General features: G+C 41.8%; 2 protein-coding genes across 6 annotated transcripts; one reads left to right on the top strand and one right to left on the bottom strand.

Moving 5' to 3' along the window:
- The first annotated feature begins 17496 nt into the window (after positions 1-17496).
- M6PR (mannose-6-phosphate receptor, cation dependent) lies at positions 17497-27655 on the top strand. Of its 2 annotated transcripts, XM_049882396.1 has the most exons (8): positions 17497-17515; positions 17750-17907; positions 21925-22104; positions 22897-23063; positions 24170-24279; positions 24552-24682; positions 25228-25354; positions 26102-27655. In XM_049882396.1, the coding sequence occupies exons 3-8, from the start codon at positions 21926-21928 to the stop codon at positions 26222-26224; spliced, it is 837 nt and encodes a 278-aa protein (XP_049738353.1). In that variant the 5' UTR covers positions 17497-17515; positions 17750-17907; position 21925; the 3' UTR covers positions 26225-27655. The 2 variants fall into 2 exon arrangements, with proteins under 2 accessions (XP_049738353.1, XP_049738352.1); XM_049882395.1 differs by lacking the exon at positions 17497-17515 and having other exon boundaries at positions 17669-17907.
- A 34-nt stretch (positions 27656-27689) lies between these two features.
- Positions 27690-51235, bottom strand: PHC1 (polyhomeotic homolog 1). 4 transcript variants are annotated; one of them, XM_049882390.1, is made up of 15 exons: positions 50991-51235; positions 48013-48170; positions 46868-46978; positions 45995-46075; positions 45325-45474; positions 44579-44734; positions 35544-36039; positions 33837-34636; positions 33145-33292; positions 32692-32903; positions 32000-32114; positions 30997-31105; positions 30381-30531; positions 29683-29914; positions 27690-28730 (listed from the first exon to the last, which is right to left on the bottom strand). In XM_049882390.1, exons 2-15 carry the CDS (start codon positions 48124-48126, stop codon positions 28576-28578), a joined length of 3030 nt encoding a protein of 1009 aa, XP_049738347.1. In that variant the 5' UTR covers positions 48127-48170; positions 50991-51235; the 3' UTR covers positions 27690-28575. The 4 variants fall into 4 exon arrangements, with proteins under 4 accessions (XP_049738347.1, XP_049738349.1, XP_049738348.1 ...); XM_049882392.1 differs by having other exon boundaries at positions 44579-44710; XM_049882391.1 differs by lacking the exon at positions 50991-51235 and adding an exon at positions 50894-50976.
- Between the last annotated feature and the right edge of the window lie 20854 nt (positions 51236-72089).

Below are 72089 nucleotides of genomic sequence, written 5' to 3'. Positions count from 1 at the left end.
ATTTCTGGAGAGACAGCAGAGATTACTGCCATCATGTAGGACTTGAAGGATGCAAGATGGTGATTCCCTCCACATCCCCATTCGATTTGCCTATTTGGCCTGTCCAAAAAAGAGATGGATCTTGGAGAATGACAGCAGATTATCTAAACTTAACAAGGTGATGACTTCAGCTGCAGTTCCAGATGTGGTTTCATAGCTTGAGCAAATTAATACATCTCCTGGTATCTGGTATACAGCTATTGAGCTGGCCAATGTTTTTTTCTCAACTCCAGTTTCGAAGGAACACCAGAAGCAGTTTGCCTTCAGCTGGCAAGGCTAACAATACACCTTTACTGTCCTACCTCAAAGGTATAACAACTCTCCAGCCCTTTGTCATAATTTAGTCATCAGGGAATTTTTTCACCTTTCCCTTCCACAAGATGTCACACTGGTTCATTACATTGATGACATTACACTGATTGAACCTGGTAAGAAAGAAATGTCAATGACTCTGGGCTTATTGGTAACACATTTGCATGCTAGAGAATGGGAAATTAATCTGACAAAAACTTAGGCATCTTCTACCTCAGTGAAATTTTTAGGGGTCCAGAGATGTGGGGCATATTGAGATATTCTTTCTGAAGTGAAGGATAAGTTATTCCATCTGGCCCCTCTCATAACTAAAAAGGAGGCACAATACCTGGTGGGCCTCTTTGGATTTTGAAGGCAACATATCCCTCCTTTGAGTGGGCTACTCTGGCCTCTTTATCAAGTGACTCAAAAAGCAGCTAGTTTTGAGCGGAGGCCAGAACAAGAGAAGGCTCTGAAACAGGTTTAAGCTGCCATGCGAGGTGCTCTGTCTCTTGAGCCTTATGATCAGCTGATTGAATTGTGCTTGAAGAGGCAGATAGAGGTCCTGTTTGGAGTCTTTGACAGGCCCCTACTGGTGAATTGCAGCACAGACCCTTGGGATTTTGGAGCAAAGCCCTGCCACCCTCTACAGATAACTCCTTTTGAGAAACAGCTTTTGGCTTATTACTGGGCCTTTGTAGAGACTGCTCAACCATCAGACACCAAGTCACCATGTGGTCTGAGTTGCCCACTAAGAAGTAGGTCTTGTCTGACCCACAGAGCCATAAAGTTGGACGTGCACAGCAGCACTCCATCATTAAATGGAAGTGGTATATATGAGATCAGGCCCAAGCAGGACCTGAAGTCACACGTAAATTTCATGAAGAAGTGGCCCAAATGCCCATGGTGTCTACTCCCGTCACATTACGTGTCCTCTTCCAGTCTGCACCTATGGACTCATGGGGAGTTCATTACGATCAGTTGACTGAGGAAGAGAAAACTCATGCCTGGTTTACAGATGGTTCTGCGTGCTATGCAGGCAGCACTCTAAAAGTGGACAGTGGCAGCACTACAGCTCTTTTCTGAGACCTCCCTAAAAGACAGTGGTGAAGGAAACTCCTCCCAACGGGCAGAACTTCTAGCAGTGCACCTGGTTGTTCACTTTGCTTGGAAAAAGAAATGGTCAGATGTGCGATTGTAAACTGATTCATGGGCTGTGGCCAATGGTTTGGCTGGATGGTCAGGGACTTGGAAGGAACATGATTGGAAAATTGGAGACAAGGAGGTATGGGGAAGAGGTATATGGATAGACCTCTCTGAATGGGCCAAAGAAGTGACAATATTTGTGTCTCATGTGAATGCTCACCAAAGGATGACCTCGGCAGAGGAAGAATTTAACAATCAAATGGATAGGATGACGCATTCTGTGGAAACCAGTCATTCTCTTTCACTAGCCACTCTCATCATTGCCCAAGGTGATCAGCCGGCAACCTGGTGACAGGCTGATTACACTGGACTGCTTCTATCATGGACAGGGCAGCACTTTGTTCTTACTGGATGTGATCATTAAGGTTGTCAATTTGGTTGGGCCATGATTCTCAGTGGTTTGGCAGTTATGATGTAGTTTGAGAGTCATATGATGATGTGATCACTTCCATGACGAGATTTGATATGATGTGATCACCTCCATGATGCAATCTGCTCTGAGTAGCCAGTCAGTTGAAAGGTAGTTTCCTCAGGGGTGTGGCCTGCTTTGAATATAAGTGGGCTTTCTGGCAAGGCTCGGGGCTTTTGCTCACACTAAATCCTGCAGATGGCTCCTGTTTGTCTGAACTCTGGTTTTTGGGACTTAAGTTAGCAGCTTACCTACCATCTTGGCTGCCGATCTTGGGATTCGTTAGTGTCATGGATTGAATTATGTCCCCCAAAAGATGTGTGTATCAATTTGGCTGGGCCATGATTTCCAGTATTGTGTGGTTGTCATCCATTTTGTGATTGTAATTTTATGTTAAAGAGATTTAGGGTGGGATTGTAACACCACTCTTACCTAGGTCACATCCCTGATGTAATGTAAACGGAGTTTCCCTGGGGTGTGGCCTGCACCACCTTTTATCTCTCAAGAGATAAAAAGGAGAGGGAAGTGAGCAGAGGGAGGGACCTCATACCACCAAGAAAGCAGCACTGGGAGCAGAGTGTATCCTTTGGACTCAAGGTCCCTGTGCCTGAGAAACTCCTCCACCAGGGGAAGACTGATGACAAGGATCTTCCTCCAGAGCCAACAGAGAAAGAAAGCCTTCCCCTGGAGCCGACACCCTGAATTTGGACTTTTAGCCTACTTTACTGTGAAGAAATAAATTCCTCTTGTTAAAGCCATCCACTTGTGGTATTTCTGTTATAGCAGCACTAGATAACTAAGACAGTCAGTCTTTGCGGCCTGTGAGCCAGAGCCCTGCTGTCCAACTTGCTGATCTTGGGTTCGCCAGCCCCTGCAACTACATGAATCAGGAGAAGCCCCCAGCCTGACCCATGTTCCAGCTTCTACAATTGTGTGAGTCATATCCTTAATATAAATATCTATATAGATATATATAGATATTAATATGCTTTACTGGTTTAGCTTCTCTAGAGAGCCCAGCCTAGGACACTGGAATAGACATTTACTCTAGATACAAATTTGCCTTCCCTACATGCAATGCTTCCACCAAAACTACTATCCATGGACTTACAGAATACCTTATGCACCATCACGGTATTCCACCCAAAATCAGCTCCGATCAAGGAACTCACTTCACAGCAAATGAAGTTCGGCAATGGGCCCGTGCTCATGGAATTCATTGGTCTTACCATGTTCCCTATCATCCCAAAGCAGCTGGCTTGATAGAATGAAGAAAAAATGGCCTTCTAAAGACACAATTATGGTGCCAGCTAGGTGACAATACTTCGCAGTGTTGGGGCAATGTTCTCCAGGAGCCTGTATATGCTCTAAACCAGCATCCAATATATGGTCCTGTTTCTCCTATAGCCAGGATTCACATGTCCAGGAACCAAGGGATGGAAATAGAAGTGGCACCCCTCACTATTACCCCTAGTGACCCACTTGCAAAATTTTTGTTTCCTGTCCCTGCGACCCTATGCTTTGCACGTCTAGAGGTATTAATTCCAAAGGGAGGAATGCTCCCACCAGGAGACACAACACGGATTCCATTGAATAGGAAATTAAGAACGCCAACTAGCTGCTTCGGGCTCCTAATGCTTCTGGATCAACAGGCAAAGAAGGGAGTTACTGTACTGGCTGGTATGATTGATCCTAGTTACCCAGGGGAAATAGGATTGATATTACATAATGGAGGTAAAGAACAGTATGCCTGGAATACAGGAGATCACTTAGGACACCTCTTAGTACTACCATGCCCTGTGATTAAAGTCAAGGGAAAACTACTGCAACCCAATTCTGACATGACTTCTAACAGCCCAGACACATCATGAGTGAAGGTCTGAATCACTCCATCAGGCAAAGAACCACAACCAGCTGAGGTGATTGCCAAAGGCAAAGAGAATATGGAATGGGCGGTGGAAGAAGGTAGTTCTAAATACCAGCTACAACCATGTAACTAGCTACAGAAATTACTTTAATTGTTATGAGTATTTCTTCCTTGTACATGTGCATCAAATATTTTTGTTTTCTTCACTGGTAAAACATAAGATGTAAACAGGACTAGTGCTTTTTCAGTTGTACATGTGTTAGTTGTATCGCATTAGGTGGAGGTATGACTTTGTAATTGTCTTTATGTAGAGATTGTATATGGTATGAGGAGATGTGTACAGGTACCAGGTTGAAAGGGATGGACTGTGATGGTGAAGGTTGTGTGTCAATTTGGCTGGGCCATGCTTCTCTGTGGTTTGGCAGCTATGTAATGGTTTAATTTGGCAGTTATGTAATGATGTGGTTACCCTCCATTTTGTGATATAATGTAATCATCTCCATGATGTGATCTGATGTGCTCAGCCAGTCAGTTGTAAGGAGAGTTTCCTGTGGGGTGTGACCTGCATCCGATATATATAGATGTTCTGGCAAAGCTCACTGGCTTTTTCTCACTCTGGATCTTGCATCCGACTTGTCATCATCTGGCCTGCAGTTCTGGGGACTTCAGCCAGCCACCTGCTGTATTGACTGCTGATCTTGAGTTCATCAGCCCCTGCAGTTACATGAGTCAGGAGAAGCCTCTATCTTGATGCCTCACCCACAGACTTGGAACTTGCCAGCCTCTACAACCATGTGAATCATTTCCTTGAGATAAATCTCTCTCTCTCTGTATGTATATACATACATATACACACACACACACATACTTGCGTGTGCGCGTGTGTGTGTGCGCTTCACTGGTTTCGCTTCTCTAGAGAACCCAGCTTAAGACAATAATATAAGTGCAATTGAAGTGAGTAAATACAGGACTGGAATGATTAATTTTAGGTGTTGTCTTAGGCTGGGTTCTCTAGAGAAGCAAAGCCAGTAAAACATATAAATGTACACAGAGAGAGATTTATATCAAGGAAATGGTTCATGCAGTTGTAGATGCTGGAACATCCCAAGTCTGTGGGTAAGGATAGAGGCTCTTCTCCTGATTTATGTAGTTGCAGGGGCTGGCAAACCCAAGATTGGTAAGTTGAACAGCAGGGCTCTTGCTCACAGGCTGCAGAGATTGACAAATCCCAAGACTGGCAAAGAAGACAGCAGGTAAATTCAGCTAGCTAAAGTCTCAAGAATCAGAGGGCAGATGAACAGGAGCCAGCTACAGAATCCAAAGCAACCAAAAGCCCATGAGTCTTGCTAGAAAGTCCACTTATATATTCGATGCAGGACACACCCCAAAGGAAACTCCCTTTCAACTGATTGGCTGCTCACAGCAGATCCCATCATGGAAATGATTGCATCAGGTCAAATCTCATCATGGAAGTGATTGCATCATCATATGACTGCCGAACTACATCATAAATGCCAAACCACTGAGAATCACGGCCCAGCCAAGTTGACACACAGCCTTAAGGATCACAGGTGTCAACTTGGCTAATTTATGGTTGCCAGTTGTTTAGCCAAACACTAACCTAGTTGTTGTGTATAATGCAATCTAATGTAATGTAATCAAAATGAAAAGGGAGTTTCCCTAGGGTGTGTTCAGGCTCCAGAATATAAATAGATATTTTGGCAGAACTTTACTCTGTACTCTTCCCATTGCCCTGACCTAAGAAATTTGGGATGCAAGCCTACAGGAGTCTCCAGCCTCTAACCTTTCCTACAGATTTTGTACTTCCCTGCCCCTCACAATCTCATGAGCCAGTTCCTTGAAGCAAATCAATCAATATCTCTCTTGATAGACAGATAGGTAGATACTGCATTTTTATGCAAATAAAGCACACCTTCTGCAATTGTTTGCCCACTGCCCCCTCCTTCCCATGGTGTATTTTTATAAGCACCACTATGCCAATTTTTTTACATGTTGCTGTAAAAAAAAAAAAAAAAAAATTAGCATAGCTTGCTTCCAAAAATACCTTGGGGAATGAGGGCGTGGTTGGCAGACAAAAGTAGAAGGTGTGCCCTATTTGAGAAAATATACAGTAGACATAGATACACACACACACATATGTATGTGCATACACACAAGGAGCCCTGGTGGCACAATGGTTAAGTGCTCGGCTGCCAATCAAAATGTTAGTGGTTCAAACCCACCCTGTGGGTCCACTGGAGATCTGCTCCCATAAAGATTACAGCCTTGAAAGCCCTGTGAAGCAGTTCTACTCTGTCACATGGGGTCTCTATGAGTCATAATTGACTCAATTGCACCTGACGAAAACAATAACATACACACACACATATACACCACTGTTTCTGTTTCTCTAGACAAGGAGTAATATAATGAGAAGAAAAATAATTTGAAGACCAAATGGTCAAATATTTTCCAAATTTGGTGGGAAATTTACAGATACAAGAAAATAAATGAAGCCAAATCAGGATAAATATAAAGAAAATCACACCTAAGATCATCATAATAAGGTTGCTGAAAACCAAATATAAAGAGAAAATAGTGAAAGCAGCCAGAGATAAACAACACATTAATAAACACATTCATAAACAACACATTCACCACACACAAAAACAAATTTAAAATAGATTAAGGACCTAAATGTGCAAACTAAAACCATAAAATTCTTAGAAAAAAATTCAGGGACAACACTGACTAGCTTTTAACAGTGGTCTATCTAATATAACAACAAAAGCACAAACAGTAAAAGACATAATAAACAAATGGGGCCTCATAAAAATTTAAAACTTTTGTTCATCAAAAGACTTTACCAAGATGGAAGCAACCAAGGTGCCCATCAACAGATGAATGGATAAATAAATTATGGTATATTTACACAATGGAATGTTACGCATCGATAAAGAACAATGATGAAACCATGAATCACTTCAGAATATGGAGGAATCTTGGAGGCATTATGCTGAGGGAAATTAGTCAGTTGCAAAAGGACAAATACTGTGTAAGACCACTATTATAAGAGCTCGAGAAATAGTTTAAACACAGAAGAAAATATTCTTTGATGGTAACAAGATGGGTGGGGGAGAGAGGTTTTCGGTAATTAGATATCAGTTAAGAACAATTTTAGGTGAAGGGAAAGGCAACACACAATACAGGAGAGGTCAGTACTACTGGACTAAACCAGAAACAAAGAAGTTTCCCAAGTGATGCTTCAAAGGCCAGCATAGCAGGGGAGGGGGTTTGGGGCCCATGGTTTCAGGGGACATCTAAATCAATTGGCATAATAAAATCTATTAAGAAAACATTCTGCATTACACTTTGGAGAGTGGTGTCTGGGGTATTAAATGCTATCAAGCGGCCATCTAAGATGCATCAATTGGTCTCAAACCACCTGGAGCAAAGGAGAATGAAGAACATCAAAGACACAAGGTAATTATGAGCCCAAGAGACAGAAAGGGCCACATAAACCAGAGACTACATCATCCTGAGACCAGAAGAACTAGATGGTGCCTGGCTAAAACCGATGACTGCCCAGACAGGGAACACAATAGAGAACCCCTGAGGGAGCAGGAGAGCAGGGGGATGCAGACCCCAAATTCTCATAAAAAGACCAGACTTAATGGCCTGAGACTAGAACGACCCTGGTGGTCATGGTCCCCAGACCTTCTGTTAGCCCAAGACAGGAACCATTCCCAAAGCCAACTCTTCAGACAGGGATTGGACTGGACAATGGGATAGAAAATGATACTAGTGAAGAATGAGCTTCTTAGATCAAGTGGACACATGAGACTGTGTTGGTATCTCCTGTCTGGAGAGGAGATGAGAGGACAGAGGGAGTCAGAAGCTGACCAAATGGGACACGAAAAGAGAGAGTGGAGGGCAGGACTGTGCTATCTCATTAGGGGGAGAGCAATTAGGAGTATATAGCAAAGTGTATATAAATTTCTGTATGATAGACTGACTTGATTTGTAAACTTTCACTTAAAGCACAATAAAAATTAAAAAAAAAAAAGACTTTACCAAAAAAGTGACAAGACAAGCTACTAACTGGGAGAACATCTTCAGAAACCATATATGCAATAAGCATCTAAAAGCCAAAATACATTTTTAAAAAATTTTTGACAAATTAACAACAAAAAATAACCCAATCATAAAACAGGCAAAAGAATTGAGTAGATATTTCACCAAAGAGGACCTTCAAATGGCCACCAAGCACATAAAAAGATGTTCAACGTCGTTAGTCATCAGAGAGATGCAAATCAAAACCACATTGAGATACCATTTCACTCCCACTAGTGTGGCTAGGATTTAAGAAAACAGAAAATAACAAGTGTTGGCAAGGATGTGGGGAAATATGAACCCTTATCCATTGCTGGAGAGAATGCAAAATGATACAGCCATTGTGGAAAACAGTCTGGTGGTTCCTCAAAAAACTAAAAATATAGAACTACCATGTGACTCTGCAATTACATTCGTAGGTATATACCAAAAACTTGGAAGCGGAGACTTATACACCAGTGTTCATTGCAGCGTGATTCTCAATAACCAAAGGGTGGAAACAACCTAAATCCCCATCAACAGATGAATGGATAAAGAAAATGTGGTATGTACATACAATGGAATACTACTCAGCCAGTAGAAGAAACAAAGTCTTGACACATACTATAATATATATGGAACTTGAAAACATTATGCTGAGGGAAATAAGTCAATCACAAAAGGACAAATATTGCATGACCTTACTTATATAAAAAGACAAGAAAAAGGCAAATATATAGAGGCTGAAACTTATTAGTGGTTACCAGAGGCAGGAGGGACAGGAGAGGTTAATGCTGATGGAAAATCACATTGAACAAGGGTAGAGCTGCGCAGCAGATTATTGTAATCGCTGTAAGTGATAGACCTATAAAAAGTTGAATTGGCAAAGATGTGTGACAGATATATTTACAACAACATTTTTTTAAAAAAGAGTAGCTGCTGAGGCTGCTAACGTACAACCAAAAACCTCATGGGATTTGGTTCCTTGGTTTGGAGGTTTAGAGTCATGGTTTCATGGGACGTCCCAGTTAATTGGCCTAACAACATGTTTAGTACTTCTGTTCTACTTCCTAGTTCGTAGTGTAGTGCTTGGGGTCTTAAAAGCTTACAAGCAGCCACCCAAGGCACAGCAATTGGTCTCTATTCACCTGGAGCAACATAAGAAGGGGAGTCAGGAAGAGAAGGAGGATATGGAATGCATGGCTAATTGCCTCCATGAACAACTACCTCCTTTGCCATGAGACCAGAAGAACTGGAGGGTGCTCAGCTACCACTACTAAACATTTTGATCAAAGATTCTATAGAATAAGCCTGATCAAAAGAGGCAAAATGCAGAACAGAACTTCAGTTTGTCATGGAATCTAGACTGGATGAACCCCCGAACTTATTGCCCTGAGATAATTTTCAAAATTTGTACCAAAAATATCCCCTTAAGTCTTCTTAAAATCAAACAATAGTTTACCTTAAATAGTAAAAAAATGTCTGCCTTGAGCATTATCTCTTTTTAAGAACTATCTATATAGTTAGTTCCAGCAACTCAAGGAGTTGGACGGGAACCTCAGGGGCCAGTGAGTTTATGTTAATGGGGATGAACGACTCAGAAGGAGGGTAGGAATGGTTGCACAGCTCGAATAATGTAATCATGTCACTTACCTGCATGTAGAAATAGTTAAATTGTTGTATGTTTTGCTGTGTATAGTCTCAACAACAACCACAAAATTAATTTTTTTTTAAAGAGGGGAAAAAAACAACACATTAACTATGGCATGAATGAGAGCTTAATTCCCATCAGAAACCACAGAGTAGAAAAAACAATGAAATGCCTTCTTTAAAATGGTAAAAAGAAAAAGACTATAAACACGCAATACTATATCCAGCAAAAAGATTCATCAAAAATGAAAAGGTTTTTATATGTAGACATTTTCAGAGCAAAGAAAACTGAGAATTTGTCACGAGCAGACTAGCACTACAAGAAATACTAAAGGAAGTTCTTCATACTGAAAGGAAATAGCATAAAATGAAAAGTTAGCTCTGCAGGAAAGACTGAAGAGCAGTGGCTTCACTGGGGGATGTGAGGGGTGACTACCACACCCAGTGACACTGTCAGACGGGGAGACACCAAAATGACTGCCTTTAAATTTTTTTGCAGGGTTTCAGCAGAAATTTATTAATTTTTTAAAAAATATCCCTGTAGTTAGTTATAACAACAGAAACATTTTTCATAAGACCAGCTTACATTTATCACTATACTTACAAGGCTAAAACTCTGTGTTCATTTACTTTTTGAACCTTCTAATGCCCTCCAGTCAGAGCTGTCGTTATTACCCAATTACAATGATGCTTCAAATCATGTGATTTTGTGTCCACATGCTACAAGCATGCGCTGCTGTTTTCATTGCTGCTGGTATTTTTATAGTTGCTGGTTTTATCAAATTTTCTGGTGTTTTAGCTACAATATTGTGGTAATTAGTATTGTTAACCTATATCATTAACTTTTTTGAGAATGAAGTAGTAATTAAAGGAAAAGAAGGAATGATACAGAATTACGATTTACAGGAACATTAGTACAAAAAACATTACCAAGGATTCTGTATGGTCTGGTATAGGAGGAGGTCCATGGGGATGGGGAGGTGGCACCATGAGTTACCTCACTAGGTGACTCCAACCCTGGTGACACCACTATTGAAGAGCAACAGAAATGGTGTCTTAGTTATCTAGTTCTGCTGACAGAAATATCACAACAGGAGCCCCACACTCCAGAACTGAGCTGGTGAAGATCCGACTCCATAAAACCTGGGAGGCTGTGGCCCCACCTTTTGAGACCAGGAGACCATGACCCCAAGCTTTGAAACCGAGAAAGCACTGCTTCCCATGCTCCTTCCAACAGTTCTGCTGATCTCCAAGCTGTTCTAAGGATGGTCTTTTTCTTTCCTTGGAGGACAACAAATGTAGGTCCTTTTGGCCTGTTTCCTACCTGTAGAATTCCAAAAGGCAGTCAGTGTTCTTTCCTTTACTTCTCTTTATTCTCTTCAATCTAAGCTGATGGGTTTTTGCTGTGGTAGCTGGTTAGACTCATCACTCACTGGCTTAATCTCTTTAACAAAAGAGTGGGTAGCCAGATCCTTGGTGAAAATTCTAGGACATGTGTCCTTAGTTTGTACAACAGAATTTACCAAATCTTTAAGTTTTGTTTTCATTTTGCAGAGTTTGTTTTTAAGTTCATCTCCTTCCTCTCTCATTTTACTGTAAGTGGCCAGGAGAAATCACTCAGCCCCTTTAACATCTTACTTAGAAATCTGCTCAGCTAGATATCCAAGTTTATCACTTACAAGTTCTACTTTCCACCAAACATTTGAACATAATTCAGACAAGTTCTTTGCCACTGCATAAAAAGCATCACCCATCTTCCATTGTCCAGTCACATGTTCATCATTTTATTTTAAAGCCTCACCAGCAACAGATTTAACATCCACATTTCTAGCAACATTTTGTTGCTCACACCATATGTGTTCTTTAAGACAATAGAGACTTTCTCTATAGCTCTCCTCATTTCCTTCTGAGCCATCACCAGAATTGCCTTTGACGTCCATTAATTCTACCAACAACCCTTTCAAGGCAATCTAGGCTTTTACTATTAGGCACCTTAAAACTCTTCCAACCTCCACCCATTACCCAATTCCAAAACCATTTCCACATTGTAGGTGTTTTTTAGAGCAGCACCCCACTCCAGGTACCAAATTCTGCCTTAGTTATCTAGTGCTGCTATGACAGAAATACCACAAGTGGATCGCTTTAACAAACAGAAATTTATTTTCTCACAGATTAGGAAGCTAGAAGTCTAAATTCAGAGCACTGCTTGAGGGGAAGGCTTTCTTTCACTGTCTGCTGTGGAGGAACACACAGGAATTAAACTGACTACATCTGTGGAAAGGGACAATGGAAAAGCTCAATATCATCAGTCACAACAAGGCCAGGACCGACTGCGGAACAGACCATCAATTGCTCCCAAGCAAGTTCAAGTTGAAACTGAAGAAACTTAAAACAAAACAAGTCCAGGACTGGGCAGTGTTTTGTTCTGTGGTACACAGGGTTGCTGTAAGTTGGAACTGACTCAACAGAACCAACAACAACAACCCTCACAAGGGTGCCATGCACGTTATTTACATTATTAGCAACCTATCCAATCCCTTGGTGGGCCACAACCACCTCATTTGCATATTCCCACCCAGTCACTTGGTGGAAGTTACACAGACTATGCCTAGAGGGGCCATATAAACTAATTCACTGCACTGCGGGGCTATAATACAACTTTAGACACATTTCAAATATTTAAATTTTACAGATATATTCTACGACCATGGTGGAATCAATAACAAGAAAAACATCTAGAAAATTCCTATTTGGAAATTAAAGCACACACTTCCAAATAGCCTACGGATCAAAGAAGAAACAATAAAGGAAATCAGAAAATATTTTAAACTAAATGATTATGAAAATACAATATAAAAGTTTCTCAAACACAGCTAAAACATTGCTTACAGGAACTTTGTTGCTTCAAATGAATAAAATAGAAAAGCAGAAAGTTTTAAAATAAATAATGTTTCCAATATAAAACAGAAAAAGAGAAAATTAAAACTAAAGTGAGCAGAATTTTAAAAATTCGAAGTCAATATTTTTTAATCAAACAATAGAAAAATTATTGAATACATGAATAACAGCCCCAAGAAACTACCAGACAAATTTAAAAAGATCCCTGAGCAGATCAGAAATTGTGAACAGGTAGGATGTGATTGACAGTAACACTAGAGCAAAAACTGCAACACAAAATTCATAAAGAAAGCTGTTGAGAGGTTAAAAAAAAGCCTCCCCAACAAAGTCCCAGAGAAGATCCTTGCTCACAGTCAACAAAGAGAAAGCAGGAGCAAGTCTGGGACAATTATCAGAGCCATGAATTGAAGGAAGTACTCAGAATATCTAGATGTCAGCACTTCCTCTCTCCTACTTATACTGAAAAGGAGGCATCCTCAGGACAAAACTTTTAGAATTGCTTCTTAAATAAAGTGAACAATTTACCTTCAGTGAGGAGGAGGGTGTGGGCAGAGGTTGGGGGAGGGAAGTTATACACAGTTAATGATGAGGCTAGAGAAAAACAGAGTAGAAACTAAACAAGGACTGCTAATTTCAAATTTTACCCATGGAGGGAACCTTGAGGTCAGCTCTTTGCGGTCAGTGCTCTGATACTGAATACTCCCAGAACATGCACTGAAGTCTGAGAAGCAGAGGAGTGAATTGGATTACTTGCAACTAAAAGGAAAGAAGAGTCCACCCAAACCCCACACAAGGTAAGCTATTATCCAACCCACTCAGTTGCACCCCTAGTGCTTTCTCAATTTCCAACCCATACATTTCCCTCCCTTCTGCTCAGTGCTACTCCAGGCAATGACCAAAAGGCAAGATTTCTGAAATTAAAACTTTAATTCATTACATATATATTTACAATACCAGTGACTGAGTCAGCGACCCCAAGTGTTGCAGAGCAAAACTTCTTTCTGTAGGATTTTCAAGGCTGTGATCTTTCGGAAGCAGACCCCTGGGCCTTTCTTTTGAGGGACCGCTAAGAAGGTTTGAATAATCAACCTTTCAGTTAGTAGCCAAGTTCTTAACTGTTTGCACCACCGAGGGACTCCACATACAGGCATACATCAGAGATATTGCAGGTTTTGTTCCAGACCACCGCAATAAAGTGAATACCACAATATAGCGAGTCACAGGAATTTTTTGGTTTCTTGGTGCTTATAAAAGTTATGCTTACCCTATACTGTAGTCTATTAAGTGTGCAATAGCACTATGTCTGAAAAAAACAATGTAGATACCTTAATTAAAAATACTTTATTGCTAAAAAATGCTAACCATCATCTGAGTCTTCAGCAAGTCATAATTTTTTGCTGGTGGAGGGCCTTGTCTCAATGCTGATGGCTGCTGACTGATCAGGGTGGTGGTTGCTGAAGGCTGGGGTGGCTGTGGCAATTTCTTAAAATAAGACAATGAAGTTTGCCGCATCAATTGACTCTTCCTTTCACGAAAGATTTCTCTGTAGCATGCGATGCTGTTTGATAGAATTTTACCCACAGTAGAACTTCAAAATTGGAGTCAATCCTCTCAAACCCTGCCACTGCTTTATCAACTAAGTTTATGTAATATTCTCAATCCTTTGTTGTTATTTCAACAATGTTCACAGCATCATTACTAGTAGATTCCATCTCAAAAAACCACTTTCTTTGCTGATCTACAAGCAGCAACTCCTCATCTGTTAAAGTTTTATCATGAGATTGCCACAATTCAGTCACATCTTCAGGCTTCACTTCTAATTGTAGTTCTCTTGCTATTTCCACCACAGCTGCAGTTACTTCCACCACTTAAGTCAAAGTCATCCACGAGGGTTGGTACCAACTTCTTCTGACTCCTGTTAATATTGGTATTTCAACCTCCTCTCATGAATCACGAATGTTCTTAATGGCACCTAGAATGGTGAATCCTTTCCAAAAGGTTTCAATTTACTTTGCCCAGATCCATCAGAGGAATCACTATCTATGGCAGCTATACCAAAACCCCCAACCAAACCCAGTGCCGTTGAGTCAATTCCGACTCATAGCGACCTTATAGGACAGAGTAGAACTGCCCCATAGAGTTTCCAAGGAGCGCCTGGTGGATTTGAACTGCTAACCTCTTGGTTAGCAGCCGTAGCACTTAACCACTTTGCCACCAGGGTTTCCATATGGCAACTGAAGCCTTATGAAATGTATTTCTTAAGTAATAAGACTTGAAAGTTGAAATTACTCCTTGATACAAAGGCTGCAGAATGGATGTCGTGTTTGCAGGCATGAGAACATTAATTTCCTTATATATCTCCATCAGAGCTCTTAGATGATCAAATGTATTGTCAATGAGCAATATTTTGAAAGGAATCTTTTTTTCCAGTAAACTATGTTTAAACAGATATGCTGGCATCTGGGCTTTGTTGTTCCATTTATAGAGCACAGGTAGAGTTGATTTACTATAATTCTCAAGGGCCCTAGGATTTTTGAAATGTTAAATGAGCACTGGCTTCAATTTAAAGCAACCAGTTGCATTATCCCTAACAGAGTCAGCCTGTCCTTTGAAGTTTGAAGCCAGGCATTGACTTCTCTTCTCTAGCTATGAAAGTCCTGGATGGCACCTTCTTCCTATATAAGGCTGTTTTGTCTACACTGAAAACCTATGGTTTAGTGTAGCCAGCTTCATCAGTTATCTTAGCTAGATCTTCTACATCAGCACTTACTGCTTTGCCTTGCACTTTTATGTTATGGAGATGGCGTCTTTCTTTAAACCTCATGAACCAACCTCTGTCAGCTTCAAACTTTTCTTCTGCAGCTTCCTCACCTTACTCAACCTCATAAAATTGAAGAGTTAGGGCCTGGCTCTGGATTAGGCTTTGGTTTAAGGGAATGTTGTAGCTAGTTTGATATATCCAGACCACTAAGACTTTATATCAGCAATAAGGCTGTTTCATTTTCTTATCATTCATGTGCTCACTGGAGTAGCACTTTCAATTTCCTTCAAGAACTTGTCCTTTGCATTCACAACTTGGCTAACTGTTTGGCCCAAGAGATCTAGCTTTTGGCCTATCTTGGCTTTTGACATGCCTTCCACCCAAAAAACCAAACCCATTGCCATCAATTCCAGCTCATCACAATCCTATGGGACAGAGTAGAACTGCCCCATAGAGTTTCCAAGGACTGCCTGGTGGATTCGAACCTGCTGACCTTTTGGTTAGCAATCTTAGTACTTAACCACACTACCAGGGTTTTCCCCTTCCTCACTAAGCTTAATCATTTCTAGCTTTGATTTAAAGTGACAAACATGTGACTCTTCCTTTCAATGGAAAACTTAGAGGCCATTGTAGGGTCATTAATTGTCCTAATTTCAATACTGTCCTGTCCCAGGGAGTAGGAGGCCCGATGAGAGCGAGTGAGACGGGAAAGGAGCGGGTCAGTGGAGGAGTCAGGATACATACAACATTCATGATTTAAGTTTGCCATCTTGTGTGGGCACAGTTTTTGGCAACCCAAAACAATTACAACAGTAACATCAAAGATCACTGATCATAGATCACCACAGCAGATTCAACAATAATGAAAATTTTAGAAATATTGTGAAAATTACCAATATGTGACACAGAGACACAAAATGAACAGTGCTATTAGAAAAACAGTACCCATAGTCTTGCTTGACGCAGGGTTGTCACAATTCCTCAATTTGTAAAAAATGCAGTATCTGCAAAGTGCATTAAAGCAAAGCACAATAAAATGAGGTATGCCTATTTATATTTACCATAATTTAGGAAAACTTGAGTTCACCAACCAATGAACATCAATTCTAGAAGTTCACTGTAACAAAGACAGTTGTCTTTGTTCTCTCCTGTATTCCCAACACCTAGAAGAGTGCTTGGAACATAGCAGTTGCTCAGTAAATACTTGTTGAATGAATTGATAAAAGACAGACATCAGAAATAACCTAAATGTCCAACATTAGCGACTCTGGAGACAATATGCCTGAGTTTTGAATACTGGTTCCATAACTTAATAGCTGTGTGACCCAGAGCAAGTTACTTAACCTCTTTCTACTTTAGCTTCCTCACTTATAAAGTTGGTATAAGCTACTTCCTTAAAAAGCTGGTATGAAGATTAAGCGAATTAATGTTTGTTTAAAGCACTTAAAACACCACTGTTAGCTGTTATTATTACTGGTGATGACAAGAGCTGTTACTTTATAGCTCGGATGAGAAATGAATTATCAATTTAAATGCAGTCCCTATCCGCAAAAGAAACAACGCACACATAAAAGCCACGTACAAGTCAAAGCAGAATGAAATCAGGCTAACGCCAGGTACAAGCAACAAGCCGGCATTCCGAGGATGAAATATTGTGAAGAGAGTGAACCCAAGAGCAGTAGTATCTGAAGTAAGTTCTAAGAACCAAGAGGTGGGTACTAAGAAAGGCGTGAGGAAAACCGCAAAGGATCTTAGCAAAAGCACAAAGGCTGAAAAATTGTGTTGCTGAATTCCCAGGACGCCAAAAGTGCCCAACGTGATGGAGTAAACAGGCGATGCAGAAGAAACTTCTGACGAACGGAGGAGGTTGCAGATTGTTAATCAGGCAAAATGACACTAGAAGGGAGAGAAATGATAACGGTAACGACAGTAACAATACGCCCCAGGTTTCTACTAAACTGTAGAAAGGAAACAAACAACAAAGGTGTCGTTAAGACAGTCTGTACGACCACGACCCATCCGCTCCACGATCTCCTAAGAGACAAAACTCTGAGACAGCTGACTGCAGAACTGCGGCTCTTGAAAACGATATACAGGCAGCGGGAAGTACCGGAAGGAGGAGACCTGGCGTGAGAACAACCCACACCGGGGCCCCGGGGGGCGGACCGATTCCCATAACTTCCGCTTCCGCCGCCCGCCCTCTTCTGCCTGCTTCAACCGGCCCTAGAGCGGAACGTACCTAGCGCGTGACCCCACGTGGTGGGAGCGCCTGAACCGAGAAGCCCTGGGAGGGACCCCATTGGTAGGAAACGATTCGAAAAGGTGGAACTTAACTTGAAAAACTCGATAGTGATTGGAGTTGATGGGACAAGGGCGGAGTTAAACTCCCTTCGGTACTGCCCAATCAACGTTTAGTATTAGCATAGATACCGGGAAGGGGAAAGGGGTGAAATGGCTCTGTGGTCACATGCCGCGGGGTCTAGTGGGAGGAGCAGTTGCCCAGCGGCCGCTTGGAGTTTCCTGTTTCCGGTTCCAGGAGTGGGACACAGCGAGGCGCCTGGGGGAACGCTGGCCTCTGACACAAGTTCTGGGACCGGGGTCCGCGGCTGGCCCCTCGCTGGCCTCGTTTCCCAACCCCAGACAGGAATTCACCGGGACATTCTGAGCGGTGGCTACTCCCTTTGCCCGTGGCACGTGAGTATGAGGGGGCGTGGAGGAGTAGGAGGGTGACGGGGGAGCGCTCACACCTCGGCGTCTGTGACAGGCTCCGGGATCGGCAGTCTGCCTTGGCCATGGTTCTGATCCGGCTAAGAAGCCGTAGGGCAGTATGGAGGCGGAAACGTGAGGGCGGGGAGTCGGAGCCCCGAAGAGACCTCCAAGACCAAGGAGGGCATTTACATATATTCGGAAGTCAGGGAAAGGAAGGTCCCCAGTTATGTAGTGCGTGTGAGGTGTCACTGGATACTTTACGGGGAAGTTTCGCCGGCATCCTGGAAAGAGGTTAAAGTGGCATCGTTCTAAGTAGTTGGAAAGCCAGGAAGTAGAGGGAGATTTTTTAGAACCCCAGGAGGAGGTTTGAGGGGAATGCGTGTATGGTGTGGAGAAGAGCACTAATAGAGGGAGTGTCATGCGTTCCTCTTTCTGGGAAGGTTCTGTTCTTGGGATATAGAACTACTAGTCTGAGGCGCTTTGCCTCTGGAGCTCTTTCAGCATTGGGCCTTTTAGCTAGTTGGCCCTGCTCTCTCTTCTGAAATAAATAGGCTGCTGGAGGCAGGGGAAAGGAGTAAAAGGCAGCTACATCAGAAATGACCGAGCGAGAATAAGGATATGCCATTCAAAATGGAAAATGGCCATGGCTAATCTTGAGTGTTGGCAAAGCAAGTGGTACACATAGCTCAATTCCTAGAGTAATCATCAGCCATCCCAATAAAGGAGAATTTTTTGCATTATCAAATAGATCTGTGATTGTAGAAGAAGAAAATTGAAGATTTTTCAAGATCGTAAAATTCTACCTTTTGTTCCCAAAGCATCTAGACAAACTCTGTGCCTTGAGCATCTAATATAGCACATTTAAAAATGGAGTACTCAGCCTTTACATTGTTGCACCCCTATATTTGTTGTCAGAAGTTTTCCAGCAAATATCTTTATGCCATGAATACTCCAAGCTGCCCCACTTAATGCTTGTGTGGATTAGGGCAGGTCATAGCCTCTGTAAGCCTCAGTTTCCTCATCTGTAAAATGGGGGGAAAAATACCTTTCTGATTGTTTTGAGGATTAGCTAACATAATTTAGGTAAAGCGCTTAGAGCATATGCAACTGAATCAGAGTATTGTGTGTGTGAGTCTGTGTATATATTCATGCATGTATATATGTGTGTGTGTGTGTGCAGCCAAACCTTAAGCTGCAAAGAAAGAAAAATTAACTGCTTTGCCATTCACATCCTATCTTTTTGAACCAATAAGCAAATGAAAGATATTTCAGCTTAACTAATGCTGACTGCAGGGTATTTAACCCTTCATCACTTCCCAGTTCTGTGAGTTTCTTTGTTCTATTCTGGGGGGAAAAAATCATCGACTTAACAGATAAGGAACTAACATTGAGGCCAAAGAACACAGCCTTCTGCATGATCATCCTTCCAGAACACTGCTGGAGTAAAAAAAAAAAATCTTGAAAGGCAAGAATATTGAAATTTAAAATTAGATCCTGAGAGAATATAAGGAAATTGGCATTCCCCATATCTCCAAGCGGGGGAGGCTCCTCTTTCCTTTTAGTGAATCAGCTGGTCAAGTTATATGTTCAGCAGCAGGATACCTTAGGAAGGTGGGAGTTGGAAATGTGAGTTCTTTATTCTGACTCCTGGTCAACTGTGTGAGGAATCACTTCCCCTCTACCTCTTGTGTCAAAAAGAAAACATAACAACTGGACTAAACCAAAAACAAAGAAGTTTCCTGAATAAACTGGATGCTTTGAAGACCAGCATAGCAGGGGCAGGGGGTTGGGGACCATGGTTTCAGGGGACATCTGAGTCAGTTCGCATAATAAAATCGATTAAGAAAACATTCTGCATTCCACTTTGGAGAGTGGTGTCTGGGGTCTTAAATGCTAGCAAGCGGCCATCTAAGATGCATCATTTGGTCTCAACCCACCTGGAGCAAAGGAAAATGGAGTACACCAAAGACAAGGTAATTATGAGTCCAAGGGACAGAAAGGGCCACATAAACCAGAGACTACATCAGCCTGAGACCAGAAGAACTAGATGGTGCCTGGCTACAACAGATGACTACCCTGACAGGGAACAGAACAGAGAACCCCTGAGGGAGCAGGAGAGCAGTGGGATACAGATCTCAGATTCTTGTAAAAAGACCAGACTTAATGGTCTGACTGAGACTAGAAGGACCCCAGAGGTCTTGGTCCCCAGACCTTCTGTTAGCCCAAGACAGGAACCATTCCCAAAGCCAACTCTTCAGGGATTGGTCTGGACTATGGGATAGAAAATGATTCTGGAGAAGAGATGAGAGGGCAGAGGGGGTCAGAGGCTGGCCAAATAGATTCGAAAATAGTGGAGGGAAGGAGTGTGCTGTCTCATTACAGGGAGAGCAACTCGGAGTATATAGAAAAGTGTATATAAGTTTTTGTATGAGAGACTGACTTGGTTTGTAAACTTTCTCTTAAAGCAGTTTAAAGAAAAAAAAAAACATAGCTTTGGCTGCTTACTCTGATTCACAAGAAATTAGTCTGAAAGGGCAAATACATTCGTATATTTTTAAGCTTGTTGGTACTGATGAAGTTCTGCCTATTTCAGGTTTTATATTCAAAAACCACAGTTGTGTCAGTGGGAAAAGAGTTACAGGACTTTAAAGTATATTCAAACCAAAGTTCAGGTGTGGAGTCTGGAAACATTTATTATGAGTGAGAAATCTTTGGAAGAACTTTATCTTTGTGATCAGGAAGATTAATGATACTTTTAAGAAATTTTAGGTCCCTGGGTGGTGCAAGCAGCTTGCAATCAGCTACTAACCTAAAGATTGACAGGTTGAACCCACCCAGCAGTGCTGTGGAAGAAAGGCCTGGTGATCTACTTGTGTAGAGATTACAGCCAGGAAAATGGAGCAGTTCTACCCTGTAGCACATGGGGTTGCCATGAGTCGGAATTGGTTCAACCACACAGGTTTAGTTTTTTTTAACAGTGGCCTGAGGGATCACTAATGGATACCAGAGTGAAGTCTTGTGTGAGGGTAGATCAGTGTCTTGTGGGTATGAAGATGGACTAGAGAAAAGAAAATGAGTTTAAGAAATAGCTTTGTGTTTCCATTCCTAGAATAATAGAAACCAACAAGGGTATTAGATTTGCTGAATGGTAAGATGGCTTGGTGATTCCCAAGAGTTGTGAGCAATTTGGAGCATAGAAAGACAACTAAATGGATGGAAATCTAGGTGTGACTTACAGAGCCTAAGAAGGTGAGTTTTGGCAGACTTCCTCAAACCACTCATTCTGACCTAGTGAGTGGTGGTCTCTCCCTATCAGTCATATGGTGAAATAATTTTTAGAGAAGGTAAGACATTAAAGTAGATAAATGTCAAGTTGCAGGTACTGTGTTTATCTCTATTCAGCAGTCTTAGGATTTTTATACAAAGAGTCTTGGATGCTCCTGAATATCAGTGTACAAAGTTAGGAGCCAAAGTATTCAAGTTCTTTCTGTTTTACATCTTTCTTAATAACTTCCAACTTAAGCTTAAAAAAAAAAAAAAACCCAGTCGTAATCTGAGTATTTTCTTAGGAGCAGCCACTGGTTTGAGCTGTATCTATGAACTAGTATTAGATAAACTTTGAATAAGACCCAATATTTTGCCAGACAGTCATGGGGCAAGGATGTCTCCACTCAGGCTATCATAATTAACTCTTTTGTTCTTTCTCTTCCCCCTTTCTTTCTTCTCACTCCCATAGTTTGTTCTGAAGGACTCACCTGTGAATTCGACTGAAAGTTATATGAGTTCCCTGATATAAGTTGTTCTTGGGACAGAAGTATTAAAGTGTACTACCTGTAAGAAAAGAAAAAAATTCAGTGTACTACTTGTTGTGTATGCCAAAGAATCCTATACTTTCTGCAGAATTAAAATACCATTCATTCATTACACATTCCTATGTTTTCTTTCTTTCCTTTCTCCCCTGACCCCTCCTTTTCCCCCCACACACACTCTCTCTCCCAAAAGGATGCTCCCCTTCCACGGCTGCTGGAGGACCGGACTGCTGTTGCTGTTACTCCAGGCTGTGGCAGTGAAAGAGTCCTGGCAGACAGAAGAAAAAACCTGCGACCTGGTAGGAGAAAAGGGCAAAGAGTCAGAGAGGGAGTTGGCTGTACTGAAGAGGCTGAAACCACTTTTTAACAAAAGGTAAAATGAGAAGAACCTTAAAGGGGCTTGAAATAAGGAGTTTTTTCCCTCTTCTTACTGATTTTACTTTAGTATTCCTGTGGAGGAAGTATAGGTATAATAACCTCCTGTGAGAGACAGTTCTAATCTGAACTTCAGCGATATCGGTCTTATTTGGCCATGGTTCTTTGCAGTGTTTTATGGTAAAGAGCAGACTCTCAGAAGTTTTTAGTAGTTGTGTGCAATTCTTTTACCTTATGCAGAAGAGTAACAGCTTCTAAGACTGGATCCGAGAGGTCAGTCTGCTTGTAGGAATTCAAACGTGTTTGATTATCTAAATAGAAGAGGACTTTAGAAGTATCAGGTAAACTATGTTTGGGCCTATATAAAATTGTAACTGTTGCGAATCTTCAGATACATTAATCTGAAAACCAGTTACCATTAAATTGACCCTGACTCTTGGCGGCCCCACGTGCATCAGAATAGAGCTGTGCTCCATTGGGTTTTCAGTGGCTGATTTTTCAGACACCTCTGGGGAAGGTGATCATTAAGGAATGAGGAAATATTCCATGAATACAGACCCTTATTCATAGGAAAATAGTATCTAATACTTAGCCTAGGTTATCAGGTATCCTAGGAATACATAGACTATCTGTCTTGGTGGTATGTTTTAATCAGTCATCATTAGCAATCGTGATGGTCTGTCGTGGTCATGGATATCTTACGATTCAACAAATATTGTTCATTGTTGCATATAGCCATGGTGCCATGTAAATAAATCAATCACTCCTATCTTCTCACTTCTCCTTACAGCTTTGAGAGCACTGTGGGCCAGGGCCCAGACACGTACATCTACATGTTCAGGGTGTGCCGGGAAGCTAGTAACCACACGTCTGGAGCAGGCTTGGTGCAGATCAACAAAAGTAACGGGAAGGAGACAGTGGTAGGGAGACTCAATGAGACTCACATCTTCAATGGAAGTAAGACTCTCCCTATTGATTGATTGATCGATCGAGCCCAAGTCAGTCCCTCTGGCAATCTTGTATGTCTCTACTGTTGCCAGTCCCTTTAACATGTCATGGTATGTGTGGCTCAGCACACCTGAGATGCTCAACCACAGGATGTTTATTTCCATAGCTGTTCTGGCCCAAGGCTCGTGATATTTATGTGTTTGTTTTAAAGTTAGTGAGAAACTTATGCAAAAAGAAAAATCTGGTGAAAGACTTACCAGATACTTAACTTTCATGCTAGGCATAAAAATATCCGACCACTAATGTTTCTCGTTAAATTAATCCAACTTTGCCAGTTAAATTTTGAGTCCAACCTTTTTGGTAAGCTGGTCAGTCTACAAAAGTTTCCCCACCACTGGCTTGATTTGTAAACTTCTACTTAAAGCAGAATAAAAATTTTAAAAATGTCCCCACCAACTTGTGCTATAGTGGTGATAGTTCTCAAAAGTCATAAAGTCATACTGCTCACAAGGACTATGTTGAGTACCTATATTCTAATTCCCTACCTTAAGCAGACAAATAACTAAATCGTCTGGTACAGATGATTTGTTATTTAGTATATAATGTAGAGAGTTTAGGGCAAAGGGTCAGAAAACCGAGCTGATCATATTTATTAGATCTGTGACCTTGAAAAATTATATCACAGTTTTGATCTTATTTTCTCATATTCAAAATTGGAAGGTGAATTCTTACCTTATTCACCTCACATGATTGTTGAGAGCATCAAATGAGATGTTTTGCAAAAGAACTTTGAACACAGAAAATAGTGAAGAGGAAATGTAGTTCAGTCTTAAGAATTACCCACTTTGAATTTATCTGTCAGTTGCCTATCTTTAATCTTAAAATTAATTAAGATTATTTTTGTAGGAGTACCTGATTCTTAGTTGTCTTATACAAGGGAACCTAAAGCCGTTCTAAGGAAGCAAGTTTTAACGTGGCATTTCTGATATACAGAGGTTGCTCAGGAAGTTTGTTCTAATCAACAGCAGTCTCACTGAACTCCTCAGTTCCAGTCTGCTGTATAACCAGATCTGAGTCTGCTTTCCCCATAGCTCCATTTTTCTTGTCCCTCTCAGGTAATTGGATCATGCTGATCTATAAAGGAGGTGATGAGTATGACAACCACTGTGGCAAGGAGCAGCGTCGTGCGGTGGTGATGATCTCTTGCAATCGACACACCCTAGCGGTGAGGCATCATGGGGCATATAAGCCTAGGGAGATGATAGGACCGACCTGAGGTGGGAGAGAGTCTCCAGAGTGGGCAGGATGCATCGGATGCACATTAGAAAACTGGGAGTGCAGTTTTTCCCTATGATGTAAACGTCCCATTTCCCATTATACATGGAAAATGTTACCAAACCAGGAGGAGCAAATGTTTTTGGGTTTTGTGTGTTTACATAGGAATCAAAAGAAAACACTTCACCTCATAATTGTTGGATTTTGTCCTGTCATCATTAGGACAACTTTAACCCTGTATCTGAGGAGCGAGGCAAAGTCCAAGATTGTTTCTACCTCTTTGAGATGGATAGCAGCCTGGCCTGTTCCCCAGAAGTCTCCCACCTCAGTGTGGGTTCTATCTTACTTGTCACGTGAGTACCCTGTTTCTCTCATCACTCCTAGCCTTTTTTTAAGTCAAGAATAGCTATTTGGTAGTACATGGGTATGAATTGTGTGCGTTCTTTATACTGTAATTGAGGAGGAGGAACTGTAAAAATCTTCTTAAAACTCTTGACTATGCAAGTTAATAAAATGAGTAGGTTTAATGTTTTGTCCCAGTAAATGTTTGTGTCTTGGGGTGCTTTTTCTTTTTCCTGTAGAGTGCTGGACAGTTTTTAATACTGTCCTATTAGATTGTTAGAACTACTAGAGAAATGGAATCTTGTATGTAACAGTGAGTCAGAAACACACACACAGTGTCTCATTTTTTCTGAGCATTTTACTTTTCTTAGACTGACAACTTTAATTGGTTACCTAAGAAAGCTACTAGCCGCCTTTTTCATTCAGCGTTATTACCCTTTTTTACAGAACACAGCTTAGGGAACAGTTAGTAAGGAATATAGAGGTTATTCCTTAGTATCTGAGTTTTACCATTTCTCAGTTTTTAAGTATAGCTGTCTGTCTGCTTCCTCTACAGGTTTGCATCACTGGTGGCTGTTTATATCATTGGGGGATTTTTATACCAGCGACTGGTGGTGGGAGCCAAGGGAATGGAGCAATTTCCGCACTTAGCCTTCTGGCAGGATCTTGGCAACCTAGTAGCTGTAAGTAACAGGGCAGCTGGCTGAGTCTATAGCCTGCTTACAAGGTTGGTGACCAACTTACCTGTGTTGCCCAGGACTGGGAACTTCCTGGGACACAGCTTTTGGTGCTGAAACTGGAAAAGTCCCAGGCAGACCAAGAAAATCAGTTGTCCTTAAGTACAGAGTAGTAAGTGGTATATAACATCTTAGTTTCTGGCTTCACTCAGACTTTGCTAGACGATTGACACTGTCAGAAGGTGGTATCTTCTCCCAAGTCCTGTTTAGCTATGAAGGGGGTCTAAATTTTAAATGGAGGAATGGAGCCCTGGTGGCACAATGGTTAAGTACTCAGCTGCTAACCAAAAGGTTGGTAGTTCAATTCTGACTCATGGCGGTCCTGTGGGGCAGTAGAACTGCCCCAGAGGGTTTCCTAGGCTGCAGAGGGTTTCCTAGGCTGCAGTCATTATGGGAGCAGATTGCCAGATCTTTTCTCCCGAGGAGCTGCCTGTGAGTTCGAATCACCAGCCTTTCAGTTAGCATCTGAGAGCTTAATCGTTGCACCACCTGCACTCCTTCCTGTAAAGGTTATAGCCTAGGAAACTCTATACGGTCTTACAGGGTTCCATGAGTTGGGATCAACTTGACAGCACCTAATAAGTTGGAGAGGAGAGGCTCACCCCCTAGCTTCTTTTTCCCCCAATCAAATTAGGCTGATTCCCCCTAAGTTGGATGTTCTGAACTATTTCCGTCCTTGTTTTTTCCCTACAGGATGGTTGCGACTTCGTGTGCCGTTCCAAACCCAGAAACGTGCCTGCTGCATACCGTGGTGTTGGGGACGATCAGCTCGGGGAGGAGTCAGAAGAAAGGGATGATCATTTATTACCAATGTGATTGTACTTTAAATGTCCGTCCTCTTCAGTCCCCCAAACCAAAGCGTACCCAGCCAGATTTCTCAAGTGTCTCTACTCGTCTCATCAAACCCTCGATAATCGCTCTTGCTTTTCACTTTGCTTTTTGTCTTCTCACTGGAACTCCCTTCTTTTGCTGCCTGTTTTGTTTTTTAAGAGGTACAGTTGTTGCAGAGATAATGGGGCCAGTGACAACAGAGGCTGCGGGACTATCGCTTTCAGAAGGTACAAATAGCATAGTGATAGTGGGCAAAAGGGGTGTGGCAGGCCCCCTGGCCTTTTTTTTTTTTTTTTTTTCACAAGTTTTTGAGACACTGGATTTCTTTTTTTTTAAAAAAAAAAAAAAAAACAAACATACAAGTTTTAGTTGTTTTCAAGCTGTTACTCTACCATAGGCTCCGTGAGGATCTGGGTGGAATTTCTTGCTGCTTGGAACTAGTCTGCAGTGATTACTTGGTTGCGATCCAAGCTGTAAAGCACTGCTATTACGTCTGAACCTGGAGAGGTCCTAGCCTCACTTCTCCCACCTGTGATTAGGACGGGAGAGGGGGGAAAGGAGAAATGTTATCAATGACAGGATTATGAGGTATCATTCCTTGGCATTGGGGTCTTTTTATAGCTTCAACTGGTTCCCAGATTGTGGTCTCGTCAGTTTATGTATAGCCAAAATGCCTACTACAGAAACCCAGTCAGTTGGAAAGGGAAATGAAACTGATCTCCTATGCTACAGGTGTTCCAGAAAAGGGAAGTCAGTTTGCCTTGTAGTGGGATCTCCTTGGTTTTCTCTGCCCGTTTGTAGTAAAAACTGGCAAAGCTTTTATTCCTAAGGGGTTTCCCTCTACCAGTATTTCTGAACATGTTGCACTTTCTTTCCAGGCATGTCCTTTTTTTTTTTTCCAATTCTCTGGAAAGGGAATGAAGTAGAAGTGAGACATCTAGGACTCTGCTGTCCTCTGCTCTGGGTGTGGGCCGCTGCCACACCTGTCCTTTCCGCCGGCTCAGGGAGGTGTCTTCTTGCCCGCAACATTTCTGTGGTACAGGGTTTTTTCATCTTCTAATGCTTCCACTTTTGTTTTGGCCATGTGCTTGGAAATGTGGGCTGATCTTTCTGTAACAGTGAACGCCTGGGCCACTGAAGAGTACGGTGACTCCAGTGGACAAAAAACGAGGGCTGAGTAGGTGAGGGGCCTTTTGTATAGGCTTGAGAAGAAAAATGAAGTTAGTCATCTTTAGATTTTCCATACTATAGGAATGATTTTTTTTTTCCTTTTTAAACAGGGAAAATAATGTTATAAAAGCAACATCTTTTTTATTTTTTGTTTGCACCCCTTCCCCACACCCTGGTGTTTTAAAATGCAAAAAAAATACACTTTTTGTACGAAAACACTTAAAGATTAAAACAAAACAAAAAGACCATGTTGGTTTAATCATTTGTCTGAAAAAGGGGGTAGAAATACTGCAATTGAGTAAGACGACTGAGACCAATTTTCATCCTTTTACTGAGGAAGAAAAAAATATTTAATATTTTTGTTGTACAAGGAATAGCGCCTAAGGCAGGTACTTATACTCCTGACCTTAGCCCCACTTACTCCTGTTTTATAAAGCTATAGGACAGAGCAGAGTTGGAACTGAAAAGAAAGACAACAGATAGATTGGAGGGGAGCGAGGGATGCAGAAAGAAGGACAATAGCCGTACACGTGCCAGTCAAACACTTTTAGTCCCTGCAGCAAATCAGAAAGATGCCAACCAAGTCACTGGCTGGTGACCCTGCCACAGATGCAGGTGAAAAGGTTCAATACTAAGGGAGTGACGACAAAGAGAAAACTCCAGGCCACAGCTACAGTGAGACAATCCAGAAGGAATAGGGGGAGTACCAGATTTTTCTACTTGTGCCACACAAGCTAGAAAATCCTACCTCTCCCCTTGGGGGTGCAAACCTACACCCCACCCATTTCCTTGCCTTACCATATTGTATATTCCTCTTGGAGCAGAGAGACCCTGGCTAGATGCTCCACTCCAGGATAAGGCTGAGCAGTCCTAGTTCTCTAGACTGCCACTTTATTATAAAGACAGGATTGGGGTCAGTGGGAATGGTGAGCACTGTAAAGATTTTTAAAAATAAAGTAGAACCCAGAGAAAATGTCAAGAGCTGCTGCCATGTAGCACCAGCAGCCAGTTCTTGCACTCTTCTTCCCTGTCTCAGTAATCCCCTCTACAGAAGATTGACATAATTGGAACAGCTCTTTCTTCCCTACAGAGTCTGCTGGTACCAGGTTATATAACCTGGACAGTAGGGAGTGTCTGTCTTAGGCTGGTTTGTGCAAAAGGACACGTTAGGTCTCCTTGAGGACATTTATCTTGGCGCAGATCTTGAGAGCAGGACCCAGCTTTATGTTCATGGCACTCATAAGATGTTCTTCTTTAAGTAATAAAAGGGCCTGTCCATCAATCTCCTGGGAACGAAACTCCTCTGCAATCTCTTGGCAGCCTAAGAGAAAACGGTGGAAACACGTCTGAGAAACTGCATGATAACATCAGAGGATAAGGGGGAAAACTAAAGATGAATAAACGGGCTTAGCAATGGTTAATCCCAAAGTAAAGCTCACTTTTCCTAAAGTCAGTAACAGGCCTGAGATGGCAAGCAAAATGAAATTAGGGCAACTGGCTATCAAAAAGGAAAAAAAAGCCAAGGTCAAGAAAGAACTAAGTGCATAGATGTAACTTTCTCCAAGTGGTTTGGGGGGAAAAGGGGCAAAAATATATGCATGTTTCCTAAAATTTTATCTTAGCAAAATATCAAAGTTAAGAGCCTCTTTGACATTTTTAAGGGCCCAAAATTTAGACAATAGCAAGACATGATTGCGCTTTTCAAGAGAAAACTATCCTTTTGTCAAGAATAGAAAGTCCTGTCTTGAAGGGAGTAGGGCAGCATGGTCCCTTAGTTTTTAATCAGCCTCTTCACCGAAAAAAGTTAAAAGTCTTTTATCTGTGTTGGGTATCACACATAAAAATATTCTTTCGCCAAAAGCTTTTGGTAAGAAACATAGCTGAATAATAGATGAGAAACTGCAAAACTGCTGGCATGGTAGAAGACAATGTCAAGCCAGAAAGAAGAATAAATTATAAAGAGTAACGAATAAATATTAAGATGGCGTAGTGGTTAAGAGCTACAGCTGCTAACCAAAAGGTTTGAATCCACCAGGCGCTCCCTGGAAACCCTGTGGGGCAGTTCTACTCCGTCCTTTAGGGTCGCTATGAAAGTCAAAATTGACTCAATGGCAACGGGTTTTTGTTTTTGTTTTTTTTTTAAATCAAGCCTTACTGCTTAAAAAATTAGCTATGTTTCCTGACAATGGCCCACGTAGGATGGCATAAGAAAGCCATGTAGAAAAACTAAGCGTATACATATGCTGGATTCTGTTGGCGAGGCCCCTCAGTACCTTGTAGAGAAGCAATAAACTCATACACCTCCTCTACACTCCAACGGCTAGGGTTACTGGACAGGAACACAGGGTTGATGCCATGTAATTCTGGTGTTGGAGGAGCTGTGTTGGGGTTCCCCAGGTCACGTTCTCCATGCCCAGCTCTCACTGATAAAGGCCCAGGAGATGTTGGTGAGAGTGCTTCATCATAACTGGAATTATCTGAACCCCGACTAGAGTCCTCTTGACCCTATAGAGGAAACAGCAAAACAGTGAGGTCATGAGTAACTTAGTGCCATAAGTCCCACCTTCCCCAATCACCCTGGGCTGGAAGGTAATACTGGGCACAGAGGTAAAACTAAGCTTACCATGCAAGAGAATTTGCACTTCATCTGCAAATGCCCAAAGACACTAGTACACTCTTAAGTGCCTTTCAAGTATAAACTATATCACTTTCTTGATACATATATTACTAACAATTGATCTAGATTATCTCTACTCAAGTACAGTATAAGGATTAATGCACACATGAACCAGCAGTCAGGTGTGAGGAGATAAAGGAGGTCAGGATATCTTGAAATTTGGAGTAACGCAATCCACGCGACACCAGAGTTCTGGTCTCACACCCCTTACCTGGGCAAAAGTATTGCCCTCTAGGGGAGGAGGAAGACAAAAGGTCCATTATAAAGGTAGCTGGCTCTGCAACAGAAGCTCACCCGGTGGCGCTTGCCCTGGATCTTGGCACGGGCAATGTCAGAGGAGCTGCGGCGGGGCCCACGCCGGCGAACGCGGGCATAGTTCGCTTCTTGAAACTCTTTCATTTTTTTCCTCTTCAGTCGGAACTGGTGGCTACAGCTCACATTGTACCTGTAGATCAGAGCATATATAAGGTGCTATAAAAGGTGCCATAAAAGGTGCCAATGGTACTATAAACTACCTCTGCTCAAACCAAAAAACCAAACCCACTGCCATGGAGTCTATTCTGACTCACTGCTACCCGGTAGGACAAAGTAGAACTGCCCCATCAGATTTCCAAGGCTGTAAATCTTTACAGAAGCAGACTACCACATCTTTCTCCTGAGGAGCGGCTGGTGGGTTCCAAACCACTGACCTTTCTGTTAGCAGCCAAGCACTTAACCACTGCACCACCAGGGCTCCCAATTACCCTGCTTTCTAGACCTAATAGATATGAATTGATATTTTAAGAGCTGATCTAGGGGAGGGAATGAAAACAACTGAGACATAAAATATCAGCTGTGAAATGACCCCAGGGAAGGGGTGTGACATTAGATGTAGGAACCATGCTGAGGTGAAGTGTGGTGCCTGTAGTACCTCTTAGCGCAAGTCATGGAACAGAACCTCTTGGAGCCACGAAACTGCTCCGCAGGGGCGTACTTCCCACAGTACTCACACTTCAGGAGATTTGCCTTCTTATCTAGTTCTGAAAAAAAAAAAAACAGGCATACCTGGAGACTCACCTTCAGCTTCTGCTGCCCCTCGGGCCCTCATTAGGCCTAGGGCTGGATTGTAATCACTCAGGGATATACGCAGACAATTATTTTCCCCAAAGATCTATACAACCTGATGAGGAATACCTAAAACACCAAATTCAAAATCCATAATCTAGGAAGGGAGGAGAAGGTGGGGATTACAGAGGAAACGAGACTGACCAAGAGTTGATCACTTGCTAAAAGCAGGGTGATTGGAACATGGAAGTTCATGATACTATTCCCTCTTTTTGTATCCAAAAGTTTCATAATAAGTTAAAAGTTCAAAATCCAAAAACACAAGGATACGTCCTTCGAGATCATAAAATCTTAACTTTAAGCCAGACTGATTTCCCTTCTAAATGTCTCTTACTAATTTTATCTGAATTCATACTCTTAAGATCCAGACATACTCCATTTTTTAATGGGCAACAGGAACCAATTTACTGAAGACTAGAAAGATAAAAGATCCCTCTCCCACAAAGATTCCCAAAAGCAGGGAAGGAGATGTAAATAAGAGTCCTTAACATGGATTACAGAATCTAGAATAAGGAAAACTGGAAATTAAGGATATAAATATCCTATTTTAGACCATCTTTTGAAAAATAAAGCCTTATAGTAAAGACAAATTTAACAGGTTACCTTTTTTTTTTTTTTTTTTAAAGAGCTTGATAAAATTCCCCTAGTAACTTTTGTATAATTCTGTATACTCTGATATATAAATATGGTTTCTGTATGTAGATAAACTTCATACATTTCCCATTTAAATGAAATGCTGCTATTTTACACCAAGTCCTCAAATACATCTCTGTGAGCCTTATACCCCAGATGGGTTTCTCAATACTCACCAGCAGATGGGCTGTTCCCTCCCAAGGGGCCACCTGGCTGATTCTCATTCAGCCCTGTCGGGAGACCAGTCTGTAGTGCCTTCTCAGACTCTTTCAGTAACTGAGAACAACCCACCTGTCCCAGAAAAAGTTTACAGTGAAGTTAGTCTGCTTCCTTTCGGTCTCTCTCCAACATTCCTCCTCATCATGCCTTTCTTTGCCTGTATCTGAGTTAATGATCAAGTCTGGTTCAGAGAGAATCACTCTTCAACAGGGCAATCAAGAGTCTAATTGCCTTTTATCAGATAAGCCATTGGAGAACAGGTTCCTGTCCTTTTCCTTGCTAATGTGCACAGAATATGCCTTAGGAGTCAAGATACGGGGTTCTTGCCTTGGTTCTAAAGTCTCAGGAAGTTCCTTAACTTCTCTACTGCAATCTTCTCCACTGTAAAACAACCTCTTTTATCTAACCAACTACTGTAGCTTTAAAGATCACTTTCTTTTCTTCTCCTCTCTTTCCTACATTTTCATTTTCTGATCCACATACTCTCCTTTTCCCTTCCTTTCCTTCTGTATAACTAACCAAATAACAGCACAATAGAGCGAATCTCTAATAATTAAATAGCTCTGTGCCTTTTGCTCTTAGTGGCGTTCAAAAAGACAATCAGACCAAGTCCCCACTTTAAAGTCCCACCTTATGGCCCCACCCTCACCGGGAAAGGCTCTGCTCCTTCCTGGATAACAAAGCCTTCAATGATGTGAGTGAGAATCTGGGGCTTCACGATGGCCTGTGGGGGTTTTGAGTCACTCATTTGTCTGGACACCATGGCTAGCGTAGGAGGTGGTGCTGATGGGGCAGGGGTCAAGGTTACTAGTTCACTGCTTGGGGTATTAGCATTCACAGCGGCCACTGGTTCAGCTTTCTCTGGAAAACAAACACAGATTAAGGAGCAGACGGGGAATGACATAATTGTTCCAGGCAGATATTCCACAATACATCTTCACCCTTGATCATTCACTCTGAATTCCCTATTTTTAGGAATTACTCATTAGTCCACCAAATTCAGGCCCATTTTCTACTGAACGAGATTCATCTTTTGACTCATTCAGAATTTTCTTTCTCTGTGCCCTCCCACAGCATTTTATTTAAGAAGTTAGTTGCTCACCTCCAAGACTGCTCTTCTCCTCCATGGCCTTTGGGCTCTCTGCTACTGGAGATGCCTTGGCAGGAAGCATTGAACCCAGTGCAGAGACATCTTCTCTCTCTTCTTCAGACTCAGCCTTGCGTTTGACAGCCAACGTCTGGGGTTTGCCCTATATAATGAACACACAAGGTGGAAGACGAAAGAAACCAAGATTTCTGAGTGCGGGATAATGAGGAACCACAATGACTCCCATACTTTCAGAGAACATTTCTCCTTAGTTCTAGATTCCCCAGTTTGTATACTTCCCATGGTACACCAAAATTCCCAGCCATTCCCAGAAGATGTAAATTTTGCATTACAACAAAAGAAAATACAACATTATTTGGTCCTAACTTAGACCTCAAGAACCTGTTTTCATTACAGACCAATCAAGAACTGTCTTTTCTTTGGATTGACTTGGTCAAGGCTATCTTGATCTAACTCAGTATAGGTTCAAAAACCTAAAATGATTTCAGTAGCAAATTTACCTACGAGTATGAAGTTCAAATATATACATTAATATGTGTGTCTCTCTTCTCTCAAAAAAGGAGCACATAAATACCAGTATTTTAACCTCCTCAACACTTTCATTCCCCATCAAATTTAACTTTATTTCCACTGAGTCCCAAGTCTGCTCTCAAGGTGATACTTTAAAACCATTAGACATCACTCACCGGCAGGTGCACAGACTGCATGTAGAAGGCAGCAGGGACCTGAGCTACAACAGGTGAGGAGGTGGTTGCCCCACCCTTTACTACATGTGCTGTCCCCTGCACAGGGGCAAGGGTCATCCCAGGGGCCAACGTGGGAGAGCACTCCTGAAGTGTACCAGGAGCCTGGGATGAAGGTGGTGAGGCGGCCAAATGGGCCTGACCCGCTGGCTGTGCTGTACCCGGCAACCCCCGAGAAGTAGGTGCAGCAGCTGCCAGCTGTGCCAACCCCAGAGCCTGTGCCTGGGCTGTACCTGGCTGTCTGGTGCCTACCACTTGCACAGGGATGTGAGGTGGTGGTTGCTGGGTAGCTGACATCTTAGCAGCCCCTAACTGAGGAGGCTTAAGAGGTGCTACAGGTGGTTTGGATTGGATGGGGATGGGTGGCTTGGGGGTTGGGTCAGGCGGGAGGGACAGGGGAGAAGACTGAAGCATGGGTTGAACAACCAGGGTTTGGGCTTGCTGCTGGGACTGGGAAGGTGGGACCTGCTGAGTAGGTGGGACCTGTGGTGGCTGAGGGGCAGTGAGGGTCGTGGTTTGCTGCTGCTGCTGCTGCTGCTGTTGCTGTTGCTGCTGCTGCTGCTGCTGTTGCTGCTGGGCCAACTGGAGGTGGGTGGCTGTGTGGAGGAGCTGAGATTGACGGTGCTGGAACTGCTGCTGGTGGTGGATGGCGATCTGCTGCTGGATCACCACCTGTTTCTGCTGTAGGTGGATCTGTTGTTGCTGCTGAATCAGTGAATGGGGTTGAATCTGTGTATAGGTGGCTACAGACACATGCCCACAATGGAACAAAGAGAGAGAGGAGCAGAAAATAATAATCACTGAAAAACAGAAGTAATATCATTTTTCCACGTTGTGACTACTTTTAGATTCACATAGTTAACAGAAATCTAGGCTGGAAGGTACTCAGAAATCACCACATCCATACTCTCCTCTCTGAATTAGACATGACCATCTCTGGTCTTCAAGACCTTAAGGAAAAGAACTTTTCTTTTAAAGAGCAGTTTAAAAGGGGAGAAGTTTTAGTGCTCTTGTAGCCAGCCCACCTTAAACCTGTACTACAAGCTTTTTACAACATACAAAATACAGCAGTAACTACGTGGATCACACTCCCTTTCTTCATTAGTAAATACACATGATAATAAATCTGTTATTAACAGAGGGACCAAACAGTGTATAAAGCAAAAACATTTAAATAGGTTGCTCCACCATTTAACGATCCTTAAAAATCTCTTGTGTTTACCTAACTTTATTTTCTGTTATACTTAAAACATAAAATCCTTTTCCTCTGCATTCAGCAAAAGAGAACAGCTCCATGAGGACAGGCAGTTTGTTTCTCAAAGCTTTACGTGCACCACCTGCTAGAACACAGCAGGCAGTTCAGTAAGAACTGGGTGAATGAATGGGTAGGGTGAGTAAACTAAAGAACTCAGATGTAAGGAAGAGAGGACAAAGCAACTTGTAAGGTGACTGCTGCCTGGTGCAAACAGACAAGATCCATCTCTACTACCTGTCTTCCTATCTCCCTAAACTACTATGTCCAAGGCTGATATGATTTTCCTTCTAAAACTCCAGGGCCAAGAGAAGCAGGAAAGAAAGGCAAAGAATGTACTCTTCAGATTTCAAAGAAGTTCTGAGAGAATAATGACATTCTGAGAGGGGACAACTCACCTGAGCTAATAAGGGTCTGACTGGGAGCAGGTGTTGCTGTCCGCGTCAGGTTCATGCCCACATTCTGCTGACCACTCCCCTCGGCTTCTGCTTTCTTGGCCGCTGCACTTTCTGCCTCTGTCTGGCTGCCCTGGCTCACAGTCACTGCTTGGGCTGCAGGCAAGGGCTGCACCACTCCTGTGCCTTTCCTGGGACAGCTCCCACCACCACCCATTCCTGAGGAAGGCAACTGACCCAAGCCCCCAGGTGCCTGGCCACCTCCACCTGGACCCATGGACCCTGGGATGCTATTCCCACTGCCTCCACCAGCTTGGCTAAGGTTGAGGGACTGGCCTGTAGCCCCAGAAGAAGCCTGAGCCACAGCAAGGGCCTGGCTAGAGGCCTGAGAAAGGCTAGAGGTAGGGGTGGCTCCAGGAGGAATGGCCTTCTGAGTTGAGCCTTGCATTTGGGGTCCTTGGGCTGAGGCCTGTTGGTTCCTCACTGCCAAGTTCTGCACCTGAAAGACAAGAAAAACAGACAGATTGGAAAAAAGGGAACAGGAGGCACTAAGGTCAAAGATTTCTGTGACTGATTCACAGGCAGTGAAGACAGCTATACAGTGTCATATTCCACAGTCCACCTCAACTCATACCCCGACCTTTACAGTAATATACATTAAAGGCCTTCTAGTCGCCCAGGAAAGAACTCTGGAATCACCTCTAACTTTTAGTCTCCTTCACTTACTATCAAGTCTGTCATTAAATTTGGTCATTTGTTCCTTCAAAATAATCCCTTAGATTTTCCCTTTCGTCTCCATTCATTCATTCAACATTTACCAAATGCTTTCTATGCTTCAGGTACTATGCTGAATACCAGGAATGCAGGAATGAAAGACACAGTCCCTGCTCTTAATGAGTACATTCTATTAGAGAAGAAAGGCAAAAAAAAAAAAAAATCACTAATCACAATATAATACTATGCACAGGTATGTACAAGGTGCTACGGGAATACAGGAGAAAGACCAATTCAGCATAGGGAGATCAGCGAAGACTTCCTAGAACAGGTGATGTTTGATCTGAGATGCAGCAGGTAATAAATAGTGAAGGTGGGGGTTTGAAGACCTAGGTAACAGCATTTGCAAGGCCATAGTGCCAAGAAAGGACACAGCACTTTTGGAAATTGTAAATAGCTCACTATATTTGGGGCAAATTTCAAGGAGTGGCACGAAATAAAGCTAGAAAGGTAGGTTGAGGCTAGGAAGACAGAAAGGTACCACATCATTAAGGGTCTGGTGTGTTAAAGTAAGGGGAGGCTGAACTGTAATTTGGAAACAGGAAGTTTATCTGTCTGATTCACTGCTATATTCCCACCACCTAGCACACTGCCTGGCACATAAAAACTGCTCCCAAATATGGACACAGAGAAGAAATGATGATCACTTAATTGATTAAAGGAAGCCACTACAGAATATTAATCAGAATAAACATGATCAAATCTACAGTTTAAATATCTCCTATGCACCGCTGATGAAGTGTAAATCAGCACAGCCACTTTGGAAAACGACTGACATTATCCTAAATTTCCTGGACATTCACACACCCTATAACCCAGGAGGGAAACCCTGGTGGCGTAGTGGTTAAGTGCTACGGCTGCTGGCTGCTAACCAAAGGGTCGGCAGTTCAAATCCACCAGGCGCTCCTTGGAAACTCTATGGGGGCAGTTATAACCCAGGAATCTACAAGAGAAATTCTTGCCCCTGTACAACTGGAGGCACATGTAAGAACATTCACAGGAGCACTATCTACAGTAATAAAAGCCTAGGAACACCCAAATGCCCATCAACACAAGACCCGATGAATCAACAGTAGAATACACACACAACGGACTATTACATAGATGTCAACATGGATAAACTATAATATGCAACGTACAGATGGATCTTGACAATGTTAAGAAAGCATTCCCAAAAAGATTACATACAGCATAAGAAGCTTATAAATTTAAATGCATATATATATATACACACATATATATGGAAACCCTGGTGGCATAGTGGTTAAGTGCTACGGCTACTCACCAAGAGGTCGGCAGTTCGAGTCCACTAGGCACTCCTTGGAAACTCTATCGTGCAGTTCTACTCTGTCCTATAGGGTCGCTATGAGTTGGAATTGGCTCAATGGCAATGGGTTTTTTTTTTTTTTGGTGTATATATATATATAAAAATATACATGAAATATGTTGTCTAGCATTTGCTTCAAAATCAGCCACTGGCAGAGAGGAGCATGGATAGATGGGCCATGTGCTGAAGCAGGATGGTAGGTACATAGGGATTCTTTACATTTTCCTATTTTTGTATGTCTGAAATTTCCCATATTAAAAAGTGCTTTTTACCAACGATGTAAATGCAGTAAGACTACATTAAAAGGAACACAAGAAAAGGATGAACCTAAGAATCAGAATGATCATTACCATGGATAGGGGCAGGCAGGGGACAGAATCGGGGACTGCTTATTACGTTATAAAAAATTACTGAATAAAAGTGGGCCATAACTAGACCAATTATGGCAGTGTGTCATAAACCAACGATTATGATTTAGCAAATTCTGTGTACTAGAGGCACAACTTAAAACAATATTAGTAACAACATATATTTAAAAAACAAACAACTAATTTATCCTGGTAATAATGCAGAAAAAAATTAGAAGCAGAAAGAACTGAACTCAAGGAGACTAGTCCAGAGACCAGATGCCACAATCAATTCTGACTCATGGTGACCCCATGTGTGTCAGAGAAGAACTGTACTCCACAGGGTTTTCAATGGCTCATATTTCAGAAGTAGACCGCCAGGCCTTTCTTCCAAGGTGCCTCTGGGTGAACCTGAACCTCTAACCTTTTGGTTAGCAACCAAGCACATTGTTTTCACCACCCAGGGACTTCAAAGTCAAGCAGACGTGTTAGAAAACTAGTACAGTAATCCAGGTGAAAAAATAAGAAGAACCTGAATTCAGGCAGTACCAGTAAAGAGGAGGAGGTGACAGTTTTTGAGAGACGTTTACAAGAATCATCAGGTTTGGGCGCACACAATATTATCTAGCAATTGCATAGTTTTTCAAACCATCTTCCTTACTATATGGCTATTTCAAACTTTCCTACTCTCCGTATACCTCAAGAACTACCTCTCTCTTTCCTTCTCACTCTCAGCTGTTAACCTGACTCCTGCAGAGAAAATAAAAACCATTGTGTGAGCATTACTTCATTGGTTCCATCACCAAATGTATACATTTACCTGCATAAGCACTCATCATTTCGTCCTTCTCTCCTTCCTACCAAAGACCAATCCTTCTTTTTGCTCTGGATCCCACCCCTTGCCACCTTCAAGCTTAGAATATTAATTCTCTCCTGTCTCTTCAACCTCTCCTCTACTGACTCCCCTTCATAACCATGTTAACATCCCCCAGCTTCACCCTCCTTCCTCATTACTGCTAATTCTTAGTAACTGTTTACGGTCACTGTATCCATTCTCAGTATCCATTTACTCAACTACTACTCTCTACTCATACTACTTCAACCCCCACCACTCCACTGAAACAGTTCTACCTCCATGTTATTAAATCCATCTTTCTTGCCCTCTCTACTGCATTCAACAGAAATGAGGGGTTCCCACCCTGTGCTACATACGCACATACCTTGTAACATTCTGTTCCCTGGTCTTCATCATACCACACAATTCAGATTTTCCTGACTGCTCCTTCCCACTCTCCTTTGCCTGCCCATCTCCCTTGAACTGCTCAGTTTTCTAAGGGTTCATCCTAAACCCTCAGGGCTCCATTTTAAAAGACTCGTCTTTTCTCAGCCCACACCATCTAAGTAATTTTAAAAATTCCCTTGGCTTCAATTATTATCTATATGCCTCGTACTCTCAAATGTTTTATCTCCAACCAGATCTCTTCACTTAGCTTAAGAACCATATACATATACAGAATGGCTGACTCAACATATCCTTGTGGACAGCTCACGGGCACTTCTAAATTGACATGTCCAACAGCGAATTCACCCTAAATCCATTTCTTCTCTCACTGTTCATCTCATAAATTGCACCACTAGTCACTCCACTGCTCAGGTCAGTTCTCATCTCTGCCATCTCCCTTGGCACAATGGTTAAGAGCTGGGCTGCTAACCAAAAGGTCAGCAGTTCGAACCTACCAGCTATTCCTTGGAAATATGGGGGCAGTACTACTTGAATCAGAACTGACTCAACGGCACCTAACACTGCTCATGTAAGCTCTGTGGCATCTGCCCCAACATCCCCATCCACTTAATCAGTGTTCACCTTCTTCAATGATTTGTCTTTCTAAATTTTCTCAAATCTAGTCATTTCTCTCCAACTCCATTGCTACCTGCCTAATCCAAATCACCATCTTTACCCTAAACTGTTCCAACACTCTTATTCTCCCTATACTCACTCACAACCTTTCCATTTATTCTCCATAGAGAAGCCAACATGGTCTCTAAAAACACAGACCCTAGGGGCCTTCAAAATGAGATTCCTCCTAACTCTCCAATACCATCCCCAGCCCCCTCTGCCAAACTCTAGGAACACAGGCCTTCTTTCAATCCCTCCAACATATCAAGCTCTCCCTGGGGCCTTTGGACAAACCATTCCTCGGCCTTTAACAACTTCGGAGTCCTGGGTGGTCCTCACCTTACTAACTTCTACAGGCCCCAACTTAAATGTCACCTCCTTGGGGAGGTCCTTCTTGACTTCTGTGTCCCTCCCCGGGCTAAATTAGGTCCCTTTCTATGTTCTTAAAGCACTCTGTACTTTCCAATGAAGCAATTATTACACCATTCAGGTGACTGTTTAATGCCAGTGCTTCAATGGTCCAGAATTTCCGTCAGTGTAGTGATCACGACTTTCTTGGGCATCCAAGGCTAAGGAATGTCTGATACATAATAATAGCTGACATTATGTACAGGGACTGTTCGAAGCACTTACACATACTAACTCATTTAGTCCTCACAACACACCCTGAGGTAGGTATATTATAATACCCACTTTATAGATGAAGAAACTATGGAAGAAAGATGTTAGATCGTTTGTCCCAGGTCACACAGTAAGTCCTAGAGCTCGAATCTAACTTCAATATCAAGACTTACATTTTTAACCAGTACCCTCTGTCCCTCCACATACTGACACTCAAATATGTAGAATGACTAGATGGATAAATGAATGAACCGGATGTGGAAGCAATCCCAACCTTCTTCTCCGTTTCCACTATTACCATAATCTAAAATAAAGGTCGTACCTTATAACTACATGAACCCAGGAGTCTTTTAGCAGGTTTCCTGATTTCTATCACGATCTTATCGAGCATATGTTCTGTATTAATCATCTAGTACTGCTGTAACAGAAATACCACAAGTGGATGGCTTTAACACAGAGAAACTTATTCTCTCACAGTCTAGTAGGTTACAAGTCCAAATTCAGGGTGTCAGCTCCAGGGGAAGGCTTTCTCTCTTTGCCGGCTCTGGAGGAACGTCCTTGTCCTCAATCTTCCCCTGGTCAAGGAGCTTCTCAGGTGCAGGGACCCCAGGTCTAAAGGAAGCGCTCTGCACCTGGTGCTGCTTTCTTGGTGGTATGAGCTCCCCAACTGTCTGCTTGCTTCCCTTTCATCTCTTGAGAGATAAAAGGTGGTGCAGGCCACACCCCAGGGAAACTCCCTTTACCTTGGATCAGAGAGGTGACCTGAGTAAGGGTGGTGTTACAACCCCACCCTAATCCTCCCAACATAAAATTACAATCACAAAATGGAGGACAACCACAGACACTGGGAATCATGGCCTACCCAAGATGATACATATTTTTGGAGGGACACAATACAATCCATGACATTCCACCCTTTGGCCCCCCAAAAATCACATCCTTGTAACATGTGAAACGTATTCACCCCAGCATATCATAGCAAGAGTCTTAACTCCAAGGCCAAAATCTAAAAATTCCTTTTCATCTGTGAAATCTAGAATACAAGTTATCTGTTTCTAATGGTATAATGGCAGAACAGGCACAAGCTAGACATTTCCATTAAAAATGGGAAAAGCTGGGAGGAAAAGGCGTAACAGGCACTAAGCAAGTCAACAGAACACACTACATTAGCCCTCAAAGCTTTGAAAATAATTCTGTTCTCTGAGTCTCTCCAGACTCTAAGTATTGGCCACACTCTCCGGTTTCTGAGTGAAGGCCCCTTAGCCCTGGGCTTCACCTCCGCCTTCCAGGCCCACTGAGACAGCAACTCTGCTCCCTGGGCTTTAAGGCGTACCATTCTCCCTAGTCCATCTGAGTGGCAACTCCACCCTTAGAAACACCAGAGGCCATGGCTCCACCCTTTGAAACCCCTGAGGTTAAGGAAATACCTTTTGAGACTGAGGCAGCTCAGCTTCTTATGTTTTTTGTCTCTTCAGCTCCTGCTTCCTGGTTTCTTGGCCTCCTGACTCCTAGGGCCTCACGCCAGCATCTGCCCTGCTGGGGCAAGTGTTCCAAAGCTCTGTAGCTCTAAGGATAAGTGCCTGGAGGCACCCCAATCCTCACTCTGCCAGGAAGCCTCTTGCACACAGGCACTCAGCTCTTTCACTCCAGTGGGTCAGCTCCAGCACCTCTCATGCTTGTCTCCTGGTTCTGCTGCAGCTGGTTCTCTGCTGTTGCCACTTCTCTGCGGCTGCAGGTACTCTGCCGCACTGGTCCTCTGCTGTTGTCGCAACTCTATTCATTCACAGCTTCAAAACTGCTTCAACATTTTGGGTATCTGTTATAGCAGCACCCCAATCCTTGTACCAAATTCTGTCTTGTCATCTAGTACTGCTATAACAGAAATACCTCAAGTGGATGGCTTTAACATAGAGAAATTTATTCTCTCACAGTCTAGTAGGTTACAAGTCTAAAATCAGGGTGTCAGCTCCAGGGGAAGGCTTTCTTTCTGTGTCGGCTCTGGAGGAAGGTCCTTGTCCTCAATCTTCCCATGGTCGAGGAGCTTCTCGGGTGCAGAGACCCCAGGTCCAAAGGACTGTGCTCTACTCCTGGCACTGCTTTCTTGGTGGTATGAGCTCCCCAACTATCTGCTTGCTTCCCTTTCCTTTTATCTCTTGAGAGATAAAAGGTGGTGCAGGCCACACCCCAGGGAAACTCCCTTTACCTTGGATCAGGGAGGTGACCTGAGTAAGGGTGGTCTCACAACCCTACCCTAACCCTCTCAACACAAAATTACAATCATAAAATAGAGGACAACCACACAATACTGGGAATCACGGCCTAACCAGGCTGACACGTATTTTGGGGGGACACAATACAATCCATGACATGTTCCTAGACGATTCATTCTAAAGTACTTTCCTTATCCTGTGAATCTGCTGCTCAATAACCAGCAACAGCCCCTGCTACCTATACCTCCTTTATTTAGTTTCAGGTTCCTCCCTAACAACAGCCTCTTATACCATCATGCCTGTCATCTCCACCTTGTCTACCTCACCCCCAACTCCCACTACACACACTCATGTTTACATATACGATTTATCCCTTTACACTTGGGGATTCATCTTCTCACTCCAAATCAAATCCTATGCATCATTCAAGACTCTGCTCAAGTGTCCCACAAAGTCATTGCAAAGTGATGCACCCAAATCTTCTACAAAGTCATATGCTACTCAGTAACATAGTTTAGCATTCACTGTCCTCCACGCTCTTTGAAAATAAGACTCCTATTTCTTTTTAATCCTCCAAAGTTTCTAGCACGTATCTGAGCACTTCAAGAGAAAGAGTCCAATATTTACTTCTTAAATGATAAACTACAATGATAAAAATTAGCTCCCAGTTTGTAACCTATCCATAAGAAACTAAAGATTCAGGCCCAAATGTATATACATACATATTTTCGGAGCAAGCATGGTAAGTAATTCATAGTGAGGAAGACCTTTACTGAGAACAAAGGTGAGCAGGAACAGGAAACTGCTGCCAGCTGAGAACTTTAGTAACTCCTAAGTAGAAAGAAACATTTGTCCAGCAACTCAGCCAGGTCTATTTCACATCTATCTAACAGTAGAACTCCTTCAACCATCCCTTATCTTCAGGAGACAGTACTGTAAGGAGAGAGAATAAGACTTCCTGAATATAAGTTATAGGGAGCTAGAAGGATGGTCCAGAAATCTGCCCTATACTGAGAGTCAGTTTCCAGATGTACAGGGCTGTTTTCAGTTCAGTCTACTTCCCTGAGTCAGGAAAAGGAGCAGGAAATAGAATATGTGCCTAATTGCTTCCATGAACAGATGCCTCCTTTGTCGTAAGACCAGAAGAACTTCACGGTGCCTGGCTACCATCGCTGAACATTTTGATCAAAAATTCTAAAGAAAAATCCTGACCAAAAGGGAAAAAAGTACAGAACAGAATGTACAAACTCTCATGGAATACAGATATTCTGGAGCCACTGAGGCCGGATGAATCCCCGAAACTGTTACCCTGAGATATCTTTAAACCTTAAACCAAAAATATCCCCTGTAGTCTTTAAACCAAATACACTTATTTAGTAAAGAATGTTTGCCTTGAACATCGTGCTTTTTTGAAGAACTATGTATATGGAATCAAACTGACAACAGTACCTTGAAAGGTCAGATAGGAAGCTTAGGGGGCAGTGAGTTAATGTTAATAGGGGAGGAATAATTTGGAAAAGGAGGGCAAGAATGGTTGTACAACTTGAAGAATGTAATCAATGTCACTGAATTGTACATGTAGAAATTTTTGAACCGGTGTATGCTTTGCTGTGTATACTTTCAACAACAATATAAAAATATATATATATATAGTAAATGACGTAATAAAGGATAAAAAATCTGCTTCCCTTCCTAACTCAAAAAGTTGTAAGGGATTCAAATTCTATCGTAATTCACTAAAGAAAGGAAAAAAAACTAGAATTCTGAAAAATGGCAATGGACTAGAAGGGTGGGCACTGGTCCATGGACATTCCCTTCGTCTTCCCCAGTGCCTATCAGCAGGTAAAGTGGTTGCCACTGACCTGATCTGCATCTGCATGAACTCCAGGAGACTGAGCAGATGGCACCTCCTGCTGGACTGCAGCCACAGCCCCGTTGGGCATTAGGATGAGTTGGGAGGCTAGAGGCACATTCCTGCCCAGGGTCCGGTTTACCTGCAACAGGTTTCCCAGCTGTGGCTGGCAAGGACAGCAGGAAGAGGAAGAGCAGAGGAAAAGAGGACAATAGGAAAAGAAGACAGAAGAAATGGAAGGAAAGGACCACAAGACAATATAAACAGAAAATATTAAACAGCTAAGTCCTGCCCCTCTCCACACCAACCCAGGAGCCTCTCATTCTCCATATGCGATGGCTCATCCAGAAGAAAACCTAGAATGTATAGAAAACTATAGATTGACAGCATAGTCAAACATCAAAGAAGTTGAGACAAGGAGGATTTTAGAACACATACTTATACATAGTAAGTAGATAAGCTAAGAGATAACACATAGGATTTGTGTACTTGAGCCACAGGTTTAAAGTTGGACTATACTTGACCTAATTTAGCCGAATATTAAGGCTAACATCTTCTAGCTTAGGAACTTGATGTAATCTACAGGCTACCTGCGAATACTGAGCATCATGTCTAGGGGTACATATGCACGGAAAGTGTATCACCTTATCTCAAAACATCTGGGTAACCAGGGCCAAATAAAATGGCCTTCGCTCAAGTCCTTGTCAGGGACAAAACTATGCCCTGGGGACATTGGTGGCTGTGTCTGTGGCTTACCCGTAGATACATCTGGGCCTGGGACTGGTTGAGGGGTGGGGAGGTGGTGTTCCCCAGAAGCACAGATTGGGTCAAGGTGGTGGCACTAGGAGAGCTCACACTCTGGGATCGGCTGATGAGCTGGGCGGCCGACGTGGTGGCCAGATTAATCTGTGTGGTACAGAAAGGAACCATGACTGACTTGGGAGAAAAAGGAAATGTACTCATTCCCTTCCTGACAAATTCGGAGTGGCACAGTCAAAAGTCAAGAACAGGATACCTCACTTTCATGGAGTCACGGGTAAATGATTACTAACTTCCTATTCATATCTGTCATCCTAGCTGCTTTGAAGAATTACCAAAGTAGAAAAATCAGTCCGTAACCACTAGCACAACAGTTGAAAGGCAAAGGAATGAAATGGCTCGAAAAGACTTTGCTTTTTAATGAAGAGTCCAGAGATTAGTCCCTTACCTTTGTTATCTCCCTTATTCCTCAGGATCTCCTTCCTCCATTCTTAGACCCTCTTATTAAGACTAAAGTTGGCTACTTTCTCTCTTCTATTCTCCGCATAAGAGCACTAAATATTCATTGATGGCCCAATAAACACTCTCAGATCAGTTGCATGAAGTAGTTTAACCCAGGGACGAAGACGCAGAAAGAAGCCTCTCAGTGGGTAGAGGCAGTACTCACTGAGGCCTGGGTGGTGGTAGACTGCTGCTGTGTAGTGCTGGTGTTTGGGGAGCTGGCCTGCCGACTAGCAGCAATGGTAGCCTGTTTGGGGCGGCGCGGGGACAACAATAAAGAGCAGAGATTTACTACTTCCAGTAATAAATCACAGGCAAAAAGCAAAGATTTCAGGGAACAACAGAGACTCTACTCAGGAATAATGAAAAGTCTACTCACTATCTGAAAGACCCTCACATTATCACATATACTAACCTAACAGCCCCTACGTACAACCTGTCCTCCTGCTCCCACTTTGTTTTAAGTGGGAGAAGAACCTTTGGTTGCGTCACATCATGAGTCACTGTAAGTCTAGCCCAGAGCTAGCCAACGGAAATATAATGCAAGCCACATAATTTGCTAATATGCACTCTAAAAAAGTAAAAGAAACAGGTGACATTAACTGTAATAGTTTATTTTATTAAACCCAATATATCTAAAATAATATTTCAACATGTAATCAACAGAAATTACTAATGAGAAATTTTACTTTTTTTTTTTCATATTAAGTCTTTGAAATCTAAAATCTTACAGCACATCTCAACTTGGACAAACCACAACTCAAGCACTCAATAGCTGCCACGTGGCTAGTGGCTACCTTACTGGACAAGTGCAGGTCCAGAACACAGCATTCTATTTCTAAAAGGTAGTTTTCCCATGGTTCTTACCACAACCCCCGAAGCTAAGTTTCATCCATCCTCCTACAGGAGGACAGGAGGCAGAGGAGACTCTGACCCCAGCTTGGCTTAGTGCAGGATGCAGTATCCCCCAAAAGTCTCCCCTACCCACCTGTAGTGCCTGTCCCCTCCCTCTCAGTCCAGCCGGCTGCTGACCTCTCACCTGCTGGACGGCAGCCAGACTATGCAGCTGGGCATTGCTGAGCTGCTGCTGGAGCATGAACTGGTGAAAATACTGAGCCGCGTTGGGCTGCCGCTGCAGCGCCTGCAGAGCCTAGGAGGAGAAAGACAGGATGAGGCCACTTAGGATAGATCGCTCCTGATTCCCCTTCTAGGTGAATCACTGTGATGTCCTGTAAAAAGGGAGCTGTGGGAAGGAGAGAAACCAAGGGATATGGGAGACTGGGCTACATCACCAACACCTGATTTGTCTGTTTTTGTATTAGAACCAGTTAGTTCATAGACTGTTCTAAAAACTGGGGAAGCAATCAGCTCTGCTAGTCTATTCTGGTATGCAGAGAAAACTAAAGCAGTGCAACTCACAGAAACCCTTACTTTCCAAAATGGGACCTAGAAGTACATGATATAGTAAGGAAAAGAATTCGGACTAAACAGATTGAAAATAAGTAGGATGTTGATTAGTGTAAAGAGAAGAAGAAAATGAAACCATTCTAGGGCTACAGTAATGAGCTGGAAGTAATGAAAAACAGAATAGAAAATCATTCTTCTATCAAGTAAAATTCTCAAGTATCTACAGCATCAAGTTAATCGATGTTTAAAAAGATGATACTGGTAGTTCAGTTTTAGTGTTAACCGATTTTATTGTATTCTTCTTCTTTAATAATTAGAACTGTTCTTATGATTGGCATGGTTATCCTAGTTACTAAAATATTTTGTTAAATAAAAAGCCCCATTCCCAAATAGGAAAAAAAACCTAGAATTTACTATTTGTCTAAAAATATGGAAAGAGGTGCATGATACTTCGTTACTCAGGGTGATTTATAAGAAAGGACAGAGATTAAAAGCCTGACACAATCCATGAAGAGCAACAGTTAAGAGTTTCAACCTAGTTAGTTGGTCTCAATGGTATAGGAAACCCTACCTGAAAGGCAGAACCTCATTCTATTTGTTTGCCCAAACCTCTGTAAACTCAGATTCTTAGAGCTGGAAGGAACCTTAGTGATCACCTAATCCAACTTCCCACCCACCCTATTTTGCTGAAAAGGAAACTATGGACAATTATCTTTCAGCATCCCTGTTTATCCCAAGCCAATACTTAGATCATAGACCCTCAGAGTTCAGCCTCACCTGCACTGCTTGTCGTTCGTACAGTGACATTTGAGCTATCTGGGGCCTAGAGCTGCCCCCTGAGCTGGAACTCCCATTGGTGGAGCTGGAGTTCTGCTCACTCTCAGTCTCCATGATAGTGGTCCAGGATCCCCAAGGTTGGTGTTCTGACTCAAGACCTGATGTAAAGAAGCAGTAAAGGGTTAAAATTTATACCTTGATCCCAAACTGATATATCACATCGTTATTCAAGACCACAACAAGTCTATAATTTATCTAAGAATCCTCCTCTTAAGTTTCATGATTTTCCTGGTTTTAGAACTCCCAAACCTGCAGAACATTCTTAGAACCATACTTCACTCACACCATCAAGGCAACAGCCTTTACCTATCCCCTCATGGTTATCATTAAATAAAATCGCCATAAAGTAAGATAGTACTTCACAGTACTTAAGGCCACCTTACATTCCCACAGAACTTTTTAACAAGTTAAAACCTTCCTGCTTAATATTTGTTACTATCACATTTTTTTCTCCATCTGTATCATTATCAGATCATCTTAACAATGGTCACCACTTACTGAGAAGCTGTTAGGTGCCTGTCACTGGGCTAGGCTGTTCACCTGCATTCTCTCTCACAATGCTGTGAGGTAAATTATTACCCCCAGTTTACCACTGTGGCAACTGAGGTTTTCTGAGGTTAAAGAAATTGTCCATGGCCATACATCTAATAAATATCACAGCCTTTACACTAGCATATGCTTCTTCCATAAACCAAAAAAAAAAAAAAATCTGTGATTAAGGCAGTGTCAATCAGTGTGACTACTTACTATTGTCATTTTATGAAAGGCGACCTTAAGATACAGATGTATTAAATCGGTCATGGAAGGTCATAAAACTAGGAGGTAAAAGAGCTAGCCTACAACTCATATAGCCTAAATAGCCACCTGGTTCCAGGTCAGTGTACTAGTTAACGCCTCAGGCATGTCACTTCCCCTCCTTATACCTCAGTTTCCCCATTCACAAGAACTTCACAGTTGATATAATCATATCAGTTAAATGTTATATCACTTTAATAAATAACTCCCAGGCATAAAACAAACATTAAATACACAGCAAAAAGTATCTTAAAAAAAGTAGGTCAACTTTTTAGTTTACTGAAGTGGTCAGAATTTGCCTTTCGGAGACTATGCTAAAATTTGCAAAAAGACACATATGAAAACATTGCTAAGAACCAGGCAGAGATAGGAGAAAGAAGAAATACACCTCCAAAGCAGCACTAGATGACAGTATTTTTGCTCTTTTTTTCCTCTTTTGTTAAACCTAGAAACTATATTCTTCACTGGGCACTGGGCCACTAAAAACATCAGGTCAGCAAAGCATTATTTGGTTTAGAAATGTAAACATCAAACCAGAATTTCTGCTAAAGGCTGTCAACAGTTTTATTAGTGTGAATGGATGTCTCACAGGATTGCATCTAAAACAAAGTAAATAAAATCAAACCACTTAGCCTCAGCAATAAAGCTGAGATCTCTTATTTCATTCCCAGTATCATCTGATCACATCACTATCCCCCAAGAATTCTACCCATCTCTTCAGTTTCATTTAGGAATAATAAATGTCGCTGTAAACATGGCTATAACCTAAGATGTACTTAGGAAGTATCGTATCAGCTTCAATTCTAGCCTTAATCTTCTCCCACATCTTTTTGCCAAAATATCAAAGCACTAAACAGATACAGACCCATGAATCCTCATTATCAGCATGTGAAGAAAAAAAGTGGGTAAGGATTAGAGGCAGCATGGCATAGTTGTAAAGATCACTGGACTTTGGTAGTTTGCTGGACTCAGAGATGCAGGACTCCTTTACTTGTATCCATTTACTAGCTATAGTGGGACAATTATTCCTACATTCATATATGAAATACCCCAAAACTATATGACTCCTTATCTCCCCAAAAAAGGAAGTTTTGTTTTAATAATTATTTTTCAGATTGTGACATGAGAATAAACTGGAAAGGAACCAGCTTAAAGTCTCTCAGTAAAGTCAGGGGAATTGTCATCAAAACCAGGATTCCTGGATCTTAGGCACATAAAATCTATTCATTTGTGACCAATGCTTAGACTGTAAAATTAAATACAGAAAATGAAGACAACAAAAAGTTTGGGAGACAGTGAATTTAAATTTTCGGAATTAAACTGGAAGAGAGTGAGAAGCAGATGCACAGAGCCCCCTGGGGTGGCTAAGCCATCGGTGTGTATAGATTGGATTGGGTAGGAACACAGACCTACTGAAGGGAGCGAGAAAAGGTTATTGAAGGGGGCCTGGTACCGGGCCTATTGAGGTGTTATCAAATTGAGCTTTTATCAAACTGTCTTTTTAGAAGGGATGAGGAATTGGGTGTTGGGGGGAGGAGTCCACAGGAGAGACTGTGCCAAAGAAATGGAAGTAATCTGAAAAACGGGGGCACTAAACACCTAGGGGTCCTTGTTCTATACTGAAACCTCGATGAATGAGCTCCTAAAGAGAAATCAAATATACTGGGGGAAAGGGCAGATACAGTGGTGTGCCGGGAGTGAAGTGACCCAAGTGAGCAGAGAAATGTGCATACTGATGGCAGGGAGACAAGCGGGAGGGAGACAGACAGAAGTCAAGGAATAAGAGATTGAGAACCCGGCGGACCATGAAAAGCAGGGAGATAACTAGACAGCATGCTCGTACGGGAGAACCAAAGTCTGAGAAGGAAAAATGAATGAGGAAATGGGCAGTCAGAGGCAACTAGGGTGACAGACAGACAGCAATAAGCACAGCGAAACGAACAGCAAAAGGACTTGGACAGGCAGAGCCGAAGGACCGCAGAGCTCAGCGCTAGAGGTAGGCAGGGAAAGAAACTGGGGGAGGTACCTGGGCGTTACACAGACGGAGGTGGCTGAAGAAACATCCCCGCGCAGCCAAGCCCCCAGAGGTCCTGCCTCTCCCCAGCCCGCGGTCGCCCGGTTACCTTCGCGCTCGGCTCTGCACCCAAGTCCTCCCGGGGGGCGTCTACTTCATGTGCCGGGGGTCCCCAGTCGCTAGGCTGGGCGGGGGGCTCGCTCGGCCTCCGCGGCGGGCTCCCCTCACCTCCTCCCCTTCCTGGAGGGGCGGGGGCGCCGAGGGCGGGGTAGGAGGTGCCCGGCGCGGCCGCGGCTCCCCGCCCCTCCCGCCGCTCCGGGTGCGGGCCCGGCCGCGGCTCTGCCAGGTCTCCGGGGCTCGCTTCGGGCCTGTCACTTCCTGTAGGGCCGGGAGGGTGGGGGCCGCAGGCCGGGGGCTGCGGGCCGGGCTGGAGGAGGGGGCTGGCGGGGAGGTGCTTCCGGGGCAGCCGGACCCCTCCCCCGTCCTTCTCCCTCCCCTCGGCGCTCTCCTCCTCCTCCCTCCCGCGCGTCCCTCGTTTCCTGCCGGCGCCCGTTGCCATGGCGACGCCGCTCCCGGGCCTCTGCGCTCTAGGCCTCGGGGTTTTTTTTTTCCTTCTCTCGCTCTCTCTTTCTCCTCTTTTTTTCCCTTCTTTCTCTCCGGGTTCGGCTTGTCGGTAGCAGGGACGAAGCTGAGATAGTGCTGGCCTCTAGTGGGGAACTCACCTCCTCCAGAGAAGGAGAGGGAGATGGGAGAAGGGAGGGAAGTGACGTGAAAAGGGGAAAAAGATATTTTCTGGAGCTTCTGGGAATAAGAGATAGAAAGAAAGGATCAAAAGGACCTACGGGCAGAGAGGGAGAAAGAGCAAAGCAATGACCCTGCGGAAACGACAGACTGGGAAAGAAAAAAAAGTAGAGGAAAGGCGAGAAAACGAAAAAGCTCGGGAGAGAACAACAACGATTGAGGAAAAGGAGGGAGAGTATTGTTTGATATATATCTTTTCTTCTTTCACATCCACTCCAAGAAGGCGGGAAAGAATGTTGCACAGAAACAGAATCCATCAAGACATGACAGTCGTTTAAAAGCAGCAACCTAATCTAACTTGCTTTGAATAACACTATATAAGTCTGTGATATCAGGGCTGTTTGCACGTTCTTAAATATGTATGTAAAAGAGGACGACAAAAACAAGGGAAGAGGCAGGGGTTTAAAGAGATGTAGGACAACGAGGCTGTGTTTGAGAACATTGAACAATTGATGAGGGAGTAGCTCTTGTTATATATAAATCTTATCAGTTTTTAATCATTCTTTTAGTCATTCAACATTCAGCACATCTTTATAGAGTGCCTATTATGTGCCAGGAGCCCTGGTGGTGCAGTGTTTAAGAGCTCAGGCAGCTAACTGAAAAGGTCGGCTGTTCGAATCTACCAGCCGCTCATTGGAAACCCTATGGGGCAGTTCTACCCCGTCCTATAGTTGTCTCTACGAGTAAGGATCCGCTCTATGACAATGGTATTTTTTTGTTTGTTTTGCTTTTTGTTTACTCTGTGCCAGACACTGAGGAGCTTGGGTTGCATCAGTACACAAAACAAAGATAACTGCTCTCATTAACTTTTGCAGAACGGGGTGGGGATGCTTCCTGGATTAATCACTAGGGTTGGTGGTTTTTCTGCATAGCAACCCTACAGGACACAGTAGAACTGCCCCTGGCTTGTGGATTCCAACTACTGACCTTTTGGTTAACAGCCAAATGCAGAACCACTGAGCCACCAGGGCCCCTTATCATAGTGCAGTAACTATTTTTACTTCATGTCTTTCCCTAACTTCTATTCTTGCTAGGTATGTTCTCTTTGAAACCACTCTCCAGTCTCTCCTTTAAAAGCCAATGCATGATTTGTTTTTAGAGAAAAATAGAAGTATTCTCTCTCTTTATAGTTTAGATCTGTCCAGATTTACATTGAGCCCAGGCTCTTAATCTGTGGTAGCCAGATTTACCTCAGATAAAAATCTTTGCCAGGCTTCTAGGAACCAGTCTGACAAGTATGTGAGGGAAGAAACAGGAGGGCAGCCAAAGAACTTGAAAGAGCCAAAACAGGAGTGCAGGGAGGTGAAAGGTTATGTTGCTAGGCCATGGATGACAGATTTTGGCTGAGGATGAATTGAAAAGATTCTGGCAGGGAGAACTGATGGTAAAAACTAGGTAAAGCATTAGAGCAACTGTGTGTGTGTGTGTTGTGTGTGTCGTGTGCCATTGAGTCGATTCCAACTCATAGCAACCCTGTATGACAGGGCAGAACTGTCGGGTAGGGTTTCCTAGGCAGAATTATCTTTATGGGAGCAAATCGCCAGGTGTTTTCTCCCACAAAGCCACTGGTGAGTTCAAACTGCAAACCTTTTGGTTAGCAGCCAAGCGCTTAACCGTTGTGCCACCAGGGCTCCTTAAAACAGTAGTTCAGTGGAAATCTATATTTTTGTTATGTCAAAGAAGTTTAAAGCTTTCTTGGGTAGGCTTAGAAAAGGATCTATTACACCTAAGCTGAATAGCCTAGTACCAGTAAAAAGTATGTACAGATAATTTTCAGATTATATGACACTCAGGCCAAGAAGCATTACTTGTGTGCTTCCATAGGAGAATTATCTAAATGTCTAAAGAAGGCCTGTATCCCAAGGACAAAGAATCCAGATTATCAGAGGGTATGCACTCATTTTCCAATAGCTATGAAACCTGAGTACCTGCAGGGTACATGGCCATATCAGCCCCATTAGAGGTGGAACAGATTCCCTACAATTATATGTAGTCTTACACATTCCTCTTTTAAAGATTTCTTGCACTTCTGGGCCACTGGCCCCAACACTAAAACTTACACATCTAGATGATGTTAGGGAATAAAATAGCGGTGTTGTATGATTTTGTTGAATAACTGATACAAATTAGCCTGGGAATAACCTATCGCTGGAAAAACAGTTCATAGAGCATGCCATATTGCTTATGAAACAGTGGTTTAATTTTCATATGTAAGGGAATTCTTTTCAAGTTGCATTTCTCTCCAAAAGAGACGTGTCCTTCAGGATCATAGGTCTAAGCAGTTTCCCAAAGAAAAATTCAGCATAAAAAGGAAAAGTACCCCAAGAAAAAAGAAAAGGACATGTATCAACAGATAAGTGAAGTATTAGGAAAACGTCCACCCATAAAAAATTAATTTTCATAGACTAAATCCACTTATAAACAGGCATTGAAGCGTTTATCTCAGTCTAAATAGAACAAAACAATGTGTAATCCCTAGAGAATCCTCAACTGACTTTTCTTTTACTGAATTTTTTGCTAACCTTTCTCATTTCCATTTAATGATTCAGCTGGAATTAGTCTTTTCTTTTACAAACCAAACAGTTCTTCTGAATGGAAGCTAGATAACTTCTTTGTTCTGCATAACACTAAAGGCCATTAGCCTAAATATGTGAAAAGGAAATGCATTCAGCGTAGTACAGACAAATCAAGCCTTCCCAGCTCCAAGCTTATCTAAATAAGGAAAGATCAGGATTTGAAAGAAAGTCAACTGGATGGCAGTAATTAAAGCAAATACAATGTAAAAAAAAAAAAAAAATACAGGGTTTTTAAAAAAATTTTGCAAATCAATTGAACATTGAATAAGCATTCTTCAAGCTTCTCTAAGCCCAGCATTGTGGGAATGAATTGTGAAGCAAAAGATGGCCCTTATCCTGGAGGTGTTAATAACACTGGAATGGATCTATCTATAAGTAATCAAATAAGTTAGCACGTGTGATCATGTTTTTATGCAAACGTGGACAAAATGAATTAGGGGAAAGAGGAAAGCATAACCTTTATTCTAACTACTATCAGTTGCCAATGTGAACCACCACACACACCCCATTCCCATCCCACCACAATTCTATATGCCACTTTCAGGTCTAGTTGGGAGAAAATGAAATGGAGATTCAGAGGATTTATACAGTCTTTGATTTTTAAAGTGAGAAGAGAACTTTAAAATTATTCAAGCTCCTCAATATGCAGTAGAGAAAATGGAAGCCTAAAGGAAAAATGGCAAAGAGGGACATTTCATAATCCCTGCTAAATAGAAAATATTCAACAAATATTAGTTAACTGAATTAATTTCCTAGATGCTTGCTCTTCTCTCAAGTGAAATATATATGTATATATGGAATTAGAAGGTGTAAGGATACTTCTCATTCATCATCACTAATGCCCACTCATCGTCCCTTTCTTCAAAAATGGAAGGCTAAAATTAATCATATGGATTGTTTCAGCTCAGCATTTTATCCATCATCACCCTCAAAAGATATACAGACATACCCCACAGCCTTGAGTTGCATACGGTTGATGACAACAGGCTTCACCAGTTTTGACAGTTACCGTGCGATTGAAGGCAAATCATGCACTTTCTCTCAGCTTTGATTTTCTTTCTGTAAAATAGGGATACCATCTATCACAGAGTAGTGTTGGAAATAAAATGAGGATAGCATCTGTCACAGAGTAGTTCTAAATAAACGAGATGTTTGTAAAGTACTTCATACAGTAACTGACACGTAGCATGAGATATTATTAGTTTCCTTTAATAACCTGATGCAGTTTTGCCATCACCAAATGTATCTAAACCACTATTTTTTATTTAGAGTATTTTTCTCTTTGTTTACCAAATTTACCTCTTTCAGGCTTCAGGTGTCTACTAGTCTAAAAACCTCTTGCCTTTGAGTCGATTCCAACTCATAGCAGCCCTATAGAACAGAGTAGAACTGTCCCATAGGGTTTCTAAGGAGTGGCTAGTGGATTCTAACTGCAGACCTTTTGCTTAGCAGTTGAGCTCTTAACCACTGTGCCACCAGGGCTCCGTCTGCTAGTCTGCTATTCCAGAATTTGGGGTACAATTCTGGGCTGGGACTAAGCAGAAAGGAAGACTAAATTTATACCTTCTGGGCTTATGCGCCCAAGGCCAAGAGAGCCAAGCCCGAGGAAAGGCCTAAAGGGGAAAAGGATTCAGCATGTACTGAGAGTCTCTACACATATTACTGTGTTCAACACTTTCAGTAACCTTTTCTGCTAGTTATTATTAAGGCCCCTAGGTGGCGCAAACGGTTTGCACTCAATTACTGACCTAAAGGTTGGTGGTTTGAACCCACCCAGCAACATTGAAGAAGAAAAGTCTGGCTATCGGTTCTGTGAAAAAAAAAAAAAAAGACCCTATGGAGCAGTTCTACTCTGTAACACACAGGGTCACCATAAGTCGGAATTCACTCAACCACAACAGGGGGAAGAAAAAGAGAGTTACTATTAATCCTTAAAGATTAAGTAAACTGCTTAAGGATCACGGGGGTAGTAAGTAATAGAGTCAGAATTTGAATCCAGGTCTCTCTAACTCCAAAGCTCATGATTATATTGTATCTTTCACAGTGTGAAAATAGAGCAGTGTAGAAGATCCATCAAAATTCTTAAATATATGTACAAAGAAGCATGGTATTTGGTGTTATAAATAAATACCTGCCATGGAAGTCCATTCTGCCTTTGTTAGCCAGGGAAATAGCTCTGGCTATCAGTCCAGAAAGGTACTGTAGAAATACATCAGCAAAAAATAAAGAAGATACATGTATAAATGATTTCCCTAAATTCTGTTTTCTCCCTTCCAGCTTGTGTATGTAGCAGGCAGAATAATGGCCCACACAGATGTTTTCATCCTAACCCCCAGAACCTATGAATATATCTTTTATGGCAAAGGGAGGAAACCTGCTGGCGTAGTGGTTAAGCACTATGTCTGCTAACCAAAGGCCTGGCAGTTTGAATCTGCCAGACGCTCCTTGGAAACTCAATGGGGCAGTTCTACTCTGTTCTATAGGGTCACCATGAGTCAGAATCGACTCGATGGCACTGGGTTTGGTTTTTTGTTTTTTGGTTTCATGGCAAAGGGAAATTAAGAAGGTAGACAGAATTAAAGTTGCTAATCAGTTGACCTTAATTAGGGAGATTATCCTGGATTATCCAGGTGAGCTCAATGTAATCACAAGGTCCTTAAAAACGGAAGCTGGAGGCAGAAGAGACAGGTTGAGTGACACCATGTGAGAGGGACTCAACCTGCCATTGCTGGCTTTGAAAATGGAAATGGACCAGGAGACAAGGAATGCAGGCAGCCTGTAGAAACTAGAAAAAAACAAGGAAATGAATTCTCACCTAGAGCCTCCAGAAGGAACCCTGCCCCTTTTAGCCCAGTGAGATGCATGTCAGACTTCTCACCTAGAAAACTGTAAAAAAATAAATGTGTTGTTTTAAGCCACTAACTTTGCAGTAAATTGTTACAGCAGCAATAGAAAAGTAATAGATAAACTAACCACTATTACAAAAAGCAGCAGCTAACTTAGGCCTTCTCTGCTGCCTAAAGTCCAACCAATTGCTAACTTCATTCTTTGTTTGCCAGCAACAGGGGATCTTGTAGCAATGCTTGTACTGACCGAATAAGTAGGTGTTCAGGGACCATTTAAGTGGTAGCTTTTCCATTCTGCGAAAATATTTTTTAAAAAAAAGAACAATTTTCAAAAAGGTAGAGTAACTCTTATCACAATGATCAAAAATTCTCTCTCAATATCCTTGATCCAAAGGAGGAAATGCGAAAGGGGATTTTAAAAAATTGAGGTACCTGATAAGATCTGAAGTAACTATTTTGAAGGTTGGGTGTGGTTCCTTGGTTGATAGTTCCATTTTCACCCTAGCGGAAGCCATTTTCCATGCTGTTTCTAAGAGAGGAATGTCCAGTAATGACAACTATACTACGATGATGATGACGCTCCCCTAGTCACCCGTTAAAAAAAAAAAAACCTATTGCCATTGAGTTGATTCCGACTCACAGCTACCCTATAGGACAGAGTAGAACTGCCCCATAGGGTTTCCAAGGAACAGCTGGTGGATTTGAACTGCTGATGTTTTGGTTAGCAGCCAAGTTCTTAACCACTGGGACACCAGGGCTCTCCTCTCCCTGTCACATACCCTTGTAATTACCACACTGTAACCAATCTAACAAAGATACATATATCCTTTTAAGCCAATCCCCTTGTGAGCTTCCTTATAATGATCTACTGCCAATCAACTAATGTCTTTCGATGATCTAAACCTGTAATTACCAATCAAGTAATGTGTTTTGATGATCTACATTTGTAAATACCAATCAAGTAATGTGCTTCATATCCTTTGTTCCCTCCTTATAAAACATCCATGATGAGTCACCCTGTTGGATCCCACAGCATGGAATTGTCTATCCCCAGCTTGAGCTGATTCTATATTTTCAACTAATCTTTCAATATGGCATTCATCAGAGTACAGATGGTTACTCTACTACAACAGACATAAAATGAACACTTGGCAAAAATTTTGTACAACTCATTAATTAATGAAGGAACCAGTATCGGTTCAAAATGCATTTAAGAGGCTAAGTGTTTATAGATATTTTAATAAAGAAATATTAGGGTGAGATTGTTACATTAGATACAAAATTGATTAATGTCCTATAGAACTAGGAACCATAACCTTCAGGATTCTTTTTTTTTTTTTTTTTTACCACCAATGGAACAAAAACTATTTGCATCTGTGAATTAATCTCTACCCCTACAGAGTTGTAAAACAACCTAGTCAATAAGAAGTCAAAGGTACAAGCCCAGTATGGAACAGAAAGGATACCTACTGACCTCTTTTGTCTGTTTCCAACTTTCAGATCATTCTTCTGGCAACTGTAAATCTGACCAAGGAAATGGTTAGTATTGCCAACTCAGGGAGAAAAAAATCTCCTAATCAGAACACTCTGCATGAATTCTCTTTTTTGAATGCTCCCTGGAGATGTGGATGACAGATCATCAAAAACTGCAGTAAAACTCCTCCTCCCTCAGTTTTCCACCTCTTAGAAAATGGCAATTCCAGTTGCTTTGACCAAAAACCTTTGAGTTGTCATTGACTCCTCTCTTTAGATCATACCCTATCAGTTTACCGTTTGCTATTGAATTGACATCGACTGAAGGTGATCCCATCTGTGTCAGAGTAGAACTATGCTCCACAGGGTTTTCAATGGATGATTTTTCAGAAGTAGATCACCAGGCCTTTCTTCTGAGGCAGCTCTGGGTGGACTCGAAACTCCAACCTTTCGGTTAATAGCCAAGAATGTTAACTGTTTGCACCACCCAGGGATGCCAGATTATTCCATATTGTTGTTGTGTGCCGTCAACTTGATTTCTACTCATAGCAACCCTATAGGACAGAGTAGAACTACCCCGTAACTTTTCCTAGGCTCTAATCTTTACAAGAGCAGATTGTTAGGTCTCTTCTCCCATGGAGCCACGGGTAGGTTTGAACTGCTGGCCTTTCGGTTAACAGCCAAGCACTTAACCATTGTGCCACCAGAGTTACTTTGATCATACCCTACATCTATCTAATTCATCCATTTATTCAATATTTTGGAGTCCCTATGTGGTGCAAATGGTTAAGCACTCAACATCAGCCGAAAGTTTGGCGGTTTGAACCCACCCAGAGGTACCTTAGAAGACAGGCCCGGTGATTTACTTCTGAAAGATCACAGCCTTGAAAACCCTATGGAGCAGATCTACTTTGCACACATGAGATCACCATGAGTTGGAATCTACTAAGGCAACTAACAACAACAACTCAATGTTCAACAAAAATACGTTGCGACCTACTATAACATAGGCACTATTTGGTATCATGGGTAGAGCTGTGGACAAAAACAGCAAAAATTCTACCCTCACACACACAAAAACATTCTTACCTTCACAGAGCTTGCATCCTAATAGGGGAAAAGAACAATTAAAAAAAAAAAGAGAGAGAGAGAAAATATGTAGAATGTGAGATGGTGACAGGTTGATGGAGAAAGATTATAAAATGGAATGGGGTTGGGAGAGTTGAGGAACAGATGTTCAGGGAAGGCCCCGCAGAGAGGTTAGCATTTAAGAGACCTGAAGGGAGTGAGAGAGGGAGCCCTATGTGGATCTGAGGAAGGACAGTTCCAGCAGAGGGATCATGTACCCAGTGTTAAAGGAACAGCAAGCATAGCGTGGCCAGAGCAGAGTGAGTCAAGAGAGCTGGAGATGAGGTCAGAGTTTAAGCAAGCCCGGAGAGGTAGGGGAGGGTGAGTGCAAATGGCAGTTGTAAAAACCAACTTTGGCTTTTTCTCTAAGAACTATTGGAAGGATTTGAGCAGAGAGTAATGTCATTTGACTTATATCTTACAGGATCAATCTGACTGCTATGTTAAGAATAGGCATGTGGCACAACAGAAGCAGGTAGACTAGTTAGGAGCCTATTGCAATCGATCAGAGTGGTTAACAGTGGAAGTAGTGAGAAGTGGTCAGATACTGGATACATTCTGAAGTAGATTCAAACAAGATTTGCTGACATAATGGATGCGGGATGTGAGAAAAAGAGAGAAAACACAAGTGCCTCCAAGGCCTTTGGCCTAACAATAGACCTTACAGATTATTCCATAAAAGGATATCTAGAGCTGCCTTATTTTTTAACAACTGCAAAGATATAATCAACAACTGTTTAGATGTAATTAACTCTTCTCCATTGATGCACATTTCTGTTGTTTGCAATATTTTACAATCATAAACAATATCCTTAAACTTGTATCGGTACCTGTAGGTGCAAGCATAACTGTAGAATAAGTTCCATGAAGTATAATTGTCAGGACACAGAGTATGTATGTTTTATATTTTATATAACTATTGCAAAATTGCTATCCATAGAGCTTGTACCCCTATGTGGTGGGAGAATTAATGTTGACGCTCAGAATTTAAACATAATCCTGAACTCCCTCTATGGAGATGAGTCAGAGTAGGAATGCATGTGAAAATATCATTTCTCAAACGTGCTGTGGCAGCAAAATGGTTAAGAACCTCTGTATCTGATGACTTCTTGTCTAAGCCTTGCAATTTCATAGTTGTTCTTTTTCTATCTTTTAAATTTTTTTCTTCTGCCCAGCCTTTCTAATTCTCTATAAACACACTCACCAATACACTCACCTCCACACATACGTGCAGAAAACATGTCTCCTATGGAAACTTGTGAACTAAAGATATGCTGTACTTCCCATAGAATGATGATATATTATCAATAGAATACACATTTCTGGTTTTGTTTGTAATGATGGTAAATGTGTGCTGAGTTTTGTCCTGTTTTGTTTTTCTTGGACCAACATCATGTGTTGACAAGGTGTTGGTTAGAGTTCCAAAAAACCAAAACCAAACCCAGTGCCATCGAGTTGATTCCAACTCATAGTGACCCTATAGGACAGTGTAGAACTGCCCCATAGAGTTTCCAAGGAGCCCCTGGTGGATTTGAACTGGTTAGGGTTAGGGTTAGAAGTACATTATTTGATCATGAATGAGTTTTCTGTGCATAAACCTAGATTGCTAAATGAAAAAGCAAGCCTTGGAATCAACTCGATGGCGCTGGGTTTGGTTTTGGTTTTTTGGAACTCTAACCAACACCTTGTCAACACATGATGTTGGTCCAAGAAAAACAAAACAGGACAAAACTCAGCACACATTTACCATCATTACAAACAAAACCAGAAATGTGTATTCTATTGATAATATATCATCATTCTATGGGAAGTACAGCATATCTTTAGTTCACAAGTTTCCATAGGAGACATGTTTTCTGCACGTATGTGTGGAGGTGAGTGTATTGGTGAGTGTGTTTATAGAGAATTAGAAAGGCTGGGCAGAAGAAAAAAATTTAAAAGATAGAAATGCTGACATCAAGAGGACTAGTGGGAAATTTGGGAGTGTTGTCAGTATTATCCCAGAATCTATCTACGCTTATAGTAGATTTCGCCATTTTCCCAATAAATTCCCACTTGACACTAGATGAAGAGCAGTTCAGATTTTTGAAGCCATAAACTGTAACGTCACATAAACGGCTAGTGCGTCTCTTTTTTTGTACTGAGAACAAGTTATGGTGATAGACTCAAGGAAAGAAAGCAACAACATAGATCTTTTGTAGGGCATGGTTTCTGTATCCTAACGGCTTGGTAGTCCTGCTCTGAGTGACTATTTTTCTGTCCAAATGTCTCAAATGTAGTCTGATAACCTTGAATGTGTCACTCATAAAACCTGAATTCTTATGCCTAAATCTGGAATTGTTTACACAAACATGACACCCTACAGAGAATTAATAAGTACTTCCCATGATTTGGAAACCCTGGTGGTATAGTGGTTAAGTGCTATGCTGCTAACCAAAAGGTCAGCAGTTCAAATTCACCAGGTGCTTCTTGGAAACCCTATGGGGCAGTTCTACTCTGTCATTTAGGGTCACTATGAGTCGGAATCGACTCGATGGCAACAGGTTTGGTTTTTTTGTTTAATCATAGTAGGACTGCCCCATAGCGTTTCCTAGGAGCAGCTGATGGATTTGAACTGCTGACCTTTTGGTTAACCGCTGAGCTCTTAACCACTGCACTACTAGGGCTCCATAAGAAATACTAAGATGAACAAAAATGTTCATTTCCCTCAAAGAACTTAAAATATAAATAGGAAACAAAGACATGCATATGTATTGTTTAAATCTGGTGCTGTGGTTTAGAGTGGTTCAGAGTATGAAATTTAAGATCTGGATTTGGATCCTGGCTCTGCTGCTTATGAACTCCGCCACTTATGTGGTCTTAGACATGTAACAACCTCTGTGAGTCTCATTGTCCTTATCTGCGAAATGAGGGCAATGACACCTACCTTTCAGGGTTGCTATGAAAATTAAAGGAATAATATATAGAATTCACTTAACCCATTGATGGTCTTTGGTAAGCATTCAATAAATATTGACTGGTATTGTTGTTATTAGTAAGCAATTAGAATATAAGGCAGATTGTAATAAGGACTCTATAAAAAGATTATACATACTTAAGGATGTCAGTGTTCCCCATCTAGACTCCAAAAGAATTGCCCTTCCTACAAAAAAGAGCAAAAAGAATGTTTTGAGTAAAGTATGGTCAGAATATGAAGAAAAAGAGGGAGTAACTTTAAGAATATTGTCTCTTGATCAAACTGGCCAAATGACAACCTCAGCTGTGCTAGATATTTTTTAATTATCTGTGCTAGATATTATATTCATTAACTGTGCTAGATATTTTTTAAGGAGCACTGATGGTGCAGTGGTTAAGCACTAGGCTGCTAACCAAAAGATGCTCTGCAGGAGAAAGACGCGGCAGCCTGCTTCTGCTGTTACCTAACCCAGGAAGGCGGATCCTTGTCAGGAGTGCTCAAACTTGCCGATTATCTGGACACCAGTCTTTGAGAAAGAGAAAGGAACTTTATTGCAATGCACAGAGCAAGGCGCCGGGAGGAAGTTCTTCAAATCCGACTCACCAAGCTACGGAGCAGCAAGATGGTGGCCACACAGGTGTACTGGGGAGGGAAAAGTCTAGAAGGCGACCAGGAAACAGAAGGGGATGTGGTTCTTGTTAGACCTCTCGCTTCGGAATGGATCCGGATGATGATTTTCCTTCTGATTCCTTCCTCCTATTGCTGTGTCCTCTGTCGAGGTCAATCAGTGGTCACAGCTAGCCCTTCTTTGCATGCAAGACTGGCCAAATGTGGGTTGGGCTAGTTTAAGAACTAATGGCAATTTGCTGGCATTTGTAGGGTCAGGTTACACTCTAAAGATTTACAGCTTTGGAAACCCTACAGGGCAATTCTACTCTGTCCTATAGGGTCACTGTGGGTCAGAATTGACTTAATGGAATAGGGGAAAAAAAAGGTTTTTACTCGTTATCCATTTAATTGGAGCCCTGGTGGTGCAGTGGTTAAGAGCTTGGCTGCTAACCAAAAAAAGGTCAGCAGTTCGAATCCACCAGCCGTTCCCTGGAAACCCTATGGAGCAGTTCTATGGCCCCCTGGGAAACCCTATGGGGCCCTCCTTCACCCTTGGCATCCATGGCGGAAATCATGTCAGTGGTTTCTTGGGTTATAAGCTCTAAGGTTGCTTGTGCCAAAAACTTGAACAGCACCTGCCATGTGAACTACTGAGTGAACTAATGAAACCTCTGATTTCTGTTAACTGTAATATCTGCTTTATGTTGTCATGATATTAGAAGTATAAAATAAAATAATCAACTGGAAAAGGATTTAAAATAAATGTTACAAGTTCTAGGAGAGGAAATTGAAATTTGTTGAAAGCTTCAGATGAGGGTTGACTCAGTCCCTTAGAAGATACTTTTCAGAAGATAATATTTTTGAGCACACATTATGTTTTCAACATAGTGATTGGCAATGTAAAGGATATAGAAGAACTATAAAATATTGCTTCTGTTAGCAAAAGCTTGTAGTATAGAGAAGAAAGTTACCAATGTACATTGCATCGGCCAACTAACACATACAAATTATTCTTTCTGAAAACACTAAAAGCACCCGATGTATTATCTCTGAGCAGTGAATGGAAGAAAACACTGGCTCAGTGCTTTCATATGTGATGTCTTATTTAATCTCCTCAAGCATTCTTTGAGTGAAGGATTATTTTCTCCATTTTTATAGACGAGGCTGTGCTGAATGAATTGTCCATGGTAACATAGATATTAGAACCAGGACTGTTGTTGTGCCGTGCCATCAAGTCGATTCTGACTCATAGTGACCCTAAATGACAGAGTAGAACTGCCTCATAGGATTTCCAAGGCATGGATGGTGAATTTAAACTGCTGACCTCTTGGTTAGCAGCCTAGCTCTTAACCACTTTGCCACCATGGCTCCAATATTCTGTAGGCAATAAAAAAAAAACCTGTTGCTGTTAATTCCATCTCATAGCAATTCTCTATAGGACAGAGCAGAACCACCACATAGGATTTCCAAGGCTGCAATCTTTATGGGAGCAGGCTGCTACATCTTTCTCCCATGGAGTGGCTGGTGGGTTCAAACCACCGACAGCCTAGCACTTAACCACTGTACCACCAGGGTGTCTGGCAACAAGCAAGCTACAAAACCTGCTCAGCTATCCAATGACCTCTTCGGAAGTGGCCAAGGAGGACAAGGGCAAAGGAAGGCCTCTCAGAGTGGGGAGCCATGGCCACAAAGAACATGGACTGGAAAAAAATTGGAGCCTAATTAAGGAAATTTCTCACTCTCAGGGCAGGAGAACCTCTGAATATTTGTCCAGAATTTCAGAATTTGCTACGGTTCCATGATACTTCATGTTTCCTTTCCTAGTGGGAGGTTCTCCTGTCCGCATTTCACCGTTTTGTGTTGGGTGTGATGGGGGGAGGAGTGTGCAGATAGCTCGTCTTTTTGATCTCCAGATCCAGAGCAGCCACATCTGGGCCTGAGGGAAACGCTACTGAGCATCACTTCCTAATGTAGGGGCTGTCACACACTACCCAGAGATTCCGGACCTTGAGCTTGCTTCTACCAATGAATAGGATTGGAGATTGTCTTTCTTGTGGGGAAGGCTGTATTTTACCTATAGGAAGGTGAGGGAACCTAATATTTAGTGATCGAAAGGGTGGATTTTTGTTCTTATTAGGGCTGTTCACAAACATTCTACCATCTCTCCTGGGTACTAGTAAATTGTACTTCCCCACCTATTTGAGGTTAAGTGTAGCCATTTGACTCATTTTAACCAATGGAAAGTGTTGTTTCTGAGTAGAAGGTTTGAGAACTAGTATGTCATTCACCACATTCACTCTTTTCCTCTATCATGACCAACAATGTTTCAGATAGTGGCTGTTTCTTCTATCTGAGTCAGGGATGGAAGACCACATGGAACAGAGCCTCCAGCCAACTCTTGATAGGAAAGTAACATGAGTGAGAAACAAAACTCTTTTAAAGCCATACAGCAAGAAACAAATCTTTTTGTTTTTTTCATCTTTAAACCAAGGTACACTTGAAGAAAGAGAACAAAGTGAGAGGCCTTGCTCTAACAGGTATTAAGACAATATAAAGCTACAATAATTATAAGTATGGTATTTGCACAAGGATACACAAAAATACCACATGAACAGAAAGAGAGTTCAAAAACAGACATATAAACACCCACACACTTGACTTATGACAAATACATCACTATGAAACAGTAAAGTATGGTATTTATAAAATGTGCTAGGGTAATGCAATATTCATATGGAAAATAAATTAATTTCTAGTGGATTGCAGATCTATCTTCATGACCTTGGTGTAAGGAAAGAATTCCTAAACAGGTTATCAAATGCACTAACAACAAAGGAAAAGACTGGTATAGTATGGACATGAAGAAACTACTAAAAGACACCTTTAAAAGGTAAGCAACAAACACAAATCAAAGCCACAATAAGATACGACTTCACAGCCACTAGGATGGCTATTATCAAGAAGACAGACAATAACAAGCACTAATGAGCAAGTGGATAAATCAGAAACTTCATACATTATTGATAAGAACGTGAAATGGTACCTTTTTTGGAAAACAATATGGCATTTCCTTAGAAAGCTAGAAATAGAAATACCATATGATCCAGCTAATCCCCCTCCTAGGAATATACCCTAAAGAAATAAAAGTCATCACACAAATAGACATATGCACACCCATGTTCGTTGCAGCATTGTTCACAATAGCAAAAAGATGGAAACAACCTAGATGCCCATCAACAGATGAATGGATTAACAAACTGTGATCATACACACAATCAAGTATTAAACATTGAGAAAGAACAACGAAGAATCTGTGAGGCATCTCATAACATGGATGAATCTGGAGGGCATTATGCTGAGTGAAAAGTCAATCACAAAAGGACAAATATTGTATGAGACCGCTACTGTAAAAACTCATGAAAAGGTTTACATACAAAAAAAAACAATCTTTGATGGTTAAGAGGGAGGGGAGGGGTGGGGATGGAAAAACAATTGACAATAGATAAGCAGTAACTTTGGTGAAAGGTAAGACAGTACACGATACTGGGGAAGCCAGGACAACCTGTAAAAGGCAAGGTCATAATAGCTCCATAGACACACCCAAACTCCCTGAGGGACCAAATTGCAGTGGTGAGGGCTATGGGGACCATGGTCCCAGGGAACATCTAGCTCAACTGGCATAACAGAGTTTATAAAGAATATGTTCTACATTCTACTTTGGTGAGTAGCGTCTGGGGTCTTAAAAGCCCACGAGTGGCCATCTAGGATACTCCACTGGTCTCACCCCTTTGGGAGCAAGGAATAATGAAGACAACTAAAGACATGAGGGAAAGATTAGTCCAAAGGACCAACGGACCACATCTACCACGGCCTCCACCAGACTGAGTCCAGGACAACTAGATGGTGCCTGGCTACCACCTCTGACTGGTCTGACAAGGATCACAATAGAGGGTCTCGGAAAGAGCTGGAGAAAAATGTAGAACAAAATTCTAACTCAAAAAGAAAGAACAGACTTGCTGACCCAACAAAGACTAGAGAAACCCTGAGAATATGGGCCTCAGACACCCTTTCAGCTCAGTAATGAGGCCACTCCTGAGGTTCACCCTTCAGCCAAAGATTGAACAGGCCCATGGAACAAAACAAGACTAAAGGGGTGCACCAGTCCTGGGGCAGGGACTGGAAGGTAGGAGGGAACAGGAAAGCTGGTAATAGGGAACCCAGGATTGAAAAGGGAGAATGTTGACATGTCATGAGGTTGTTAACTAATGTCATACAACAATGTGTACAATAACTGTTTGATGAGAAACTGGGTTGTTCTGTAAACCTTCATCTAAAGTTCAATTAAAAAAAAAAAGAATATGAAATGGTGCAGCTGCTGAGGAAAACAATTTCAGTTCCTCAAAAAATTATACGCATGATTCAGCAATTCCACTCCTAGGTATAAAAAACCCAAAACCAAACCCATTGCCGTCGAGTCGATTCCAACTCACAGCGACCCTATAGGACAGAGTAGAACTGCCCCATAGAATTTCCAAGGAGTACCTGGTGGATTCAAACTGCTGACTTTCTGGTTAGCAGTCGTAGCACTTAACCACTATGCCACCAGGGTTTCCCTCCTAGGTATATACCCAAGATAATTCAAAACATGTGCCCACACAAAAACTTGTACAGAAAAGTTTATAGAAATATTGTTTATAATAGCCAAAATGTAGAAACAACCCAAATGCCCATCCACTAATGAATGGATAAACAAAATGTGGTGTAACCATAAAATGGAATATTTATTGTTCAACAATAAAAAGGAATGAAGTCCGATACATGCTACATCATGGATGAGCTTTGAAAACATTATGCTAAGTGAAAGAAGCCAGATATAAAGGACCACATATATGATTGCATTGATATGAAATTCAGAATAGGCAAATCCATAGAGGCAGAAAGTAGACTAGTGGCTGCCCGGAGCTGCAGGGGAGGAGGAAATAAGGAGTGACCGTTAACATGTACAGGCCTTATTTTAGGGGTAATGAAAATGCTTTGGAATTAGATAGAGGTAACGGTTACAGACTCTCGGTAACTCCATGTGCTTCAGAGTAGAACTGCTCCATAGAATTTTCTTGGCTGTAATCTTTACAGAAGCAGATCTCCAGACCATTCTTCTGTGGTGCTGCTGGGGGTGTTTGATCTGCCAATCTTTCGGTTAGTACAAACTCAAATCGTTTTCAATACATGGGCACTGGGATCACCATGAGTTGGAATCAACTTGATGACAACAGGTTAATGATTTTAGAAGTGTGTGAATATACTAAAGTCAACTTAACTGTACACTTAGAATTTTTTAAAATAAACTTAAAAATCAAGTCACAAAATGGGAGAAGATATTTGTATATGTACATATAGCCCAAAGGACCTCATATCCAGAATATATAAAGAACTAGAAATCAAAAAGAAAAAATAGATCAGAAATCAAAAAGAAAAATGGGCAAAGGACTTGAAAAGGCACATCACAAAACAAGATATAATCAAAAATATACAAAAGGTTGCTCAACCTCATTAGTAATGACACTAAAAATTTAAGTAAAAACTTTGGTGAGATACTGTCTTAGTTATCTACTGCTGCTATAACAAAAATACCAAAAGTAGATGGCTTTAACAAAGAGAAATTTATTCTCTCACAGTCTAGGAGGCTAGAAGTCCGAATTCAGGGTGCCAGCTCCAGGGGAAGGCTTTTTCTTTGTCAGTTCTGGGGAAAGGTGCTTGTCATCAATCTTCCCCTGGTCTAGGACCTTCCAAAGGATGGGCTTTGCTCCCAGCACTTCTTTTTTGGTGGCACTCCTCTGCTCTCTGCTCACTTCTCTCCTCTATATCTCAAAAGAGATTGACTCAAAATACAACCTAATCCTGTAGATTGGGTCCTGCCTCATTAATATCATAGAGGTTAGGATTTACAACACATTGGATAATCACAGCAGATCACAAAATGGTGGACAACCACACAATACTGGGAATCATGGCCTAGGGGGCTTGATATGCATTTTTGGGGGACACAATACAATCCATCCATAACAGGTACCATTGCACATCCACCAAATTAGCTAAAATTTTAAAATCTGATAATACGAAGTCTTGGCAGGGAGTGGAACATGACTCTCTTACTCTGATCTGATGGTGGAAGTATAAAGTGTTAAACTTTTGGGAGAAACAGTTTGGCATTACTTAGAAAAATTAATGATTCAAATATTTGTGACCCCGCCATCCCACTCTTACAAATGTGTACATATGTGCATCCAGAGTCACGTACAAGGATGTTCACAACAGCAAATATTCATCAGCAATATTGTTGTTACGTGCCATCAAGTTGGTTCCGACTCATAGCGACCGTATGTACAACAGAGCAAAACACAGCCAGGTCCTGCACCATCCTCACAATTGTTCCCATGCCGGAGCCCACCCTTGCAGCCACTGTATCAATTCATCTTGCCGAGGATCCTCCTCCTCCTCGCTGACCCTCTACTTTACCAAGCATGATGTCCTTCTCCAGGGACTGGTTCCCTCCTGATAACATGCCCAAAGTACATTAGACAAAGTCTCACCATCCTCACTTCTAAGAAGCACTCTGGCTGTGCCTCTTCCAAGACAGATTTGTTCATTCTTCTTTCTGACAGTCCAAAGCATAGTCAATATTCTTCGCCAACACCACACTTCAAAGGAATCAATTCTTCTTTGATCTTCCCCACTCAGTGTCCAGCCTTTGCATGCATATGAGGGGATTGAAAATACCATGGCTTGGGTCAGGTGCACCTTAGTTCTCAAAGTGACATCTTTGCTTTTTAACACTTTGAGGAGATCTTTTGCAGCAGATTTGCCCAAGGCAACATATCATTTGATTTCTTAACTGCTGCTTCTGTGGGCATAGATTGTGGATCCAAGTAAAACAAAATCCTTGACAGCTTCAATACTTTCTCCATTGATCATGATGTTGCTTATTGGTCTAGCTGTGAGGGTTTTTGTTTTCTTTATGTTGAGGTATAATCCATACATAAGGTTGTATTCTCTGATCCTCATCAGCAAATGCTCCAAGTCCTCCTCGCCTTCAGCAAGCAAGGTTATACCATCTGCATATTGCAGGCTGTCAATGAGGCTTCTTCCTGTCTGCATGCCATTCATCCTCATACAGCCCTGGCTCCCGGACCATTCACTCAGCTTACAGACTGAACAAGTTATGGCGAAAACATACAACCCTGATGCACGCCCCTCCTGACTGTAAATCATGCAGTATCCCCTTGTTCCATTTGAACAACTGCCCTTTGGTCATTAGTAACAGAATGGATAAATAAATTGTAGTCTTTTCATACAGTGGAATAAAATACCACAATGATAATCAATGAGTTATAGTTATATGCAGCAACATGGATGAATCTTAAAAATCTAATCTTAAGTAAAAGAAGCCTAACCCCAAAAGAATATGTATTGTCTGATTCCATTTATATCATGTTCAAACTCAGGCAGAACGAAACTGCAATGTTTAGAAATGCGTGTTGGGGTGTACCTATAAAGCAAAGCAAGAAAGTGATTGCTGGTACCATCAAGACAGTGGTTACCTCCAGGGGCTTGGACGGGGCTGTGACGGGGAAGAGGCACACAGGGACTTCTGAGTTGCTGGCAGTGATCTATTTCTAGATCAAGAGAATAGTTTTGTGGATATTCCCTTTATGTTAACCTACATTAATGTTTAGGCACCCTTCGTTTTATAAAAGTTTTTTTTTTTAAACCACGGTTGTGAATGAGTGATGAGTCTGCTGCTCAACACATTTGTGGTATAGGTTTCTTGTCTGTTCTTGACATTTTTTGTGGTCACAGTGAGAGAAGAAAAGTCAGAACTGAGTAAATAGTCGTCCACTTCAATGGCACCTGTATGTTTTAAGATGAAGTTTTGTGGTTTGTAATGTATTTCCCCTAAAGGAAATAAAAATTTTAAGAATTAAACATGAGAATTCAGAGAATTGCCATATGCAAAATTATCTTTTTTAATCTTACAGTAACATATGCATCAAAATAAAAAATTGTGTGTTTCTGTGTATATTTTTAAGTTGACGTCTAAAATTTGTCATCATAAATTTAAATAATTGCAGGGCATGTAAATTCATGGCAAATTGTAAATATTGACATTTTAAATTAAACTTCTACATCCTTTTTAAAATATATCCAGTAGAATATATTTAAAAGGCATGGGACATCACCTAATGAAAAAAGACCCAAAAAGATCTTTTTTTTAATGGAAATGTCTTTAACATTGGAATTTTATATCACTTTTCCTCCTTGATCTTACATTTTTTTCTTGGTCTTATATTTATACTCCATTTCTTCCACAGAATTTCATCTTAATGTATTTCATGCTTATATTGATCACCTTATCATACCCCTCTAAACCAAAAATATGTACATAAAATCTGATTTTTTTTTAAAAACCACTATCCCCATAAGGGTCTCGGTGGTTTGAAAGTACATTCTAGACTGAGTTATTAGTAGTATATAATAAAGCAAAACAACAACATTGCAAATTTTGATAAATCATTATTAAACGAAAAAGGAAATGCATTTCTTAAATAAGTGGTGGGACTCTCTTTTTTTTCTTTAATTTTGTTTTTCCTTTTCTTTTTTTTAATTAGCTCATATATCCAAGGTTAAATAGTACTTATTGCCTGGATGGAACAGGATTCAGCATCAATTATATTCCTATTTTTTATATATAGATATAAGTGGCTCACAGAAATAAGTAGACAGGGATGGAAAGCATTGTGTTATATATATACATGTATATA

Source organism: Elephas maximus, chromosome 4 (assembly GCF_024166365.1).
Source record: "Elephas maximus indicus isolate mEleMax1 chromosome 4, mEleMax1 primary haplotype, whole genome shotgun sequence".
NCBI classification, from domain to species: Eukaryota; Metazoa; Chordata; class Mammalia; order Proboscidea; family Elephantidae; genus Elephas; species Elephas maximus.
This window is presented reverse-complemented; position numbering and strand designations above follow the sequence as displayed.

Coding starts and splice junctions, on each gene's coding strand:
- M6PR (XM_049882396.1), top strand. CDS start 21,926: ATGCTCCCCTTCCACGGCTGCTGGAGGACCGGACTGCTGTTGCTGTTA. Junction 24,280..24,551: donor GCAATCGACACACCCTAGCG/GTGAGGCATCAT, acceptor TGTCATCATTAG/GACAACTTTAACCCTGTATC. Junction 25,355..26,101: donor ATCTTGGCAACCTAGTAGCT/GTAAGTAACAGG, acceptor TTTTCCCTACAG/GATGGTTGCGACTTCGTGTG.
- PHC1 (XM_049882390.1), bottom strand. CDS start 48,126: ATGGAGACTGAGAGTGAGCAGAACTCCAGCTCCACCAATGGGAGTTCC. Junction 46,979..48,012: donor ACGAACGACAAGCAGTGCAG/GTGAGGCTGAAC, acceptor TTCTCCTCCTAG/GCTCTGCAGGCGCTGCAGCG. Junction 29,915..30,380: donor TCCAGGGCAAGCGCCACCGG/GTGAGCTTCTGT, acceptor TTTCCTCTATAG/GGTCAAGAGGACTCTAGTCG.